Genomic DNA, 72,089 nt, shown 5'->3' on the forward strand with positions numbered 1-72,089 from the left:
AGAATGATCCATCATAAGTGCAAGCTCAAGAGAAGAGGGAGAAGGCAAGGAAAGAGAAGGCTGCCAAGATGCCAACTCAAGAGGAGGCATCTGAGTATTTCTTGAAGAACAAACAGGAGCAGCTTGGTTACTTGATAGCATCAACACTGAGGATTGAGAAGGGGTTGGCCACCCTAACTCAAAACCAGGAGAGACTGGAAAGAATCATGGAACAAAAATTCTATGATCTTGATGTCAAAGTAACTGAGATTCAGTCTGTTGTAGAACAGCTTCAGGATGACATGCAGGAGAGGAAGAGCAAGACAACCAAAGATGCATTTGCCAGAGTGCCTAGAGCTCAAAGGTCAGCTGCAGTGCCTGTAACAGACACAAGAGCCACATCATCTGCACCAGCTACAGCTCCTCAGCTCCAGGGCAACCAGCTCCAGCACCAACTCCTCCAACTCCGTCTACATCGACTGAAGTCTTCGTCCAAGGAGCCATCTCTACACCACCAACAGAAGACCAAGCCTGAGAGACGATCTAGTCCTATGCATTTTCTATGAACTTTTTGGTAACTTGTTGCCAAAGGGGGAGAAAAATGTATAGATCATAGGATTCGAGAGAGAGATTTGCTGTTTTTTGTTCTCTCTTGTCTTCTTGGTTGAACTTGTTTGCTTTTTGATTGCTTGAGATACAATGCATTACCTGTGAGACATTGACGATCATGTGTTTGATCATAAGCTACACTTATGCTTGATTATATGTTATTATCTTACCTATCCTTATATGATCATTCACTTTGTTTGGTGATGAGTGCATGTATTCAATCTTTATTATTTTGAGCACTCCACCAAGATGTATGTGACATGGAAGAGTAATCCATGAGCCTAATTCCTTGTGCATTTGCAGTCCAAAGCAAATCTTAAACTATGCACAAATTTAGGGGGAGCTCTTGCTTATCACATACTTCTCAAAGCGACGATGTTTTTCAATCTTAAAATTTTTGGTCGAAGCTTTGATCTATATGTTGTCATCAATTACCAAAAAGGGGGAGATTGAAAGTGCAACTATCCCTAGGTGGTTTTGGTAATTCATAACAACATATAGCTCATTGAGCTAATGCTATTCCAAGACATATATTTCAGGAAAGCTCAATGAATGGCATGGCATGGATGATGAAAGTGGATCCCTCAAAATATCAAGGACAAAGGATTGGCTCAAGCTCAAAAGCTCAAGACCCTACATTTTATATTTCAGTGATCCAAGATCACATTGAGTCTATAGGAAAAGCCAATACTATCAAGGAGGGATTAGGTGTTGCTTAATGAGCCTCTTGCTTCATGTGCTTAGTGATATGCTCCAAAAACCCTCAACTACTCTCTCACATCCTCATATGACCTAAACCTAAAGCCAAAATCGGTCACACCGATTCTTTCTATCCGGCCCCACTGAATTCAGATGTCATAGCCACTCCCACAAACCCTAGGCAAATCGGTCTCACCGATAGGGATCTCGGTCTCACCGAGATGGGATTGTAATCTCTCTGTTTCCCTTCGTAATGTTTCGGTCTAACCAAAGTGAGCGATCGGTCCCACCGAGATTGCAATGTAAACTCTCTGTTTCCCTTTTGTAACATTTCGGTCTCACCGAAAAGAGCAAATCGATCCCACCGAGTTTACCTGACCAACTCTCTGGTTAGCTAATTACCAAAATCGGTCTCACCGAGTTTGTGTAATTGGTCTCACCGAGATTACGTTATGCCCTAACCCTAACCATATCGGTCCTACCGAGTTGCATTTCGGTCCCACCGAAAATCCTAACGGTCACTAGGTTTACTAAATCGGTCTGACCGAGTTTGTTGATTCGGTCCCACCGAGATTGGTAAATTGTGTGTAACGGTTCGATTTTGTGTGGAGGCTATATATACCCCTCCACCTCCTCTTCATTCATGGAGAGAGCCATCAGAACAAACCTACACTTCCAACTTACCAGTTCTGAGAGAGAACGACCTACTCATGTGTTGAGGCCAAGATATTCCATTCCTACCATATGAATCTTGATCTCTAGCCTTCCCCAAGTTGCTTTCCACTCAAATCTTCTTTCCACCAGATCCAAATCCTATGAGAGAGAGTTGAGTGTTGGGGAGACTATCATTTGAAGCACAAGAGCAGGGAGTTCATCATCAATGCACCATTTGTTACTTCTTGGAGAGTGGTGTCTCCTAGATTGTCTAGGTGTCACTTGGGAGCCTGCGACAAAGATTGTGGAGTTGAACCAAGGAGTTTGTAAGAGCAAGGAGATCGCCTACTTCGTGAAGATCTATCGCTAGTGAGGCAACTCCTTCGTGGGCGACGGCCATGGTGGGATAGACAAGGTTGCTTCTTAGTGGACCCTTCTTGGGTGGAGCCCTCCGTGGACTCGCGCAACCGTTACCCTTCGTGGGCTGAAGTCTCCATCAACGTGGATGTACGATAGCACCACCTATCGGAACCACGCCAAAAACATCCGTGTCTCCAACTGCGTTTGAATCCTCCAAACCCTTCCCTTTACTTTCTTGCAAGTTGCATGCTTTAATTTCCGCTGCCTATATACTCTTTGCATGCTTGCTTGATTTGTGTGATGATTGCTTGACTTGTCCAAAGATTGCTAAAATCTGCCAAACTCTAAAATTGGGAAAAGGTTAAGTTTTTAATTGGTCAAGTAGTCTAATCACCCCCCCCCCTCTAGACATACTTCATGGTCCTACAGGAGGTTGTCCCAGGCCGGCACGGCGATGATGGCAGCCCTCTGGCCGGGCTCCGTTGCGCTGAGCAGCTTCACGCGGCTGGCGCGTTGGCTGGAGATGGGGCCGAACCGGCACCACGAGTGGCGTGTCTCCGTCGCTCGTGTCAGCGCCGAGATGGCGCTCCGGTTCGCGTTGTCTTGGCACTCAGACCTGCAGGTGGATGCGATGATGGGGCAGCGGGCCGACTCGGAGCAGCACCTGCAGGAGCAGGCTGGCCAGATTGCTTTGCGGGCCAGCTACATCGCCGAGTTTGCCTTCCATGATGATTTCCACCCAGGACGGGCAAAAGATGGCGAAGTCATGTCCGGAGATGACTACGGCCTGCTTCTTCACGACCCGGAGGATGGCTCCGAGGAGACCAGAGTCTACCGTGACAGGGGTGCCGAGGAGGACACCGGTACTTCGTCGGACCCAGAGGCAGCTAGGAGAGAGCCGTCGACCTTGCGACCCGGCGCTGGAGATGCCTGAGATGACTTAGTAGAACTTGTTTGTTAGGTAGCAGGTCCACCCACCCACTGGGGGTTTCTGGGTGTAATGAACTCTAGCCGTGGGCCTTTAAGTATTTATGTGATGTGTATATCTCATTAATGTTTTTGCTCTTGCTTTTCATTTTTTGAACTGACTTCTTGCGTTTTTCCTTTCTCAAACCTCCTCCCCCCCGCGAGTCTGACGGCCGAGGCTTCGGTCCGTGACAAGGAGTTTGGCTCTTTGAGAGGAGTGCGCAGTATGTAGGTTTTCAAAACATTGAGCGCGGGCGAAACACCCACTGGGCCGCCTGGCGGCAACCGGCGGAGCCGTTGGCGAGCAGCCGGTCGTGCGGCTATTTTTTAAAGTGACGGGCCAGGTTGATCGACCCGGCGGTCTTTTGACTTAGTGTTTGAAATGCGCAGGAGCTCTGGCCCATTGTGCTTGCCAGCCGACAGCCGAAGCCGGATCTGTGGCTTAGGGCGAAGTGGGGGCCGCGGCGTCCTTAGTGCATCAGGAATCACCAAGGAAGGCGGCGGGTGGCGATCGAGTCGGCCAGCCCCCGAGCCCCCGGGTCGAGCGAGTCGGACCGGTGGTCGGGTTCAGGAGCATAGTGATGCATAAAAGTAGGGGACACAATATCTTGGTCCGCAAAAGGCAGCCCCCGAGCGTCGTTCGGGGACCCAATAGTTTCATACGTTTACAAAAGCAGTGATACATATACTCGTACGGCTAACTGTAAAACGGGCGAAGGAGTTCTGCGTTCCATGGCCAGGTCGTTTCTTCACCGGCGGTGTCTCTCTTGCGCTTGTTTGGCTTGCGTGCGTCGATTAGGTAGTAGGCGTTGCGATCGCACAAGGACTGGCTGACGATCAACGGGCCCTCCCATGGAGGGACAACTTGTGCTGGCCTGCTTGCTCTTGGACGAGTCGGAGGACGAGGTCGCCCTCGCGGAACGCGAGATGCTTGATCTTCTTGCTGTGGTAGTGCCTCAGGCCTTGCTGGTAGATGGATGAACGGTTGAGCGCCGGGAGGCGGGCTTCTTCGAGTAGGTCGACGCCGTCTTCGCAGGCTTCTTTGGCTTCGACTTCGGTGTACATCGCGACATGCGGTGTGTCAAACTTGACGTCAGTCAGGATGACGGCTTCGGCTCCATAGACGAGGAAGAACAGGGTGAACCCGGTCGACTGGTTCAGCGTGGTTTGGAGAGTCCAGAGGACGGCCGGCAGCTCGTCGAGCCAGCTGTCGGGTGAGCAGATGAGCACCTTGACGAGTCGCGGCTTGATGCTGGATAGGATGAGGCCGTTGGCACGCTCGACCTGCTCGTTGGACTGCAGGTGTGCAACGGAGGCCAGGTCGAGGCGGATGCCGGAGATGGAGCAGTATTGCACAAGCACGCCCTTGGCGAAGTTGGTGCCGTTGTCCGTGATGATGTTGTTCGGCATGCCGTAGCGAACTGTGATGTCTTTGATGAACCGGACGACTGTTGGCCCGTATAGCTTCTTGATCGGCCGTGCTTCGATCCACTTGGTGAACTTGTCCACCGCCACCAGTAGATGCGTCATGCCGCCTCGGGCGGTTTTGAAGGGTCCCACCATGTTGAGTCCCCAGACCGCGAAGGGCCAGGCGACCGAAATGGTGCGGAGTGCTAACGCTGGTTGGTGGCTGCGCTTGCTGAAGCGTTGGCATCCCTCACATTTGAGGACAAGTGACTAGGTGTCTTGGAGGGTTGTGGGCCAGTAGAAACCGTGGCGGAAAGCCTTGGCCACCAGGGATCATGATGCGGCGTGGTGCCCGCATTCGCCGTGGTGTATGTCGAGGAGGATATTGATGCCTTGATCCTGCTCGATGCAGCGCTGGAACACGCCGGTGGAGCTGCGCTTGACGAGCTCATTGTTGATGATGTTGTAGGCGGACGCCCGGAGTTGCACCTACCGGTCCTCGGTCTCGTCCATGGGGAGAACCCCGGTCTCCAGGTACTCTGAGATGGGCAGGGCCTAAGACGGAGCCGTCACCACGGCGAAGACGGCCACCAGGGTGGGTTCCGCGTCGGCAGCCCCCCGAGTCGGGTTGAGTAGCCCCAGGGTCGGGGATGGCGACAGCCGGGTCGAGGGCGATGGTGGCTGGGTTGGCGGCTTCGGTCTCCGGGCCAGGTTCAGCAGCCCCCGGGCCGGGTTCAGCAGTCCCCGGGCCGAGTTGAGGTCCGGTCGGGTCGTCTAGGACGTGGATGGACTCAGAGTCCGGAGACAGCTTGACAGACGGTTTGTGCAGGTGCTCGAGGGAGACGCCAGATGGGATGGACTGCGGGGACGAGGCAATCTTGGCGAGTGTGCCGACCACCTCGTTCTCCGTGCGGGAGACATGGAGGAACTCGCAGCCCTCGAAGGATCCGGACAGCTTCTGGATGAGGAAACTGTAGCTTGCCATGTTGGAGTCGCGGGCGTCCCACTCGCCGGAGCACTGCTGCACCACCAGGTCCGAGTCGCCATAGCATAGGATGCGCCGGATGCCGAGTTCCTTGGCAAGCCGGAGGCCGTGCTCAAGGGCTTCGTACTCGGCGATGTTGTTGGAGGCGGCGAAGTGGATCTGGAGTGCATAGCAGAGTCAGTCGCCCTTTCGAGACGACAGCACGATGCCGGCCCCTAGGCCAGGTCGCATCTTGGATCCGTCTAAATGCATGTGCCAGTGCATTGAGTCGGGAGGCAGCGGCAGGTACTCGGTCTTGGTCCAGTCGATGAGGAAGTCGGCCAGGGCCTGAGACTTGATTGTGGGGCGGGGCTCATAGAGGATGGTGTGGCCGGCTAGCTTGAGTGCCCACTTGGCGACCCGGCCAGAGGCATCCCGGCACCCGATGATCTCGCCAAGAGGGGTCGTGCTGACCACGGTGATGACATGCTCTTGGAAATACTGCTTCAGCTTCTTGGCGGTGAAGTACACACCGTAACACATCTTCTGGTAATGCGGGTAGTTCTGCTTGGAGTTGGAGATCACCTCGCTCAGGTAGTAGACCGGGCGCTGGACGGCTTGAACCTTGCCCTTCTTTGGTCGCTCGACCACCAGCACCGTGTTGACCGACCGTGAGGTCACGGCTATGTAGAGCAACAGCGGCTCCTTGTCGGCCGGCGCGGCCAGGACTGGTGCGGTGGAGAGCATGCGCTTGAGGTCTCGGAAGGCCTCGTCCGCCTGGTCCTTCCATTCAAACGGCGTCGTCTTATTCATCAGTTGGTACAGGGGTAGGGCCCTCTCGCCCAGACGGCTAAGAAACCGGCTGACCGAGGCCAAGCAGTCGGTGAATTTCTGGACATCGCGTAGCCGAGCCGGCTTGCGCATGCGCTCGACGGCCTTGATCTTCTCCGGGCTTGCCTCAATGCCGCGCTACGAGACAAGTCGAGTAGCTTTCCGGTCGGGACGCCAAAAACACATCTTTCCGAGTTGAGCTTGACCTTGTATTCGCGGAGGTTGGCGAATGTTTCCTTCAGGTCATCGAGGAACGTGAGGTGCTGCTTGGTCTTCACCATGATGTCGTCCACGTAGACGTGGATATTGCGGCCGAGTTGCGACAGCAAGCATTTCTGCATGCAGCGCTGGAAGGTGGCGCTGGCGTAATTCTAGCCAAACGACATGGTGATGTAGCAATACGCCCCAAAGGGTGTGATGAAGGACGTCTTCAGGGCGTTGGCCGGGTCCAGCTTGATCTGGTGGTAGCCGGAGTAAGCGTCCAGGAAGGACAGGAGCTCGCACCCGGCAGTCGAGTCGATGACTTGGTCGATCCGCGGGAGGGCGAACGGATCCTTGGGACAGTCCTTGTTAAGGCTGGTGTAGTTGATACACATGCGCTAGGTCTTGTTCTTCTTCAGGACGAGGTCTGGGTTGGCCAGCCACTCGGGATGGAACAATTCCATGATGAAGTCGGCCCCCAAAAGCTTGGCGACCTCCTCACCGATGGTTTTTCTCTTCTCTTCGGAGAAACGTCATAGGGGTTGATGGACAGGCTTGGAGTCCTTGCGGACGTGGAGTTTGTGCTCGGCGTACTTCCTCGGGATACCCGGCATGTCCTTAGGGGTCCATGCAAAAATATCCCGATTCTCACGGAGGAAGTCGACGAGCTCGCCTTCCTATTTGCTGTCGAGGCGGGTGCCTATGACAACGTAATTGCTGCAGCTGGGGTCTTCCGGGTTTAGCTTCACTTTCTTGGTCTCCTTGGAGGGCTTGAAGGCGTCTTTGTCAGTCGGCTCCTCAAACGGGATCGACGCGGCCGAGGCCTCGCCCGCCATGGCGATGATCCGGTCGAGTTGGCGCCGCTCCTCGGCAATGACCAGCGACTCGGCCAGCTTGGCGCCATCTCGGGTGCACTCCAGAGACTTACGTTAGTCGCCGGTGATGGTGATGAGGCTCTTCGGACCCAGAATCTTCATCTTCAGGTACGCGTAATGGGGGACTGCCATGAATTTGGCGAGCGCGGGTCAGCCCAGCAGGGCGTGGTACACGCTGGACAGGTCCACCACCTAGAACCATATTGGCTCGCGCCAGAAATGGTTGTTGTCGCCGAATAGGACGTCGAGCCGGACCTGGCCAATGGGAGAGCAGGAGAGGCCGGGAACGACGCTGTGGAAGATCATCCGGGTCTGCTCCAGGTCCTTGGCCTCGAGGCCGAGCTTGGTCATAGTGTCACGATAGAGGATGGTGATGTTGCTGCCGCCGTCGATGAGGACTCGGGAAAACTTGCATGTGCGCCGTGCAATAATGGTGGGAGTGAGGACGAGGGCGTAGCCACCCGGATTCGGCATGACAGTCGGGTGGTCCTCCCGGGTCAAGGTGACCGGGCGATCCGACCAGTGCATGTACACCGGCTGGGCCGGGACGATGGTGTTCACCTCCTGCCGAAGGAGGCGCTCGCTGCGCTTGCTGTTGCTGAGGCTGGTGAAGACGACGTAGGCCGCGTTTTGGTCCGGGTAGGTGTCGTCACGGATTGCACTGCCAGTCGGGGGTGGCGGTGGAGGCGGAGGCGGCTGTCCCACGCCTGGGGCCGGAGCCGGATGAGGCGGGACGTCGCCCCTCATGATGCGCTTGGTGATGCCGCACTACCGAAGCGTGTGCGTGGACGGCCTTGCGCCGCTGTGGTGCTTGTAGGGGGCGTCGAGCATATCTTCGAAGCTCATGGCGGGTTACCACGCCGCCTTGCCGTTCTGCCGGCGCTTGGCTGCCGGGTCCGCCCCGGGCTCGGTGGCCGCGACGAGACGGTTGGTCGGCCTTGCGCTTGTTGTTCTACTGGTGCTGCTGCCGGCTGCTCTAGCCGGCCGGCTTCGGAGGGGGAACCGGCTTTGCCTTGACGGCTTCATCCAGTGCGACCTGGATCTTCATGGCGGAGTCGCGTTGGCGTACTTGTCCGCCGTCACCATGAGCGCGGCCATGGTGGCCGGTTCGGAGCGTAAGGGCTTGTTCTTGAGGAGGGTGCCATTTCGGCACCCGTTGACGAAGTACTGGATCGCTTGAACCTCCTGGACGCCCTCGCAGCTGTTCCGGAGCTCGGTCCAGCGTGCGAGGTACTCGCAGCCGGTCTCCGTCAGCCCCTGCATGCACATGGCGAGCTAGCTAGGGCAGTTGGGTCGTTTGTAGGTCCCCGTGAAGTCGTGGACGAAGGCCTGCTCGAAGTCAACCCATGTATTGACACTGCCCATCGGCAGACTGTTCAACCAGGTGCGGCCGACCCTTGGAGCATGAGCGGCGCATAGCGCACGGCGAGTCGGCGATTGGCGCCGGTGATGCCAATGGCGGTGGTGTAGTCGGTGAGCCAGTCCTCCGACTTCATGGTTCTGTTGTACTTGGGGGTGTCGCGGGGGAGCATGAACCCTTTTGGGAAGGGCTCCTCCCGGATGCGTGGGCCGAAGCACGCCGGCCCAATGGCACCGCTTTCCTCCACCTCCAGGGAGCGAGCGAGCTGGACTAGGCGGTGGCAAGCGTCGGTGTCATCAATGGCGCGCGCGGCGAGTCGACTAGCGAACGGGCCACGGGGGGCCGGGTCGGTCGGAGCCAGACGCTGGCCAGGCTGGCCGGGTCCGCGTCGGTTCTCCAGGGCGGGCTCATCGCCTAAGCCGCCGGCGGCCGTCGGGGTCGGGTCACGTCGAGTCCGAGTTAAGCCGGAGTGCGCCTCGCTGGGTGGAGAGGACACCGTGTGCTGAAGGTCGTGGGGTCCGCCGACGCAGGCGGAGCCGGATCCCGCCGGCTTGGTGAGCTGGTTGAGGTGGTCCTGCTGTTCGCTGGCCGCTTTGAGGAGGTCGCGCATCCGCTCGATGCGCTCCTTCAGCTCCTCGCTTGGGAGCTGATCCAGGCCGACCGCGGCCGCCTGGGCAGCGCGCATGCTCTTTAGTGGGGTTTCGTAGACGGTTGGGATGGCGCCGAGGGTGCGCTTGATCACACCTCCCCGGGCTCGCACGTTGGCGACCCGGCTCGGCTCGGCCGCGGCAGGCGTGAATCCATAGGCGGCATTGTGCTCGAGCTGAGCGGAGTCTAGGCGACGTTGCATGGCGGCGAGCATCTCGGTCAGCTGCAGCATCTGCTGGCGCCTTTCCTCGATCTAGGCTCGGGCCTCGGCAATGTTGGAGGCGTCGATGTTGGTGACGATGGGGACATGGAGGCTCTACATCATGGCGCGCAGCGGGTTGGACGAGGCAGCCCGCTCCGCTGCGGCCTTGGCTTCGGCAGCCTTCCTCATCTTGCTTGACAAAGAGGAAGCGTCGGTGCTGGTGATTAAAATCTCCACGTGGACGTCCATCACCCCGGCGGAAATGCCACCACCGAGGGAGAGGGGAGAGTCGGAGTAGCTGAGTACCTTGTTGGGGTACTCGTCAGCCGCGGTCATATCGAAGATGCGCAACGCAACGAAGGAGGCGGCGAGCGCGTCGATGAGGTCGTCCGGTAGCATGAGGGGCTCGTCGGAGTCGGAGAGGAGCCCCGTCTAAAGCATGCTCCCGGCCAGCTCCTCGAGCTGCCCCACGGTGGGCGCCAGCTGTCGTGGTGGGCGCACGGCAGATGCCATGGGATGGCTAAAAATAGGAGGAGACTCGAGGGCACTGGTGGGCTCCAGAGGCGGGGTTGGCATGAGCGAGCGCGAGATGCAAGACATACCCAGGTTCGGGGCTCTCCGGAGAGATAACACCCATAGTTCTACCGAGTGTGGTTGATATGCAACAGTACAAGGTTACTCCTGGAGCTGTATGGAGGAAGAAGAAAGACTGGCCAAGGCTTAGGCTGCTCCTTCTCCCTGGGTGTTTTCTACTGATCGGTGGGTAGTTCCTGTGTGCTTATTGCTTCTCTATCCTTGCTTACTGGCCCGTGTATGCGAGGGCTCCTAGGGGGTTTTATAAGCCAACCCCCCAGGGATACAACGGTAATGTTACAGGACTGTGGGTCCGGTTCGTCGGTGTCTGGAGACCCGGGCTGGGATCGGTTCTCCGGGTTCCCCTAGGTGCGGGCCCCGCGTGCCTAGGGGGACTGTGCGCCATCTTGTCGATCATCAAGGAGTGGCCGAGTCGAGTCGGGTACAGTGGCGCTCCGTGAGGTTGCCGCTTGCTGTCGTCAGCAGCGATGACGGGGGCACTATTGTCATGCCGGCCCTGGTCAGCGGGCAGGTGAGGGGCACTGTTGCCACGCTCTGGCTGACCAGAGGCATGGGCGGGGCACTGTTGCCTTGGTCATCAGTGAATGAAGACTCGTCCCATCGTACGGCCTGGATGGGACGGGAGCTAACCCGTGGCTAGGTTGAGGAACACGCCACGGGTGGAGCTGGCTTGTTGGGGAAGTCTTGGTGGTGCAAGGTTTGGTTGTCTTGTACTGGTTGTCGAGGCCGAGTCGAGGTGCCTGGCCGGGTCAGAGGGTTCGGCCAGGTCGCGAGGTCTGGCCGGGTCGAGCGACCCGACCAAGCGCGTGCCGGCTTGAGGGGCGACGCCACCCCCTTTGTTTTGAAAAGGATCCGGGTTCCGTTGCCTGCCTGGGGTTCATCCCCCCGACACAATTCTACCAAGTCAAACACACCCTACACATGCAAGTCTAAAAGTTGAGCAGCAGAAAGTAAAGACTTTGCATATGAACGTAAAGGAGGCATCGGTGAAATCAAATGCAATGAAGGCACGGTGATTTTTGGCATGGTTCTGATAGGTGGTGCTATCGTACGTCCACGTTGATGGAGACTTCAATCCACTGAGGGTAACGGTTACGTGAGTCCACGAAGGTCTCCATCCATGAAGGTTCCATGAAGAAGCAACCTTGCCTATTCCACCATGGCTTACGTTCACGAAGGACTAGCCTCACTCGGGTATATGTTCATGAAGTAGGCGACCTCATTGCCCTTAAAAACTCCTTGGTTTAACTCCAAAATCTTGGAGGCTCCCAAGTATACCTGGCCAAACCTTGGGCCGGGCCGGGCTTCGGGCCGGGCCTAGCCAAGCCCGACACAAAAAACCCAGGCCCAGGCCCGGCCCGGCCCGGCCATCGGGCCTGTGTTTCTCAGCCCGAGCCCGGCCCGAACACGTAAAAGCCCATCAGGCTCCGGGCCGACCTAGCCCGACCTTCAGAAAAATGCAAAAACGACAGGCCCGGGCCCGGCCCGGGGGCAGCGTTGGGCCGGGCCGGGCCGGGCTTTTTTGGGCCAAGTCGGGCCGGGCCGGCTGGGCCGGGCTTCCCATGGCCAGGACTACTCCCAAGTGACACCTAACCAATCTACGAGACACCACTCTCCAAAAGGTAATAGATGGTGTTGTTGATGATGAACTCCTTGCTCTTGTGCTTCAGATGATAGTCTTCCCAACACTCAATCGCTATCTCACAGATTTGGCTTTGGTGGAAGAGGGAATTGAATGGAAAACAACTTGGGGAAGGCTAGAAATCAAGGTTCAAATGGTAGGATTGGAATCTCTTGATCTCAACACATGAATGGGTGGTTTTCTCTCAAAAAATGACTAGTAGGAGCAGTGGTTCCTTCTGATGGCTCTCTTAGAGAGTAGGTGGTGGTGGAGGGGTATAAAGAGGTAGTACGAAAAATCCAATTGTTACAAGTCTTTGACCGAACTCGATTACATCGACATGAAAATCTTGGTGAGACCGACTAGTGCAAAAGACTTGATCGCTAGGCTTTTCGGTGAGACCGAATAGAATGACTCGGTGTGACCGAAGCGCAATGGCTAGGGCAAGGACTTGTTTCGGAAATTCCGATCGATTCATCTCGGTGATTCCGAAATGAAGCGACTTCATCATAGAAACTTGGTGAGGCCATCTCGATGAGACCAAGATCCATTTCGACTGTACCGAAATGTTAGGGTTTGGCATGTGGCAATGTATAGGGTAATCTTGGTAGATCCGGATGGGAACATTTTGGTGGGACCCAGATAGACTTTTAGGGTTTTGGATGAAAGTGAAGTGGAGAAGTGTTTGAGGATTTTGGAGCAATACCACTAAGAATTTTGAGCAATTCAGTCATGATCGAAATCTCATCCCCTTTTAATAGTATTGACTTTCCTAGGAACTCAATGTGATCTTGGATTACTTAACCAAAAATGTAGAGTCTTGGAGCTTTGCCAATATTTGTCCTTAGCATTTTGAGGGGTTCAAAATCACTAGTCCTTGCCACGCCAATCATTGATCTTCTCTGAAAACTACTATCAATAAGCATTAGATCAATGACTTATATGTTGTTATTAATTACCAAAACCACCCGGGGATTAGTTGCACTTTCAATCTCCCCATTTTTGGTAATTGATGACAACATATGCATCAAAGCTTTGACAAATGATATAATCAATGAAATGCATTGTCCCTTTGAGAAGTATGTGATAAGCAAGAGCCCCCCTTAAATTTGTGCATTATTAAAATTTTCATCGCAATGCAAATGCATAATTGATTAGGATCATGGGTTACTCTTCCATGTCACATACATCTTGGTGGAGCGCTCAAAATAATATGATTGCAATGTAATAGGCGGTCATCGCCAAACAAACAAGTGAATGATCATACAAAGAGCATATGAATAGATATATAACAAAGCATAACATCAAAGTACGGTATGATCAAGCACACAATAACGTAGTCTCATACGAGCATCAACCAAAAGTATATCAAAGTAGCAAGAATCTCTCAAAGAAACCAAATGAGAAAAAGCAAAAGCACTCTCTTTCAAATTCTAATGATCTATACTAATTCTCCCCCTTTGGCAACAAGTACCAAAAAGTTCGAAGAAGTATAGAGCTAATCGTCGCTCTAGGCCCTGCTACTTGTGAGCTGAGTTGGGATTTTTCTGAAAAGGAGTGGATGATGCAGTACAGTAGAGATAAATATTTTCCTCAATTAATAACCAAGGTTATCAATTCAGTAGGAGAACCACACAAGACCCCGTGAACATCACATACACAAAAAAAACAAATACTTGCACCCAACGCAAATAAGGGGCTGCCAATCCCTTGGCGGTTAATTGCACGGATCAAGTCTGATAATGGTAGATAGATAAACAAAAACACAAAATAAAAATAACGGTAAATAAATTGCAGCAAGGTATTTACATTTTAATATATGATAAAGATATACCCGGGGGTCATAGTTTTCACTAGAGGCTTCTCTCTTGAAAATAGTATATGGTGGATAAATAAATTACTATTGGGCAATTGATATAAAAACGCATAGTTATGACGATATTCAAGGTAATGATCATGTATATAGGCATCACGTCCGAGAGAAGTAGACCGACTCCTTGTTGCATCTACTACTATTACTCCACACATTGATCACTATCCAGCATGCATCTAGAGTATTAAGTTCATAAAGAACAGAGTAACGCCTTAAGCAAGATGACATGATGTAGACAAAGTAAACTCAATCAATATGAATAAACTCTATTATTTTATCCTTGATGGCAACAAAACAAATACGTGATTGCTTGTCGTGAGGCCCTAGTACTTGCGACTGATCTATCTTTGGATCACTTGGTGATTACATGTGACTGCAAGCCGATTGTGGATGGCATTAAAAAAGGGATAGAAGATCCCCATATCATAGTCGCCAAGGACATAAATAATAGAAGAGTGTATTCTGTTAGTTGTTAATTTATGTTTGAAGGACGTGCTTCGAATCAAGAGGCTTACAATATTGTCAAGTTATCTGTCTCGCTCCCGCATGTCGCCATTTGTGACTTCTATCCCCTCATGACCCCCTTTGTATCCCTATGAACATAGTTTATAATTAATAAAGTGTGGAATCCCTAAAAAAGAATTCAAGTCATGCTGGCAGATCCTGATGCTCGTGATCATCAAAACATTGCGGCTTCGCTGAGGCGAGCCTCCACATGGGCCGGCCCATGTGGAGTCCTGTGTTGTTAGTTGGTAGCTGCTTTCTCCGTTGTTTCCAGCTTTTTTCGTTTTTCTTCCATGTTTTTTTGCTTCCAATTTTTAATGTTTTGTTCGGTTTTCAGAGATTTTGTTATTTTTTTTGTTTTGCTTCCTTTTTCCGCTTTTTCCATTATTTCCTTTTATGTCTGTTTTTTCTTCTCTTTTTTGTATGTTATATAAAAAGTTCACCACATATTATAAAAATGTTCACCCTATATTATAAAAAAGTAATTCTTTTATTTAAAAAAGTTCAACGTATAATAAAAAATGTTGAATGTGTATTTAGAATTTGTTCACCGTATACATAAAAAGTTCACATGATATATAAAAAAAATGTTTAACGTACATTAACAATGTTCGATGTGTATTTGAAAATGCTCGAAATAAAAGCCAACTGAAAATCGGTCTGATATAGCAAATCGAAAGCAACATATTGCCGCTACGTTTAACCCGAGGTGACTTGCTACAGTGCCACCCTGTTGTCATTTATGCTCGTTGCGTTCAAATGGGCCTTCCCAGTTGGCATAATCTGTGCAAAGCCACCTCAACTTGACGTCTGCAGGCACCAGGTCTCTCTCGCTATAAGGGAGACATAGGGGCGACCCGAAGAAGGTTCCCAAAACGAACATATGTCGTCTTTCTTATTGCGAGACGTACGGAAGCCTCGTGTTGGAGGAGCGCCAAATGGGCCGGCCCAGGTGCACAGGATGCCACGACGTCGTTTCTTCTTTTCATTTTTTGTTTCTTTTTTTAATTTGGTGTATATTTCCTAATATTCTAACTACATATATTAAAAAACAATTTACATAGATTTTTTAAATGTTAATCAAAATTTTAAAATTATTAAATATGTTTACCGAAATGTTTCTCACGTATACAAAAAATGTGTATACAAAATATACAATGGGTGTGAAAAAATCTGATCATTTATTTAAAAAAATTAATCAAGAATTTAAAAATATTAAATGTATATAGAAAAATATTGACCATGTATTAAAAAAATTAATCTTGCATTTTATTAATAAATGTTAAAGTTATAGTTGAAAAATGTTAATCAAGCATTTTAACAATGTTAAATGTATCTTGAATTTTTTTGGCCATGTGTTAAAAAATGTTAATCTTGTATTGAATTAAAAAATGTTAAATATGTATTTGAAAAATGTTTATCAAGCATTAAAAATGTAAGATGTATATAGAAAAATGTTGTGAAGACTTTATTACACTTTGGCTGATGATAATTATAGCTGCATGCTATGCACGAACTCCCTAGAGGAAAATGTCTCTCATTTATTCTCCAGGTGCCCCTTCTCGTGACACTGTTGGAAAACCATTGGGATGAGCTGACCGAATTTGTACTGCAGGCTTGCTTTGTTGCCTGCAGGAAGAGCCTTGTCCCTTGTGGAACCAACCTCTCTTCATGGAAGTGTTCATAATTGCTGCCTGTGGGGTATGGAAGGAAACGAACAATCTTCATTTCAGAGGGATTGCACCATCTCATGACTCATGGTTAAGCAGATTCAAAAAAGATACGTCCATGATGTTGCACAGAATTAGGACGCTCTCCATCCTTTCATAGACTCTTTTGTGGCCTCTTTTTTTGAAGGAAAAGCCATCATGGTGGTTTATATTTCATGTGAAAAAAGGCTACATCATTTGAGAGTACATCAAGGAGAAAGTCCGGAGCCTCGGTCTGCCACACAATAGTTCTCGAGGGCTCCGACTTCGTAGCCAACAAATCAGCCGCCATATTGGCCTCCCTAGGGCAATGACAGAATTTAACTGAAAGAAAATTACGACATAAGAAAGCACATTCTTCATAGATGGCCGCCGCTGGTCCCAAAGAGTTTCCTCCCTGTTGCATGGTTTGGATTACATCCATGCAGTCAGCTTGGATCTCCACCTTATTGCATCCGGTGTTATTCGCCAAGATCAAGCCATCCTTGAGTCCTCTAGCTTCTGTTGTTTCCGCGTCCTCCACGAAAGGAATATTGCATGCCGACGCCGTGATAAAACCTCCCATGGAGTCTCTGATGATAGCCCCCGTACCTCCAGTACCACTGTCTGGATCGAAAGAGGCATCAACATTGAGACAAACGAACCCTTCCGCTGGTTTAGTCCATCCATGCCTTTTGATCCGCGTCGCCCCGTGCTTCCTTGATCTCATGAAGTTCTTTGTCAATGTGACAATAGCTTGGGCCGACCGAGCCGGCTCTCGCATGGTCTCGCCATGGGTAAAACCCCGGCGCTCCCACCAGATGTACCACACCGCCACGGCCGCTAGCTCCTTCCTGGTCCCCTTTGTAACCTGCTGTTTACACTTTCTATAACTCCACCTCCCCCTTAGTCCCTGAACTTGTTTCAATTTTCTCTGAACCCCACCACCCCCCTGACCTCTTTTATTTAATCCAAAGTCAGTGGGAGCCCTACCACCGTCAACGGTTTCAAAAAATAAAAGTTAAGTGTATATATAAAAAATGTTGACCATGTATTCAGAAAATGTTAATCTTGCATTTGATAAAATATTAAGCAGACATTTGAAAAATATTAAATGGGTATACAAATTTTTGACTGTGTATTAAAAAAATCTTAATCTTGTATTAAAAAATGTTAATTATTCATTTGAAAATGTTTAAAATATGTATAAAAAACTGTTGACCACATTCTAAAAATGTTATTATGGTATTTGAGAAATGTTCATAATGTGTATTACAAAAAAGTTGACCTTGTATTAAAAAAATTAAACATGTATTTTAAAAATGTTAAATGTGTATTAGAAAACTGGTCTTGACGTATAGGAAAAAATCAGAATGAAAATCAAAAGATACATTAGACATATGTTGAAGAAAAAAATGATTAAAACCAAGAAAGAAACCAAAGGAAAACAAAGAAAACCGAGAAAAACAAAATAAAACCAAAGGATAACGAAGAAAGAAAAAAAATCCAGTGAAGAAACAAAAACAAAACAGAAGACAACCAAGAAAGAAACAGAAAAATGAAGAGAAAATAAGAAACCAGTAAAAACTGGGAATAAAACAAAGAAAACGGTGAAAAAACATAGGAAATAAAAACCAAATAAACCCATGAAGAAACTTAAAAATCAGTAAGAAAATATAAAAGGTAACCAAAAAAGAAAAAAAAACAGAGAAGAACGCTAGGTACGCTGTATCATCGAACGAGTGAGCATACGCAAAATTTAATGTGCTCGCTCGTTCGCTTATTCGCGCGTTCTCGCTGCTCAAATTTGACAAAGATTTCACGAAATTGAGAAAAGATCATGAATTTGAAATAAATATCAAGAATATAAAAAGCACAATTTCTAAATTTTCAATGGTTTAAAAAAGTTCATGCTTGATTAAAAGTTCACGGTTTTTAAAACAAAGTTCAAGAACTTGAAAAGGATTTTCAAATTGCAAAAAATCTCCACAGAATTGAAAATCATTTTCGTATTTCAAACAGATTGTCGGCTTGAAAAATACTCACGAATTTGGATAAATTTCATATTTTGAAAAAAATATGATTTTTTAAAGCAAAAGTACAAATAATAATCAACAAATGGAGAAAAAGAAAAAACAAACAAAACCCCCCTGAGGAAAACCGATGGAACCTATTTTTGAACTTGGAAAACCGATGGAACCTAATGTACAGGACTACATGGGCACTGCTCGCCGTTAAAGAATTAACCATTTTGTCAAGCGCCAAATAGGAAAACACAAAATAGGACTCGTATTTCGCCTGTAGGGTAGTTCGGACGAATCGAACAAGAACCCTTGAACACGCTTTAGACCAGGTCACTGAGGCCCAGGGCGCCCTGTTATTTTCCTTTTTTTTCTTCTATTATTTGATTTTTTTGGAAAACTTTCACTATTTCAAAAAAACTGAATTTAAAAATGATCAAATTTTTAGAAAAATAGTCGTTATTTTAGAAGAATACAAAAAAAATTCACAACTTTGGAAAATATTATGAGTTTCAAAAAATGTTCTTGAATTTCAGAAAAATATTCGCCAATTTCAATAATTATTCCTAATTTTAAAAAATGTTTGTTGATTTTCAAAACATCAAAAATTCAAAATATGCATGAATTTATAAAATTATTCCCATTTTTTATATAAAAATCTCGTATTTTAAAACAATTCATGGTTTAAAAATCTTTCAATTTTTTCACAAATATCGAAAATATTTACGTAAATAATTATTTGCTAATTTGAAAAATACTTCATGCTTTTCAGAAAGTTCATAAATTTAAAAATTGTTCATGATTTTAAAAAATCTTTAATTCCGCTAGCGCACTGCACCCCGCTAGAAGAATTGCTGCTCCTCCACACCTCCATGGCTCATCCTTCATGGGACACCTCCTCCTCCACTCAACGCATTGCTCCTCCCAAAGGCTCCGCGGGCTCGACCACCTCTAGTGTTCACCTGTCGACATGTCCCCTGTTTGGGCTACTCTGCTCCGTTCGTCGACGATACACTCAGAGGAAGAGGTTGGATAAATTGCTTGGGTAGGAGGCAGAGGAAGCAGCGGGACGAGACAATCCCTGCACCACAACCAACCTCAAACACACATGCGACAGGAGCAATGACCATTAGCAGCACATCTTTCTTTCCCCTGCTCTTCCTCTGTTCAAAATTTTTGTGCCATACCATGTCTTAATTTGTCATGTAGCACAAAAAATAGAAGAAGACATTCAAATTTAGCATACACTTTGTTTTCGTAGGTCATTCCACGAGCTTGCACTATTGTTATCACACATTCACACTTGTTCCAATCATTCATGATTTTGTAGGCCTCACTCGGAATTGTTTGATCATATTATTGCATCAAGTGAGTGTTCAAATGACAGGAGTCTGTGTTAGTAGTTCAAGAAAACATAGTTTTTATTAGTTACTCCCTCCGTCCGGAAATACTTGTCGGAGAAATGCATAAAAATGGATGTATGTAGAATTAAAATATGTCTAGATACATCCATTCCTCCGACAAGTATTTCCGGACGGAGGGAGTATAATATTTCGTCGAAAATGCTTATATGTGTACTTTAAATTTTTGCTAACCTAAAATGTTCGCCCTGGCTAACATTAATTATTTGATCAGACACTGCTTGAACCTATTGGCAAGGATTAATATACGATCTACTTGAATATGTAGATACGTTGCAAATGCAAAAAAGGATGGAAAATAGTTATGATTAGGTTTCTTGTGATGGAACCAACCCAACATATTAAGCTTTAGACTTAGCACTAGTGCTTATATTTTTCTGGAATTTATTAGGCTTTTCAATGATGTTCGTTTCGTAGGAGACGTTTTCGTTAAATACGGGGTGTTTATAGTGACTTCATCAATCTTAAAATTTTATATCGACTTAGTATCTGAAAGGTGCTCCTATGGATATAATCTACATGCATCTGTTAATAGGATGAGCGTATGGCGTGGATGTAAAGCATCTACGTACTACCTCCGTCCTGGTTCATCCACATTGTATTCCATGCTAAATCTTGACCATAAATTTAACTAAAAAATGTCCACGTATGTCACGGAAAGTTATATCATTGAAAACTATGTCAAATACGAATCCAACAATGTAATTTTTGTTGACATGCATTAATATTTTGATTAAAATTTAGCACAAATTACAAAGGAACAAATAAACCAGGACAGAAGTAGTACTATTCTAAAAAAAAGTTAAACCAGAAATGACTGCTCCTACACTGATCAAGTCATAGGCTGGCGAATCAACCGTGTATATGAGCGCTTGTGTCTGTACTGATGCTAAAAAAAAGTCATAGGCTGCAAGCCATTAACTGGCCCGATTTGAATGATCTCCTCCTTTGCCAATGGGTACGTACGTACTATTCCCTCCGTTCGGAATTACTTGTCGTAGAAATGAATGTATCTAGACATATTTTAGTTTTAGATACATCCAATTCCGAGACAAGTAATTCCGAACGGACGGAATACATCTCAATGTTCGAAACTTACAATTTACTGCTCGCATTTTTCATACAACACGCCATCCTTTGCCCATAGACATCGGCCAGACATAGCAGGGGTCACATTCCATGGCACGATGTTCTAAACTTACACCTCACTGCTGCCTGTCCATATACTTTTCCATGTTACAGTACTATACTTTTCCATGCGACACAAAGCACCCTGTTTTGCGACGCTCGATGCAGCTTTGCGCATTTTTGTCAAATCGAATTCAAACAAGGCAGAAAGGGGACGACCGACTGTAGTTGTAAACAAATCTATCTGTATCTAATACGAGTCGAACCTTCTCGTGGTAGGTGTATTTTATCATAATCGTCGCGACAAACCCGTGCCGGCCCCCTTCTTTATCACCGGTGTCGGCAGGCAGCCCACGCTAGCAGCTCTCCTGAACATTCTGCTTCTGTTCCGCCATGACTGCGAAGGTGCTCGCCACTATTCCGTTTTCCCGGACCGAAAGCGTCTCCAGGCGGCACCACCGTCACGTGGCTTTCGGAGGGGACGAGACGGTACCCCAACCTGCCGTCACTGATGCTTCGTGTCCGTGTCTCCAGTCCGGCATGCGCGGCTGATGCCTGTATGAATCTTAGGTTGCATAGGCCGGAGGATAGCACATCGATCCGAGGCGACTCGACACGGCGATGTTGATGCTGCACCAGAACTTATCCAGGTTGCGAAGGACGTCAAAAAAGCGCAGGGAGAGGGAGCTTCCCAACAGATAGATAGGTTCATTGCCATATTTACATGCAAATCTGTCAGCTCGATCAGTCTAACAACGGAGAAAGATGTGGCACGTACGTACTACTGCTAATTTACACCGTGGATGGTTAACGCCAAATCTCGTCAGAGCATGAGGCCGAGGCGCTCGCTGGCCACGTCGCAGCGGACGGGCGCGAGCCCGACGCGGCCGCGCTCCAGGTCGTACTCCACCCACACGTTCATCTGGTGGTGGTGCCCGATCACGTACGCCATGATGGGCACCATGTCCGCGTTGCCGAACGTCAGGCACCACACGCCGTCGCCACCGCGCCGCTCCCCCGGGACCTTGTACAGCAGCCTGTCCCCGGCCACTGCCATCTCTGCGCCGTTGAACAGCAGCGTCACGCTCGGGAGCCTTGTCACCGGCGGAGACCGCCCCTGGGGCACGCGGAAGCACGTGTCGAACGCCTCCTGGAACGCGAAGCTGGGGTCGTCGAGGGCCGGAAGGAGGGGCCTGGCCTGTCGCGTGAACTCCGCTTTCAGTGCCGAGTAGGCGTCGCCGAGCAGGAAGGTGAACTGCGTGCCGGAGTCCACCATGGTCTGCCCCGCCCCGGTGTGGTCCGGCGCGAGCACCGAGGCTGGGATGGGCAGGTGCTTGGCGCCGACGCGGATGCCCAGGAGCTGGACGGAGTAGGCGACGCGGTCGAAGTACGGGAGCGGCAGGGCCGGCTGGTACAGGGGCGTGTAGTTGAGCGGCAGGAAGGTGGGCAGGTCGCTGTGGCCGAGGAGCAGCACGCCGGCGTCGTCGCGGTCGGAGATGCAGTAGGAGAAGCGGCGGGTGCTGGCCTGCGAGACGAAGGAGAGGGCGCCCCTGTTCATGCCCAGCAGCCCGGCGCTCGCCACGCCGTCCGGGGAGGAGTCGAACGCGGATGCCATGCAGCCGAACGCCGCGCGCAGCGGCGGCCCGCTGCCCACGGCGAAGACGTCCGTCGCGAGCGCGCCGTCGGAGGAGGAGCCGTCCGCGTAGGAGAGCGACACGCTGCACCTGCTCGACGCCCCGTCGCAGGCCGGTGGCGACGGCAGGTCGCGGGAGCGGCACTGCGCGGAGGCGCAGGGCACGGTGGCGAAGGTGGCCGAGGACCTCGGCCGAAAGGACGTCGCGTTGTACCTGTTCCTGCCGCCGGCCGGCGCGCAGAGCAGCCAGGACAGCTCGCTGCCGGTGTCGAGCACCATGGTGACGTTCTGCGGCGGCGTGCCGACGGCGAGCGAGACGGTGAGGCTGACGTTGTGGTGGAACCGCAGCTTGCTGGGCTGCCGCGGCAGCGCCCTGGCCGGCATCTGGCGCGCCCGCAGCGCGAAAAGCTGCGGCCTCGCCCCCGCCTCGGACGGCCATGGCGCGCCAAGAAGGACGAACAGGACGAGGCAAACGAAGACGAGCAGCGGGGGAGGCATGGTGGTGGTTGGGATGGGAGCAGGCGAAGCCCGGGACCTACGCGTGCATGTGAATGCTTGTGTTGTTGGATTTCGGTGTGGGGTTTTGGTTCGGGGTGGATTTTATGGGGTGGCGACGCGAGCGCGCAGTGGCGAGTGGAGTGGAGTGGTGGTGACGACTGACGGACGGAAGGGAGGCCGCGAGGGGCGACGGGTCACTGTCGCAGGGAAGCAGCCGGGGTTCTTTGCACCTGTCGTCTTCTATCTTTGGAACCACGGAGCGCCAGCTGGCTGGTCAGAGATAATTTAAGTAGGAGTACGCGCCAGTGCTGAGGTTTTACTGCAGCAGTAATGCGTGCAGTACTAGCACAGTATCTACGGTGTAATTGAAAAACTTTTCGTGGAAGCTCACGCGGTCGGATTCTCTGGACCGGTAGGCCTCCTCCATTTTCAGTCAAATTTAAACGGCCGATTTTTTTTTTCGAGAAAGTTGTACAACAAACGCCATAAATAATAAAAATTACATCCAGATCCGGAGACCACCTAGTGACGACTATAAGCACTGAAGCGAGCCGAAGGCGCGTCGCCATTATCGCTCCTCCCTCGCCGGAGTAGGGCACAACTTGTTGCAGTAGACAGTCGGAAAGTCGTCGTGCTAAGGCCCCATAGGACCAGCGCACCAGAAAAGCAACCGCCGCCGATGGAGAATAAGATAGATCGAAAGGATCCAATCCAAAGACACGTGAACATAGACGAACAACAATCAGATCCGTGCAAATCCATCGAGGATAGATCACCGGAGACACACCTCCACACGCCTATTAACGATGCTAGACGCACCATCGGAACGGGGGCTAGGCGGGGAGACTTTTATTCCATCTTCAGGGGGCCGCCGCTGTCTCGTCTTCCGATCCATATTAATTGTCGCTGATTTGCTATGGATTGGAGGGAGTAGACCTTCTTATAATTAGGAAAGGACGGAATATTATGTTATGAAAAACATATATTCAATAAAAATCTAATGATATATAATTTAGATATATTTTTAATGCTCCAAAATGCTATTTTCAAAAATAATTTGGAGATTCTTTTTTGCCACAACTGTCATGCATGTCCTTCCGTTGTAATTTTGTTTTTGCAAATATTCCATTTTAAAACTTTGCAAGCAAGCAATCAAAGGATTTGTCAAAGTTTGCCACAAAAAGATTATGTTTTGTTTGAATTTATTTTCTTTCAGTTTTCATAGTTTACAATTCATCACGAGCTCATTTGAGCTCACGAGCAGAAGAGGACTTCCGGTGTCGTACTAGCTTTTTCGTGGAGTATCTACGGTGCACTTGAAAAAAAAGTCATGGGAACATGAGTTAAAATTTGACCACCGATTTAACCAGCAAAATATAAGTTATGTTCCATAGAATGTATACCATTGAAGACATGTTTCAAATGCAAATTCCATGGTCTAATGGTATAACTTTTGGGCATATGGCTCATACTTTTTTAACCTGAATTACATTGGGTCTCTTTAATCTAGACCGGAGGGATAACTTTTTTTAGAGAAAAGGCATACGCCCGACTTTATAAATAAAGCCACCAGGCAGAATCACTATCGGTGTACACGAACAGGGGTGTTTGTTTCAGCGTGGTCGCCAGGGATAGCCAAGTCTTGCCGGGCATCCCAAGCTCTAAACCAAGTCAACAACAAAACCAACCAGAAGATCCCCAAAGAAGCCTCCCTTGCCGGCCAAATGAGGCCGGCGAGGTCGAGGCTACGTCTAGGACCGGGATTGAGCTGTGCCAGCAAAGTCTCCGGGGCCGCCAAGGCCAAGGCAAAGCCTCAAGACAAATGTTCGGCAGGCTCCGTGCCGGCAAATATCCACCAGGACACCACCGCTCCACCTCACCAGACCACCCGTCACTAATCGGTGCGGTGTCAAGCCCTATGGCAGCTAGGTGGATCCTGCCCAGCATGTGGCAGCCTGCTGCAGCAGAGATTACCTTTAATGACACCTGATACGTCTTCAATGTATCTATAATTTTTGCTTGTTCCATGCTGTTATATTATCATTCTTGGATGTTTTACAATCATTTTATAGCAACTTTATTTCATTTTTTGGACTAACCTATTGACATAGTGCCCAGTGCCAATTGCAGTTTTTGGCTTGTTTTTTACTTCGCAGAATATCACTTCCAAACGGAGTCCAAACGCAGTGAATTTTTTTGGAGAATTTTTATGGACTAGAAGGAACAACATGGGTCAAAGAAGTACCAGAGGGGTGCCCCGAGGGGGGCACAACCACCTTGGTGGCCTCCTGCACCGCCTCTCCGCTCTATAAATACCCCAATATTTCAGAAGCCCTAAGGGAGTCAACGTAAAACAATTCCAGCCGCCGCAAGTTCTAGAGCCACCAGATCCCATCTAGACACCATCACGGAGGGGTTCATCATCCTCATTGGTGTATCTCCGTGATGCGTGAGTAGTTCATAATAGACCTACGGGTTCGTAGACAGTAACTAGATGGCTTCCTCTCTCTCTTTTGATTCTCAATACAATGGTCTCTTGGAGATCTATTTGATGTAAATCTTTTTGCGCTGTGTTTGTTGGAATCCGATGAACTTTGAGTTTATGATCAGATCTATATCCATGAATATTAATTGAGTCTTCTTTTGATCTCTTATATGCATGATTACTTATAGCCTCGTATTTCTTCTTTGAATCTTTGGTTTAGTTAGGCCAACTAGATCGATTTCTCTTGCCATGGGAAGAGGTGCTTTGTGATGGGTTCGATCGTGCGGTGTTCTTTCCCAGTGACAGAAGGGGCAGCAAGACACGCATGTATGTTGCTATTAAGGATAACAAGATGGAAGCTATTCCTACATGAATAGATCTCGTCTACATCATTGTCAACGTTCTTATTGCATTATTCCATTTCTCCATGAACTTAATACACTAGATGTATGCTGGATAGGGTTGATGTGTGGAGTAATAGTAGTAGATGCAGGCAGGAGCCGGTCTACTAATATTGGATGTGATGCCTATATAATGATCATTACCTAGATATCGTCATAATTATTTGATGTTCTATCAATTGCCCAATAGTAATTTGTTTACCCACCGTATGTTATTTTTCTTGAGAGAAGCCACTAGTGGAATCTACGCCCCCGGGTCTATTCTCCATCATATTTGCTTTGAGATCTATTTTTATTCGCTTTTATTTTCAGATCTGTATTATCAAAACCCAAAAATACCTTGCTGCACTTTTTGTTACTTGCTTTATTTCACGTTTTATCGAGATCTATTTATCCAATCTACCACAATTTTTATCCCATCAACTTGAAAATTTCATACGCCCTTACCCGTAAGAGGGATTGACAACCCCTTATAACACTACTACAGGATGCTGCTAATGCGACACTATGATCAGAGACACTTCAAGAAACTGTGTGCGATGCAGTGATCGCAAACGGTGGTGTCAGAGAACTATCAAAAATGTCCAAAACGTTTGCGATGACCGATGCATCAAACACGGTTCAGATTTTAGTTGCGTGTGCGATGCAGGGCATACGGTTGATTCAACAGAACTGTTTGTGATGAGGAAGAACAACAGAAACGGGGCAGCCATACCAATGTGTGTGCGATATATGGCATACAGTTCCCTCCGATGAACTGTGTGCTATTAGAGAATGCAACAGAAACGGTCAGCCAGATCAAGGTGTGTGTGATATACGACATATGGTTCACTCGGACAAACTATTTTCGATTAGGCAAGAGAACAAAATGGTCCATCTTAACAAGATGTGTGTGATATGCGGCATTTGCGATCAGCCCAAAGAACACAAACAATTCGTGTAAACCAGATGTGTGTGATACACAGCAAATAGCCCACTTGGATGAACTGTTTGGGATCAGATATTATAACACAGACGGTTACTATAGTAAGTTCGTGTGTGATAGTGGGCAGACACGTACACGTACATCCGAGAACAAGGGCCTATGTTTCGGGCTTCCGATGCATGGCATACAGTTGATCCAAAAGAACTGTTTGCAATGAGACAGAACAACAAAAACGGGGCTTTGTGGGCCCAGAACCATCAATAAATTTTGACTTTGTTTCTCCTCACATTGCAGATTACAACGCAATAAGTAATTGCAAATCTGTTCACACAGATCAAACTTATATGTGTTCACACTTAGCACCGGGCTATAAAAGCTACCCACTCAAAAATTACTTCACATTTCCTCTCATCATCACCTACAAAACTGGTCTTTCCTGTCAAGTCATTCCGCCATGACCGGTAGGAGGAGTTTCGGGTGGGCATATAACCAAGCAGCAAAGACCAAGGCCACTGAAGCACTAGAGAGGTCCCACCATGAAGCGGCAGCGCAACAGAGAGGTCCCGCCGCGAAGCCGCAGCCGCAGCCGCAACAGAGATGTCCCGGCGTGCCGCGGAGCCCTCAAACAAGCTCTCACAGGCACGCGAGGGCTATCACAAGCGCACTCACCACGTCGGCGATCGTGACGAGCTGGCATTGCTGAAGTCCTTGGCCGGCAACTATGACATTCTCACTGGCCTCATTAAGCAGAAGGAGCTGGTCGACGGCTTGATGAAGTTGCTCGAGATCAGGGATGCCTCGGTTGACAAGGCGACCGGCCTCGTCGAGCAACTCATGGGTGACAATGCGAAGCTCCTCAAGGCGCTCATCGAGAAGGAGGTGGAGGCCACCAGCTAGAAGATGATGCATGAGCAGAGCAGCGCCTCGGGGATGATGCTGACAGCGGTCGTCGAGGAACTAATGGGTGACCCGGGGAAGATCCGGATCAAGCATGAGAAGGAGGTGGAGCAATCCATGGCTGCTTTCAAGCAAAGCCGTGAGGAATTGATGATGGAGCTGGAGGATGCCATCGCCCGACGATCCATCAAAGAGTAGATACAGTAGCGATCTAGATCGTTGTCTACGATTTCCTTCTTCTCTTGCCCCCGTGTCTTCCAAACTTTGCCGCATGTGGCATTTAACATTATCCCGAATATGTAAGACAATTATTATCTGCGCCATTGTAATTTTGTCGCCGTACTATCCATTGCCATTTTATTGTCGTCGTATTATCCTTTGCCCCATGTGGAAATTTAAATTAGGCCGGAATACGAGTTGAAAACACGAACAAAGCAAATGCTTCCATGGGATCACAACCAAACACCCTCCGTTCACCCCTAAAAAAACCTTCGTCCAGGCGCTTTAATTAACCCATTAATGGCGAGTTTTGAGCGAGGCGGGCTGCGACTGGTGCATGGAGGTCAAAAAGCTCGCTTCCCGGTGAGCATGGGCGGCCTTGCTGCTCGCACGTGTCCCGTTGAGCCTGCGAGGTGGATAGGATGCACGCGTCCCGTCGAGCCTGCGCGGCAGACTGCTCGCACGCGTCCCATCGAGCCTGCACGCCGGACTTCTCGCGCTCATCCCGTCTAATCAAACAGTTGCATGCATGCCACTGAGTATGGTTAAATATTGACACGATTCATATGATACAACTGTTTGTGATATTAACATGTTAGCTTATTATTTCAAAAAGGACTTCATTGGCTACTAATGTGTGCGCCTCTTCTCAAACTGGATGATTTTCTACCACGGCATATATGTGCCATGTCATGAAACCATGCCAAGTTTCATGTTTTTTGGGTGATTTTTTGATTTACTAGGTTTTAAAAACCGAGATTCTCAATGTTTTAGGACGATGACAAGTTTGTAATTCATTCCCATTTCTTAAATGAGACCTTAACGTGCACCTAATGACACATGTACGATTTCCCACCCATTTTGTGCTTGTAGTTCAAATTTGAATTATGGACTACATTTAATGCGTAGAAAACTTAATTAGTAATATATACAATGGTGATACGAACTCTAAACATGCACCCCAAGGACACATGTATGTTTTTTCTAGCCATTTTGGTGCACTGGAGCATGTATTTATAGTTCGGACTTGAATTATGGATATTAAATGCCTAGAAAACTCAATCAATAAATAAAAAGGGTCAAATGAACCGTGAATAATTTCAAAGTTCAGCACGAATCTCCCGTTGTTCCGTACGTGTTGTGTGTAGAAAAAAATACGAGGCTAGAAGAGGGAGCGATTATTGTTTGGCCCACAAGGGACACATTTCCCTATCGAAACCACGAGGGTTCTTGCGACAGGCTTCGGTTTGTAAGAGGTTTGTAATAAAGCTTCGCCCAAATTGGCAATGTTTTTACCACGACATATATGTGCCATGACGTGACACCATGCCAGCTTTAATGACTTTCTGGTGAGTTTTGGATTTATGGGGATTTAAAACCGAGATTCCAAATGTTTGAGGACGAGCCAAGACGCTAGTCAGGTTGTAATTTGTTCCTATTCCTTGCATGGGACCTAAACATGCACCCAAGGACACATGCATGTATAATTTTTCTAGCCATTTTGGTGAACTGGAGCATGTATTTGTACTTCAGATTTGAATTATGGACATTAAATGCCTAGAAAACTCAATTAGTGTATAAAAAGGCCAAACAAACCCTGAATAAGTTTAAATTTCAGCATGGATATCATGTCGTTTCATATTGCCCGTAGAAGACAATACAAGGCGAAAAGAGGGAGGGACTACATTTCGCCACAAGGGGAACACGTTTCCCTATGGAACCATCAGGCTTCCTTGAGAGAAGCTCCGGTTTGTAAGAGGTTTGTAATAAAGCTTGGCCCAAATTGGCAATGTTTTTATCACGACATATATGTGCCATGACGTGACACCATGCCACCTTTGATGACTTTCTAGTGAGTTTTGGATTTTATGGGGATTAAAAACCCGAGATTCCAAATGTTTGAGGACGAGCCAGAATGCCGGTATGGTTGTAATTCATTCACATTCCTGGCATGGGACCTAATTAAACATGCACCCAAGGACACATGCATGTACAATTTTTCTAGCCATTATGGTGAACTTGAGCATGTATTTGTAGTTCAGATTTGAATTATGGACATTAAATGTCTAGGAAATTCAATTAGTATATATATAAAAAGGCCAAACGAACCCTGAATCATCATGGATATCATGTAGTTCCATGTTTCCCATAGAAGAAAATACAAGGCAAAAAGAGGCCGTGATTATGTTTCGACAACAAGGGGAGCACGTTTCCCTACCGGAATCACAAGGCTTCTTGTTGAGAGAAGCTCCGATTTGCAAGAGGTTCGTAATAAAGCTTGGCCCAAATTGGACAATGTTTTTACCACGAAATATATGTGCCATGACGTGACACCATGTCTTCGAAAGAGATTGTCCATTTTGCACACGAAGTGCATCCAGTTTTTGCCTTAACCCTCTCAACTTTTTAGAACATGCTATGCGAGTGAAATGATGATATATAGCATGCCAACTTTCAACCATTTCAGAGTTCATTTGAAGTGCTTTTCAATTTCAGGGTCATTTACAACAACAACAAAGCCTTTAGTCCCAAACAAGTTGGGGTAGGCTAGAGGTGAAACCCATAAGATCTCGCAACCAACTCATGGCTCTGGCACATGGATAGCAAGCTTCCACGCACCCCTGTCCATAGCTAGCTCTTTGTCGATACTCCAATCCTTCAGGTCTCTCTTAACGGACTCCTCCCATGTCAAAATCGGTCGACCCCGCCCTCTCTTGACATTCTCCGCACGCTTTAGCCGTCCGCTATGCACTGGAGCTTCTGGAGGCCTGTGCTGAATATGCCCAAACCATCTCAAACGATGTTGGACAAGCTTCTCCTCAATTGGTGCTACCCCAACTCTATCTCGTATATCATCATTCCGGACTCGATCCTTCCTCGTGTGGCCACACATCCATCTCAACATACGCATCTCCGCCACACCTAACTGTTGAACATGTCGCCTTTTAGTCGGCCAACACTCCGCGCCATACAACATTGCGGGTCGAACCGCCGTCCTGTAGAACTTGCCTTTTAGCTTTTGTGGCACTCTCTTGTCACAGAGAATGCCAGAAGCTTGGCGCCACTTCATCCATCCGGCTTTGATTCGATGGTTCACATCTTCATCAATACCCCCATCCTCCTGCAACATTGACCCCAAATACCGAAAGGTGTCCTTCCGAGGTACCACCTGGCCATCAAGGCTAACCTCCTCCTCCTCACAGCTAGTAGTACTGAAACCGCACATCATGTACTCGGTTTTAGTTCTACTAAGCCTAAACCCTTTCGATTCCAAGGTTTGTCTCCATAACTCTAACTTCCTATTTACCCCCGTCCGACTATCGTCAACTAGCACCACATCATCCGCAAAGAGCATACACCATGGGATATCTCCTTGTATACCCCTTGTGACCTCATCCATCACCAATGCAAAAAGATAAGGGCTCAAAGCTGACCCCTGATGCAGTCCTATCTTAATCGGGAAGTCATCGGTGTCGACATCACTTGTTCGAACACTTGTCACAACATTATTGTACATGTCCTTGATGAGGGTAATGTACTTTGCTGGGACTTTGTGTTTCTCCAAGGCCCACCACATGACATTCCGCGGTATCTTATCATAGGCCTTCTCCAAGTCAATGAACACCATATGCAAGTCCTTCTTATGCTCCCTATATCTCTCCATAAGTTGTCGTACCAAGAAAATGGCTTCCATGGTCGACCTCCCAGGCATGAAACCAAACTGATTTTTGGTCACGCTTGTCATTCTTCTTAAGCGGTGCTCAATGACTCTCTCCCATAGCTTCATTGTATGGCTCATCAGCTTAATTCCACGGTAATTAGTACAACTCTGAACATCCCCCTTGTTCTTGAAGATTGGTACTAATATACTCCGTCTCCATTCTTCTGGCATCTTGTTTGCCCGAAAAATGAGGTTGAAAAGCTTGGTTAGCCATACTATCGCTATGTCCCCGAGACCTTTCCACACCTCAATGGGGATACAATCAGGGCCCATCGCCTTGCCTCCTTTCATCCTTTTTAAAGCCTCCTTCACCTCAGACTCCTGGATGCGCCGCACAAAACGCATGCTGGTCTCATCAAAGGAGTCATTCAGTTCAATGGTAGAACTCTCATTCTCCCCATTGAACAGCTTGTCGAAGTACTCCCGCCATCTATGCTTAATCTCTTCGTCCTTCACCAAGAGTTGGCCTGCTCCATCCTTGATGCATTTGACTTGGCCAATATCCCTCGTCTTCCTCTCCCGGATCTTAGCCATCTTATAGATGTCCCTTTCACCTTCCTTCGTGCCTAACCGTTGGTAGAGGTCCTCATATGCCCGACCCCTTGCTTCACCAACAGCTCGCTTTGCGGCCTTCTTCGCCATCTTGTACTTCTCTATGTTGTCTGCACTCCTATCCAGGTATAGGCGTCTGAAGCAATCTTTCTTCTCTTTAAGCGCCTTCTGGACATCATCATTCCACCACCAGGTATCCTTATCTTCGCTTCTCCTTCCCCTGGACACTCCAAACTCCTCCGAGGCCACCTTACGAATGCAAGTCGCCATCTTCATCCACACATTGTCCGCATCCCCTCCTTCCTCCCAAGGGCCCTCCTTAAATACCCTCTCCTTGAACACCTGAGCTACCTCCCCCTTGAGCTTCCACCACTTCGTTCTAGCGACCTTGGCACGCTTATCCCGCTGGACACGAATCCGAAAGCGGAAGTCAGCAACCACCAGCTTATGCTGGGGTACAACACTCTCCCCAGGTATCACCTTACAGTCTAGGCACGCACGCCTATCTTCTCTTCTCGAGAGGATGAAATCAATCTGGCTAGAGTGTTGGCCACTACTAAAAGTCACCAGATGTGATTCTCTCTTTCTAAAGAGGGTGTTAGCTACAATCATGTTGTAGGATAGAGCAAAGCTTAAGACATCTTCTCCTTCTTGATGATGCCATAGCCAAAGCCCCCATGCGCCACTTCAAAACCTGTGTTAGATGTACCCACGTGGCCATTGAGGTCTCCTCCTATGAAGAGCTTCTCACCAATCGGTACACTCCTAACCATGTCTTCCAAGCCTTCCCAGAACTCCCTCTTGGTGTTCTCATTGTGGCCTACTTGCAGGGCATATGCACTGATAACATTGAGAACCAAGTCCTCAGCTACCAGCTTGACCAGGATAATCCGGTCCCCATGTCTCCTGACGTCTACCACTCCATACTTGAGGCTCTTGTTGATCAAGATGCCTACGCCATTTCTGTTTGCAGCCGTCCCCGTGTACCACAGCTTGAAGCCGGTATCCTCCACCTCCTTCGCCTTCTGTCCTCTCCATTTGGTTTCTTGGATGCAAAGGATATCAACACCTCTCCTCACTGCTGCATCAACTAGCTCCCGAAGCTTCCCTGTCAGAGACCCTACGTTCCAGCTACCTAAGCGAATCCTCCTAGGCTCGGCTAGCTTCCTTACCCTTCGCACTCGTCGAGTCAAATGCGAAGACCCTTGCTCATTTTCCACTACATCCGGGTGCCGATGTAGCGCGCCACTAAGGATGCGACGACCCGATCCTCGCTCACTTGCCACCGTATCCGGATCAAGATACGGCGCGCCACTTGGGGGGTGACGGCCCGGCCCTTGCCCATTTTCCACCACACCCGGGTTCCGATGTGGCGCGTCGCTGAGAGGGTTACGCCCCAACGAAAATCTTTTGGGTTTCATCTCCATAAGAGTGGCTGAGTTTTTACGTCGGCTCACCAAGCCTATCACAACCCTCCTCCTTTACCCGGGCTTGGGACTGGCTATGTTGAGACAACATAGGCGGAGTTAATTTCAGGGTCATTTAGCTCAAAAAAAAATCAGTAAATGCATGAAAAATACCAAATGAAGTCAGGAAGGGTTGAAAATTGATGATGTGGCCTTGAATGGTGCATTTTGAACACACAAAAAGTCTGGAGTTCAAATAAGTTCAAAAAAGTGAAATCCCTTTGTAACAAATGAGTTTTCGTTTGAAACCCTGATACTTCGAAATAGATTGTCCATTCTTTACATGAAGTGCATCATGTTTTTCATGACGTGACACCATGCCAACTTTGATGACGTGACACCATGCCAACTTTCATGTATAATTTTTTCTAGCCATTTTGGTGAACTGGAGCATGTATTTGAAGTTCAGATTTAAATTATGGACATTAAATGCCTAGGAAACTCGATTAGTGTATAAAAAGGCCAAATGAAAGCCGTGTGCCTACCAAACTGTGCCCGATGCAGCCCGCGATCTGAGTCATGCGTTCCGATTGGCCAGAACCCAAACCCCACGGATCATACGTCTGCACCGTTGGATGCTTCCAGATCTAACGGCAACTCTCAGCCCTTTCGACAGCACATGCAGTACATGGGTAAGCACTGTGTGCATGCGTCTTCTAGCTCATGCTTCCTTCTCTTGTACGTTTTCTAAACAGGCTACCATTTCCCGCCACTCCTCTCATCGGTTTCCCGCCTCTTCTCCCATCGGTTTCCCACTACCAGTGTTAGTGCTCATTGAAGGCTAGGCGGCGACACACCAGCCATCGCACATAGTTTCTAAAAGAACAAATGTGTGTTATAGAAGGGAGTAGGTCCCATAGGGTGACCAGCGTGAGCAAAATGGTGCAGGTACTGGCTTAACCGTGTGCGATGCAAGTGCGTTGTAAAATCAGCACGACTGCGCAAGCGCGAGCAAATGGTGTAGGTACTAGTTTAACCATGTGCGATGCAAGTGCGCTGCGAAATCACCACGACTGCACAAAGCGCAAGCAAAATGGTGCATGTACTGGCTTAACCGTGTGCGATGCAAGTGCGCTATGAAATCACCACGTCTGCACGATCTTGGCCACTCCCGCCCCGCATCAATTCCTTTACCCAAATTTTAGTAGCCACTGTACTTCAACTGTCGCCCACACTCCTCCAGCACAGGCCTTATAGTAAAATTGCAGTAGCCGAGGCATTTGAACCGTCGCCCTTCCTCGTCCACCACCATCTTCGCCCACCATTACTAAAAATTTTAGTAGTCGTGGCGTGTCCTCAAACACCACAACCCCCCACCACAGTCCTCCCACCCGCCCCTCCCCCCTGGAACCCTATCTTGCAGCCGCCGCCGGCACCGCCGGTGCCACCGCCAACCCATGCCAGTTTGCCCATTCCTCCTAGCTTAGATAATAAACTTCAGGTTACCCAGCGATTCCCATACCGTTGCCCCACTCCTCTGAGTTTTTATATGAGGCCTGCGGTGTCCCTCCCCGCCAGATCCACATCCCCTGCTCCAGAATGTCACAACCTAAGCTCGACCACGTATCCCGGGGAGCCCGACGAGCGTTCGGCCAAGAAGTGGTTTATCATGGCCTCTCCGGGGGATGTTGGCGAGGTGGCCGCCGTTCACCTCGACCTGTCAATCCTGGAGCAACACGTCACCGTGGAAGCCGGCGAAGACGTTGACTATGTTGCCATGTCGAAGGCTTCATGTCAGCGGGCTTGCGTATTACTGTATCTCGAGAAAGCTGGCTACGACATCAAGCTCGTCGACAGCGACGACTTCACACGGGCCATGTCATGGGTTACGTGGTCCATCCCCAACCCCTCTAGTTCAACCGCTGTCGATCTCTTCGACGGCCCTGCCGCTGATCTCCTCCGCCAAGCGGTCAAGGATTTGCGATCCTTATACACCATCAAGCCCATTTTGTCATTTCTTAAGGACACGTTCTACGGCGGCGGCTTGGAATCCTCAATTGCCAAGTCATATCTCATCGACCACGACCACGAGGAGGGAACCCACAAAGGTTCTTCCACCATCGGTCTTTGCTCTTTCAACTGGAAGGATCCGGTCCATGAAATGTGAGTCAACATCCTATCAGCAAATCTTACCTTTTCTAGCTTGCCAACCCATACCCTTTGTTGTAGTAGCATTTGACGTGCGGTGCTATAACTGTGCCCTGTTTAATTATTTCAGTTATGCAAAAATGTATTGTTCAATAGAGCTATGTGATGTTTAAGTATGAATTATCCACTTCCGTTTCACGAATGGCTATATTTGGTTGTTTATAGTGAGTAGATGCCTTGTTTATCTGTGTTAGGTTGTTAGGTTGGTTGCAATGAGCATTTTTCCAGTTATCGAGCTGATGCCTTGTTTATATGTATTTTGTCTTAGTTTGGTTGAAGTGAGCATTTATCCAGTTATCAAGCATATGTCTTGTTTATCTGTAATTTGGTTGTTAGGTTGCTTTTTTAGCATTTGTCCAGTTTTCAAGCATGTGCCTTGTTTATCTATATTTGCTTGTTAGGTTGGTTGCAGTGAGTATTTGTCTAGTTTTCAAGCATATGTCATGTTTATCTATATTTGCTTGTTAGGTTGGTTCCAGTGAGACTCTGTCCAGTTTTCAATGGCTATATTTGGTTGTTATACTGACCATTTATGCCTTGTTTATTTCAGTCATTCATAATGTGTTGTTCATTATGTGCAAGTTGGAACTGTGCCGCTCGACTACATCAATACCAGCTTGAACGGCTATATTTGGTTCTACTTATGCCTGGTGTAGTTAACAGTTAACACGTGCCCTTTATTTCGGTTTTACAAATTTATCCAATGATGTTTAAGCATTACCTATGTTCTATTCATTTTCAACAATACCAGTTTGAATTGCAATATTTGATGGTTGTTAAGCCTGCTGTCGGTAACATTGCCTTCCATTTTATATATGCTTTAACAGCATGCTAAAATCAACACATTCAAGCTATCATTTGGAGATGATATTGTTTACCTTTGCTATATTTGTTTGATGTTAAGGTTGACATACTTATCATGCCTTTCCACTACTTATGCAGGACAACAACGGGAGTGGCCACCATTTTCCGCCGAGGTTAGCTTCATCCTGGCTTGTACTCCCCCAACGTTCCATAATGTAGTGCATATAGATCCAGGCTTGGACACTTGTTAGATTCTAATATTGACTTGTTGCTTGTAGGTACATATGCCCTTGGCAAGGATCCATGCATCGACCCTTTTTGCATATGGGGCAATGAGATATTCATGAACAAGCATCAAGTGAGGAAACTGATAAGGATTATTAGCAAAAAGATACGAATGGTGGCAAGCAAATCATTTGTTTATGCTCTATCCAACACAACAGTGAGCTGTAGGATGGTAACTACAAACTCTGCAGCCTTCTCTTTTTACTGCCCATAATGAGTTGTTAGACAACAATGTCTGAATCTTTTTCGTTCATAGTGGTTCCCGAAGAAGTTCACTCAAGATTACCTCGCAAACTACATGATTGGTGGACATGCAATGAAGGTTATAATATTTCATCCAGACTACAATGAGCATCGAGAAGTCATAATGAAGACAGTGAAGGATGGACGGGCAACCATCACAGGGGTTGGCCTAGAGTTGTGCGTGCATTACACATGGAGGAGGGCACAAGATGGGCATTCAGCTTCAGCTTCTCCAGCAACCAGAATGTCTTTCGCCTCTCTCTTTACAGTCTTTAGTACAACTATGGTCCATCATTCTTTACTTGGTGCTTCTGTAGTTCTTCAATATATGTACCTGTGCATTATGCATTCATGGTTGAACCTATATTTGTAATAAACCTGGTTGGATATGAAATAAGTGATTGCCTAATTTCAAATTCAAAAAGGTGATTTTTTAATTAGGTATCAATTAGGGATTACACTACACACGCTTTGCAAAAGCGAAACGTCTGTGATAGATGTGGAGATCATACACGTTTCTAGGATCCACTACGTGTGCGATCAATATCCACCGCACATACGATCAGCGAGGAAAAAACGTGTGCGATCAATCTCCACTGCACACACGATCAACCAAGAAAAAACGTGTGCGATTAACAACAGCATCGCACAATTCTTTCTTATTAAATGTTTGCAATAGTCACCTTACCACACACGCTTTGAAATTATTGACTGTTTGTGATGTTGTGTGCATCGCAAACGTTTGGTACTTCTTGGATTAACTGTGTGGGTTGTACATACTAACGGAAACGTATTCCTTGGATGGACTGTGTGGAATGTACATACGAATAGAAATGTTTAGCGGGGGCTGACTATGTGGGATGTACTTACGACCGAAAATGACTTCGCTTGTATAATTTTTTTAGCACTACTATACGTATAACCGTTTTTCTTGCTCGCCGATCGCACACGACCTCATTTGCCGAGCGTGTGTGCCAGGAGGGCATATCCCCGATAGTTTCTGGGTCGTGTGGGAAGGGCCCCCTATCGCCCACACTCACTTGGCGACGGTTCCAAATGCCGTCACGGAAAGGGGTTTAAAACCGTTTGTATAGCACCGACGCGTACCAGTGTAAGCGCCGGGTTGCAAGTATTTGTTCTTTGTGTGAAGGTACTGTTTACATAGTGTTGCTTGGTTCTCCTACTGGATTGATAACCTTGGTTTCATAACTAAGGGAAATACCTACCGTAGCTATACTGCATCATCCCTTACTTTTTGGGGAAATACCAACGTAGTTCAAGCGACATCAACACCCGTCCCAGAGGCATGTCATGCAAATAAGAGGTAGTTAGGCAAGCGGTGGAGGAACCTTGCCGGGGCTACCTCTCTACGCGACACCTATGATAGCATTTATGGCATTTTGTCTTAACTGCTAGGGTTAGGTATGATAGCACTGTTGGATATCTAATCAGCGTATAATAACTGTTTTGCCATTGTGGTCGCCCCTTAAGCTATAAAAGGAGGCCCGAGGCAACCTAGCAAAGGATTCGAACCCTTGATCCCCTCACGCTTGTACGCGCGTAGCTGCTCTCCCTGAGGCATCCTTGCCGGGCTTGAGCGCTCTATGTCTTCATCTTCCCACCGATCAATACACCAAAGCAGGAGTATGGTATTACGCTGCTTAGCGGACCGAACCTAGGTAAAAGGAGCTGTGCTCACCACGCTGCCCCTACTGCCTCTGCTCTTTGTGCAATGTGATCGTTCCCCTGTTGAACCACAAAGGGGCCTCTTGGTCCCATAGGTGCTCGTGCTCCACCACGACAGTCACTAACACCAAACAACAGGTTTCACCAGCGAAAGGTAGAGAGTACAAAAGGCATTACTGGTGGCACGCAAACCAGATAATAGTGGCACGCATGCCAACAACCTACAAAGCCTAGAAAAGCGAGGAGCAACAGGCAAGGATCCGAACATCAGTTGATGCCATGAGGCTGGACCGGAGAAGAAGCAGAAGATCGCACCCTAGATATCAACTCCTCCAGTGCGTCCCGATCAGCATCCTTAGTCAATGATTTCCACAGCTGCAAGAAGATAATCATTTTGAAAAAGCAATCATCAAGCATGTTCGGGAAAATACATTCAATAGTGAATTTATTTCTAGTAGTCCACAACGCTCAACATAGCACTGAGAAACCCCACCCAAAAAATACGTTTGTTCTGCCCCACAAGGCCCACAGCCAGCGGCCCCAGCTTAGCAAAGGAGGTAGGGGCCCATGAGACCCCCATCCAAGATCTAATACAACAGTAGGCCAACCTTGCTAAGACACACCCGAAAAAGATGTGATTCGAGTCCTCAAGAGCCAAGCAGGGAGTGCAATGGTCCAAGTCGGGGCCATTACGTTTCCGGATTTGGTCGGCCACCGGGATTTTGCCTCTGATGGCTTGCCACATGAAGATCTTGATTTTTGGCGGGACACTAGCAAGCTACACTAGTTTTAATTCTATTGGTGGGGAGACCAGAAATCAACCGCAAGTAGAGGGATTTGACCGAGAATCTACCAAAAGAATTGTGAGGCGAGATGACAGAACCCCCTTCCTCCAAGAGCATCAGGCACTGGTACAACGAGGTGCCATACAAATAGTTTTTAAGCCCTTTTCGCGACGACATTCTGAACCGTCACCTAGTGAGTGACTGCGATAGGGGGATTCTTCCCACATGACCCAGAAACTGTCAGGGGTATGCCCTCCTGGCACACACGCTCGGCAAAATGAGGTCGTGTGCGACCGGCGAGCGATCAAATACGGTTATATGTACAATAATGCTCGAAAAATACAATTATACAGGCGAAATCGTTTCCGGTCGTAAGTACATCCCACATAGTCAGTCCCCGCTAAACGTTTCCATTCATATATACATCCCACACAATCGCTCCAAGGAAAACGTTTCCGTTCGCAGGTACATCACCACAATTTTCCCCATTAAATTGTTTGTGATAGCGTTGCCATTGCACACGATATTGACAATTTTATTGTTTTCTTATTGAATTCATCACACACAGTGCATAGAAGAAACTATGTGGCAAAGGCTGTCCATCACACACAGTTTTTATGTGGTAAACGTTTGCGCAAGGTGGCCTAAAGCAAACAATTTTCAAGAGAATGTCGTGTGTGATTGTTCATTGATCCAACACGGTTTGTTCCTAGAAACTGTGTGCGTTGCCTGAGCTCATCATCCACGGTGTTTTCTCAATAACTATTTGCTATAAAAAACAATTAGCAGGCTAATTGCCCTATTATTAATAATAAATTTATTAGTCTAATTGACATTCATATTAAGCACATAATATATTTCATTTACATATTAAGGAAGTAGGATTTCATAATTGAAATACATCAGAGTACAACATGATATAGCTTCAATACTCAGCTACCCCTACACAACTACACCAGCACCAAGTTTCACATGCAACATCTATAACCTTTCGAAATTAGCATCATAGACGGTACATATACATATGCATCTCATCTGGAAAACTACTGAAGCGGGAGGCAAATATTGAGCCTTCATTCATGTTGAAGGTCTTTGCAACTTTAGGCTAGTGCCTGTGGATGATTGACCGTCCATCCTTCATCCTCTTCAGGAACACTTCAATATTGAACCGTGGGTGTTGTATGAAAACCTTCCTCGCCTCCTGACCATAGAGATGGTTTGAGAGGTAATCATCAATGAACTGCTTTGGAAATGCCTAAAAACAAGCATGTGCATAAATATCCTCTCTATTGGAAATGGGGCAAAGGAATAAAAAAAAGGCAAGGTATAATAGTTAGTACCATCTTGTAGCAAACTGATGTCTTCTTCATTGTGCAGACAAAGATCTTGTTGTTTTTTGTCACTAATTTCTTTATCCTAACCATCTTTCTAAGTTTCTTGACTTGATTGATATTCATGGATAACTTATTTCCCCATATGCAAAAAGGGTCGAACAGTGGGTCAAAACCTCTGACAGCAGGACCTACATGTGCAAGACCAAATTGTTAAAAACCTAAATATTAGAATGGTTCATGAAATTGCACAATAATGTGCTATTAGACAATGGACCATGCACGTGCTAACCTTGATCGTAAACCTTGGTGCTTCCCATTGTTTCCCTGCAACACATATAAGGTAGTTAGTCATCACGTTAAGGAAGGGTTCGCATGCTACTAGTAAAATATGTTGATGAAAAATAAGCACATTGCAGATTCATCAGATTAATTCAAGCCACATGGAAAACCTATTTATCCAAACCAAGCATGATTAAGAACTTGGAAATATAGCAATTGTATTAAGTGCAGCCAAATTCGTTTTATTCCTCACATGCACAACAACACAAAATTCTACCCATGACAATTAGACATCACATTATAGAATTGAACCAAGCAGTTAACTAAACACCACAACAAATGAACCAAACATTAAATGAGCACCACGTTGCACAATATAACATACTCCTAATAGATGTTTCTCAAGTATTTAGTACAGCCAAATTCAATGTATTCCTCACATGGTATACAATAACAGAATGCACCCACAACAATTGAACATCAAATTGCAGAATTGAACCAAACAGTTAACTAAACAACACAACAAATGAACCAAACGTTAACTGAGTGATACGCCTCCAACGTATCTATAATTTAAGAAGTATTCATGCTATGTTTACAACAATTTTATATGGTTTTGGTATGATTTGCATGGAACTAACCCGGACTAACGTTGTTTTCAGCAGAACTACCGTGGTGTTGTTTTTTGTGCAGAAATGAAAGTTCTCCAAATGAGCTGAAACTTTTTGATGTTTTTTTGGAACAAAAGAGACCCCCGAAGCTTCATGGAAGGACCGGCAGGTGAAGGAGTAGGGCACAAGACACTGGGGCACGCCTGGTGGGCCCAGCTTGCCCCGGTGGGTTGTGCTCACCTCGAGGCCCATCTTAGCGTGAAACCAACGCCAAAAAATCCTATAAATAGAGAAACCATCAGAAATAATGATAGATCAGAAGCTCCTCCGCCGCAAGCCTTTTTAGCCATGAAAAACCAATCTAGACCCCGTTCCGGCACTCTGCCGGAGGGGGAAATCATCACCAGTGGCCATCTTCATCATCCTGGCGGCCACCATGATGAGGGGGGAGTAGTGCACCCTCGAGGCTGAGGGTTTGTACTAGTAGCTATGTGTTTAATCTCTCTCTCTCTCTCGTGTTCTTGAGATGTCACGATCTTGATATATCGCGTGCTTTGTTAATATAGTCGGATCATATGGTGTTTTTCCCTCTATATCTTGTGATGAATTGAGTTTTCCCTCTGAGATCTCATTTTATAGGACTAAATACTTTTATGGATTTGAGAACACTTGATGTATGTCTTCCTATGAATACCCATGGTGACAATGGGGTATCATATTGATTCACTTGATATGTGTATTGGCACTCAACTCCCGGATTCCTGATGTGACATTGGGGTAATCTATGCATATGTGTTGATACACGTTCTCGTCTTTGTTTTCCTGGTAGAAATCTTGGGGCACTCTTTGAGGTTCTTTGTGTTGGATTGAGTATTATGAATCTAAAATTGTTTGATGCATATCACATAATTAACTCACGAACACTCGCGATGACATTGGAGTATCTAGGTGACATTAGAGTTGGTTGATGTGTATCATATGGTGTTATTTTAGTACAAACTCTTGGTTAGATTGATCGGAAATAATAGCTTTGTGTTATTTTAGTACGAACTCTATGATAGATTGATCGGAAAGAATAGCTTTGAGGTGGTTTCATACCCTACAAACAATTTCTTCTTATGTTCTCTGCTAGATAAGAAGTTTGGAGTGATTCTTCATCACACGTTGAGGGATGGTTATATGATCCAATTAGATTAGCATTGTTGAGAGATTGCACTAGCCAAAGTACGGACCCTAGGCCTCATTTTCAAGCATTGCAATACCGTTTGTGCTCACTTTTATCGATTGCTACCTTGCTGTTTTTATTTATTCAGATTATAAAATATATTTCTACCATCCATATTACACTTTTATCACCATATCTTCGCTGAACTAGTGCACCTATACAATTTGCCATTGTATTGGGTGTGTTGGGGACATAAGAGATTTCTTGTATTTGGTTGCAGGGTTGTTTGAGAGAGACCACCTTCATCCTACGCCTCCCATGGATTGATAAACCTTAGGTCATCCACTTGAGGGAAAATTGCTACTGTCCTACAAAACTCTGTGCTTGGAGGCCCAACACGTGTCTACAAGAATAAAGTTGCCTAGTAAACATCAAACTGTTTTCTGGCGCCGTTGCCGGGGAGGTGAGTGCTTGAAGGTATATCTTTAGATCTTGCAATTGAATGTTTTAGTTTCTTGTTTTATCACTAGTTTGGTTTATAAAAAGAAAACTACAAAAAAATTGAATTGAGGTTGCATCATATTATTCATCTTTATAATGTCTTCCATGAAAATGATGGAAAGTAAAATTGTGCTCAATCGGTAGAAGAAGAATTCTATAAAATGTTTGACAAAAAATCTTTGAATGATGAGCATGATTGCAATGTTGTTAATATGAACTCTTTGAATATCCATGATGCTAACGATATGAAAATCCATAAGCTTGGGGATGCTATGTTTGATGAAGATGATATTTCTAGTCCCCGAAGTTTTGTAGATCGCATGCCTCCTATTTATGATGATTATATTGATGAAAGTGGATTTGGAGAGGTCATGACTTTATTTAATGATGAATCCACTATTTTGGAAGACGTTGCAATTGATTATGACAACAAAGTTCCTATCTATGATGATTATTGTGATGACATGTATGTTATAAAAAATAAAGATATCCATGGAACTTGTCATGATAATTTTAATTTTCAATCTCATTATAGTTATTTTGTTGAGTTTGCTCCCACTACTATGAATGAGGATGTATTTGCTTATGTGGAGAGTAAAAAAATTTCTATGCTTATGTATCATGAAAAGAATGCTTTATGTGATGGTTATATTGTTGAATTTCTTCATTATGCTACTGAAAATTATTATGATGGAGGAAATTATGCTTGTAGGAATTGCAATAATATCAAGTTTCCTCTCTATGTGTTGAAAATCTTGAAGTTTTGCTTGCTTTGCCTTCCTATGCTAGTAAATTGTTTGCTCAAAAAATCCCTATGCATAGGAAGTGGGTTAGGTTTAAATGTGTTTGTCATGTGATTCATGATGCTCTCTTTATATTTCAATTCTTATCTTTTATGTGAGCATCATTGAAATCATCATGCCTAGCTAAAAGGCATTAAAGAAAAGCCCTTGTTGGGAGACAACCCAACACTTTTACCTACTGTTTTTGTGTGTTCTCATGATTAAGCTAATGTAGTAATCATGTTTTATTGCTTTTGTTTCAATAAAATGCCAAGTAAGACCTTTGGGATAGTGTGGATGATAGTTGACTTGAATCTGTGCAAAAACAGAAATTTTTGTGCTCGGTCTAGGAGTTTTCAAAATTCACTGGAACGTGCTTTTGATCTGAAATTTTTACAGGTGATAGATATACAAATTCCCTGCACTGTCCCTACTTTTCAGAATTTTTGGAGTAGCAGAAGTATGCTTGTTTTCCAGAACATTACAGATTGTTCTGTTTTTGACAGATTCAGTTTTCAATGCATAGTTTGCTTGTTTCCTAGTTTCTATGGCTTATATTTCTCAACATAAATTGTGGAAATGATAAGGTACAGTAGGCATTGTGTGAGAATCATTATGAATCTTGTCTTTGAAAGTACCAAAGTGAATGATTTGCTTTATCATACAAACCTATCTCACGAAGTTCCGTTAAGTTTTGTGTGATTGAAGTTTTCAAGTTTTGGGTGAGATATCGATATGAGGAGAATAAGGAGTGAAAAGTACCTAATCTTGGGGATGCCCAAGGCACCCCAAGTTGATATTCAAGGAAGATCCAAGCAACTAAGCTTGGGGATGCCCCTGAAGGCATCCCCTCTTTTGTCTCCAACAATATCGGTAACCTTACTTGAGGCTATATTTTTATTCGTCACATGATATGAGTTTTGCTTGGAGTGTCATTTTATTTTGTTTTTATTTTCGTGATGCTATCTATAATAATGTTTTTCATCTTTTACTTCAATAAAAATGTCAAGGATAGCCTTTACCATGCTTATTTTGCAAGTATATGAGTTGTTGTTTCAAACCAAAAAGTTTATCGCTGTTGCAAAAATTCTCTAGAAAATTCAGAATGTGATAAAATGTTGAAATTTTTTGCACAATAAGATGTGATAAATTTTCCACAGTGTGGTAATTTTTCAGAATTTTTTGAGTCAGGGAAGTATGGATCCTCTTGCATCCTTTACAGACTGTCCTGTTTAGACAGATTGCTGTTATGTTTGGATTGTTTGCATATGTTTGCTTGTTTAATGATTCTATTTGAGGATAGGAGTATTAAATATGCAGAGGCATTTAGTAGGAAATGCTAAATAATAATTTTAGTGATTTGCTATAGTAGAGAATGATAAGGTTTTGCATTGATTTATACTAACTTATCTCACGAGTTCTGTTTGAGTTTTGTGTGGATAGAATTTTTGAGATTTAGGGAAACCGTCATATGAGAGGAATTAAGGAGACACAAAAGCTCAAGATTGGGGATGCCCAAGGCATCCCAAATTAACATTTCAAGAAGTCTCAAGCATCTAAGCTTGGGGATGCCCCGGTAGGCATCCCACCTTTCTTCATCAACAATTATCGGTTAGTATCGGTTGATCCTAAGTTTTTGCTTCTTCACATGATGTGTGCTATTCTTGGAATGTCATTTTGTTTTGTTTTGCTTGCTGTTTTAATAAAATACTTAGATCTGAAAGTTTTTAAATAATAGAGATTCCTCAAATAGTTACCTGTTTACTTAACTACTCACTTGATCTTCACTTATATCTTTTTGCAGTAGTTTGTCTTTTGCTCTAGTGCTTCACTTATATATTTTTGAGAATGATGTGCTTTAATATTTTTGAAGAAATTCTCTCATGCTTCACTTATATGTTTTTGAGAGATGCAGACATTTATGCTCATGTTCTTCACTTAAATTTGTTTGAGCTTATCAAAAGCAACATATAAAAACTTTCATGAAGAACATTGGACAAAATAAACTTGATTCTTTGTAATAGCTTTGAGATATGATGATAGTGATATGTGAGTCATGTTGGTGAGTAATTATGCTTTAGTTAGAATATTGATGTTAAGGTTTGTGATTCCCTATGCAAGCACGAAAGTCAATAGTTATGCAATGGAATTACATCCCACTTGTGGTGCATTATTCGGTGTTAATTATGCTTAATGCTCACTTATGTGATTTTTCGTTTCTTGGTTGGTTTCTTCTCAATATTTTTGCTAGTCGCCATTTGTAGTAAGTAGAAATACTACTTGTGCATCCAAAATCCTTAAACCCTGTTTTGCCATATGAGTCCACCATACCTACCTATATGCGGTATTTCAGTGTCGTTCTAAGCAAATTTGTATGTGCCATCTCTAACTTTCAAAATAATTTCCTTTTTGTGTGCTCGTACCACTCATGAAATGGTAGGGGGTGGCTGATATTTTTCCATGCTAGATGTGTTATTCTCAAGATGAGTGTTTATTCACTTGTCATTGCATGAGAGTACGACAAAGGTAATAGGGATGCCCAGTCCCGAAATAAAAAATGAATTTATTTTATGTTGTCAAATAATAAATTCCTTGGAAAGTGTTGGTATGGATGGTACCCATGGATATGGCTAGCCTTGGAATGTGAAAGAATGGTGGAAAAGGAATAAACTTTATTTTCTGTTTGGGAACTGCATATGATATATCTAGCATGGAAAGTATTGGGAACTACTCGGTCGTTTTCGTTGACGGGAAAAGTATGCCTCCCGAAATCTTTTATCTCTCAATTTAAGCCTTGAGCTTTGGCACCTCTACAAATCCCTAATTCCCTCTGTGAAGGTCTTATCTATTTACTTTTTGCAATTTTTATTTTTTATTTGAGTCTCCATCTTCTCTTATAAAGCACCAACTAAGGGGCACTATGATCATACTCGAGAATTGGATGTAGCTAATATGCGAGTGTGTTTCATGAATGGATCAGTGATTGAGCATGATGGGGCTGGGAAAGCTTTGTTTAGTGTTGATATTTTGAAAGACATGGTTGCTTGTTTATATGGTTGAGTATTCATGTCCTCATGTCAAATTATAGACTATTGCTTTGAATCACTCAAGTCGAAATGTCCATGCTACAAAAGAACAGAGTATATGATAAATATGATAGATAGCATTCCACATCAAAAAATTATGTTTTCAATTGCTACTTTAACATGAGAAGTTTTATGAGAAAGAATTGCTATTATGATGCCAGGAAAAGTGATTGAAATTATCATTGATCAAACTTGTGCACTTTGCAAGCATTCACACTTCAAAAATGATTTCTTTTATCATTTACCTACTCGAGGACGAGTAGGAATTAAGCTTGGGGATGCTGATACGTCTCTGATGTCTACTACACAACCTTCTTCTTGTAGACGTTGTTGGGCCTCCAAGTGCACAGGTTTGTAGGACAGTAGTAAATTTCGTGGATGACCTAAGGTTTATCAATCCGTGGGAGGCGTAGGATGAAGATGGTCTCTATCAAGCAACCCTACAACCAAATAACAAAGAGTTCTTGTGTCCCCAACACACCCAATACAATGGTAAATTGTATAGGTGCACTAGTTCGGCGAAGAAATGGTGATACAAGTGCAATATGGATGGTAGATATAGGTTTTTGTAATCTGAAAATATAAAAACAGCAAGGTAACTAATGATAAAAGTGAGCGTAAATGGTATTGCAATGCTAGGAAACAAGGCCTAGGGTTCATACTTTCACTAGTGCAAGTTCTCTCAACAATAATAACATACTTGGATCATATAACTATCCCTTAACATGCAACAAAGAGTCACTCCAAAGTCACTAATAGCAGAGAACAAATGAAGAGATTATTGTAGGGTACAAAACCACCTCAAAGTTATCCTTTCTGATCGATCTACTCAAGAGTCCGTTGTAAAATAACACGAAGATATTCTTTCTGTTCGATCTATCATAGAGTTCATACTAGAATAACACCTTAAGACACAAATCAACCAAAACCCTAATGTCACCTAGATACTCCAATGTCACCTCAAGTATCCGTGGGCATGATTATACGATATGCATCACACAATCTCAGATTCATCTATTCAACCAACACAAAGTACTTCAAAGAGTGCCCCAAAGTTTCTACCGAAGAGTCAAGACGAAAACGTGTGCCAACCCCTATGCATAAGTTCACAAGGTCACTGAACCCGCAAGTTGATTACCAAAAAGTGCGTCAAGTAGATCACGTGAATATCCCATTGTCACCATAGATAAGCACAAGCAAGACATACATCAAGTGTTCTCAAATCCTTAAAGACTCAATCCGATAAGATAACTTCAAAGGGAAAACTCAATCCATTACAAGATAGTAGAGGGGGAGAAACATCATAAGATCCAACTATAATAGCAAAGCTCGCGGTACATCAAGATCGTGCCAAATCAAGAACACGAGAGAGAGAGAGATCAAACACATAGCTACTAGTACATACCCTCAGCCCCAAGGGTGAACTACTCCCTCCTCATCATGGAGAGCACTAGGATGATGAAGATGGCCACCGGTGAGGGATCCTCCCTCCGCCAGGGTGCCAGAACAGGGTCCCGATTGGTTTTTGGTGGCTACAGAGGCTTGCGGCGGCGGAACTCCTGATCTATTGTGCTCCTCGATTTTTTAGGGTATATGGACATATATAGGCAAAATAAGTTGGTCAGGGGATCCACGAGGGGCCCACGAGGGTGGGGGGCGCGCCTAGGGGTTTAGGGCGTGCCTCCCTGCCTCGTGGCTTCCTCGTTACTTCTCTAACTTATACTCCAAGTCTCCTGGATTGCTTCTGTTCCAAAAATAACTCTCCCGAAGGTTTCATTCCATTTGGACTCCGTTTGATATTCCTTTTCTTCAAAACACTGAAATAGGCAAGAAAACAACAATTTGGGCTGGGCCTCCGGTTAATAGGTTAGTCCCAAAAATAATATAAAAGTGTATAATAAAGCCCATAAACATACAAAACAACTAATATAATAGCATGGAACAATAAGAAATTATAGATACGTTGGAGACGTATCAGTCTCCAACGTATCTATAATTTAAGAAGTATTCATGCCATGTTTACAACAATTTTATATGGTTTTGGTATGATTTGCATGGATCTAACCCGGATTGACGCTGTTTTCAGCAGAACTACCGTGGTGTTGTTTTTTGTGCAGAAATGAAAGTTCTCCAAATGAGTTGAAACTTTTTGATGATCTTTTTGGAACAAAAGAGACCCCCGAAGCTTCGTGGAAGGACCATAAGGTGAAGGAGTAGGGCACAAGACACCAGGGCACGCCTGGTGGGCCTTACTTGCCCTGGTGGGTTGCGCTCACCTCGAGGCCCATCTTAGTGTGAAACCAACGCCAAAAAATCCTATAAATAGAGAAACCATCAGAAATAATCATAGACCAGAAGCTCCGCCGCCGTAAGCCTTTGTAGCCAGAAAAACCAATCTAGACCCCATTCCGGCACTCCGCCGGAGGGGGAAATCATCATCAGTGGCCATCTTCATCATCCCGGCGGCCACCATGATGAGGAGGGACTAGTCCACCCTCGAGGCTGAGGGTTTGTACTAGTAGCTATGTGTTTAATCTTTCTCTCTCTCTCTCTCTCTCTCTCTCGTGTTATTGAGATGTCATGATCTTGATATATCACGGGCTTTGTTAATATAGTTAGATCATATGGTGTTTTCCCCTCTCTATCTTGTGATGAATTGAGTTTTCCCTTTGAGATTTCGTTTTATCGGATTGATACTTTTATGGATTTGAGAACACTTGATGTATGTCTTGCTATGAATATCCGTGTTGACAATGGGGTATCATATTGATTTACTTCATATGTGTTTTGGCACTCAACTCGCGGACTCTCGAGGTGACATTGGGTTAATCTATGCATAAGGGTTGATGCACGTTCTTGTCTTTGTTTCTCCGGTAGAAATCTTTGGGCATTCTTTGAGGTTCTTTGTGTTGGATTGAGTATTATGAATCTGAAATTGTTTGATGCATATCGCATAATGAACTCACGGATACTCGCGGTGACATTGGAGTATCTAGGTGACATTAGAGTTGGTGGACGTGTATCATATGGTGTTATTTTAGTATGAAATCTTGGTTAGATTGATCGGAAAGAATAGCTTTGTGTTATTTTAGGACAAACTCTAGGATAGATTGATCTGAAAGAATAGCTTTGAGGTGGTTTCGTACCCTACAAACAATTTCTTCTTATGTTCTCTGCTAGATAAGAAGTTTGGAGTGATTCTTCATCACACATTGAGGGATGGTTATATGATCCAATTAGATTAACATTGTTGAGAGATTGCACTAGCGAAAGTACAGACCCTAGGCCTCATTTTCAAGCATTGCAATACCGTTTGTGCTCATTTTTATCAATTGCTACCTTGCTGTTTTTATTTATTTGGATTATAAAATATATTTCTACCATCCATATTAAACTTTTATCACCATCTCTTCGCTGAAATAGTGCGCCTATACAATTTGCCATTGCATTGGGTGTGTTGGGGACACAAGAGATTTCTTGTATTTGGTTGCAGGGTTGTTTGAGAGAGACCACCTTCATCCCACGCCTCCCACGGATTGATAACCTTAGGTCATCCACTTGAGGGAAAATTGCTACTGTCCCACAAAAGTCTATGCTTGGAAGCCCAACACGTGTCTACAAGAATAAAGTTGCCTAGTAGACATCACTGAGCACCACATTGCACAATATAACATACTCCTAATAGAAGATCAGACAGTTAACCAAACTAAGCATGCTTGACAACTTGGAAATATGGTAATTGTATTTGTTTCTCGTGTATTTAATACAGCCAAATTCGATTTACTTCTCACGTGGTATACAATAACAGAATGCACCCACAAGTATTGAACATCGCATTGCAGAATTGAACCAAACTGTTAACTAAACACCACAACAAATGAACCAAACGTTTACTGAGCACCATATTGCAGAATGTATAACCAAACCAATCATGCTTGACAACTTGGAGATATAGCAATTGTATTTGTTTCTCATGTATTTTGTAAAGATAAATTCGATTTATTTCTCACATGAAAGATAATAAAAAATTGCAGCCTAAAGAATTGAACATCAAATTTGTAGAATTGAACCAAACAGTTAACTGAAGACGACAACTAATTAACCAAACAGTTAACAAGTGAGCACCACACTGCATGACATATAGAAAATATACACTAGAGCAACATATTGCATGGTAAGATCAGATAGCACAATTCACTAGAATTTGTTAAGGAAAGGCAGGAGCAGCACACACAATGGGTAAACCAAGCATGGTTAACTAGCATAGCTAGCAAATGGCAATGTGCTCCTCCAAGATTTGGGGGTCAGCACGAATGGCAGCCATCGCAACCTCATCCGCGCATGCTGCCGCGATTTGCTTCTTTGCTGCCAAATGCTCCTTGAGCTCCTGGATATACTTCGTGCACCATGTCTTAGGGCGACGCTTATTTGGTGGAGGGGTCGGTGATTTGGGCGGAAGGTGTCGCGCCAGCAGTCGGGGCATGTCAGATGTGGAAGGAGGAGGAGAATGGGGGTCGGGTGTGGATTACCTGCCTGGATAGATGAGGCCGAGCAACATGAAGGAAGGTCACCGGCGAGGAGGCGGCGCTGCAAGCAAGGAGTGAAGGTTTCAACTTGGAAAGGAAGGCGGAAATAGGAGAAATGTGGCTTTTAGTAAGGGGGAGGGGCGGTGAGGTAGATATTTTCGCAGAAGCTGAAAATTTTGAATCAGTTCAGTGAAAAACTGGCATGCAAAGTGTCATTAGACACGGTCCCTTATTCAAAACAATGTATGATGTGTGAACATCACAAACGATTCAGATAGCTTAACCCATGTATGATGAGTTTGAACGTCAAAAATTTTGGTTCGAATTTCCCTGGTTACAGTGATCATCCATGTCATTGCATATTTTGGGTACACAAAGGAGACCACAACACACCCACACTTCTTAATCGAGCAAGTTCATCAATTAAACAGGGCTAGCTGACCTAAACATTACTCTAACAAATTAAAGACTGGCACTCTTAATGAAACAAAACAAGGAGTACTACTACGGCTGGTGCTCATCGAACTCCGCCGCCTCCTCCATGTCCAGCTCGCGCCCGACGGTCTCCTGGGGAAGGGGCTCCATGGCATCCATTGCACCATACTCGGCAAGCATCTCACCATACACGTCCGCCATCTCTTTGGAAAAGGCCGCCATGAGGTGGGCGTGGGTGGCCGTGGTTTGGGCTTGGACGGGCTCCGTCGTGGCAAGGTATGCGGCGGAGGAACGAACGGTTGCTCGAACGCTCTCGGCGATCGCCACCTCCTCGGCCATGGGTTGCCGACCGTTGTAGAAGAAGCTTCGTTCTATTTGTGCGGTGACCGCCACGAGCTGGGCGTGGGCGGCCTCGACATGCTCGTGGGCAGCCTCCATCAGGGCTAAGGCCGCCGCTGTGGAACAAACATCTGTTGTGCCGCTCTAGCCAGTTCTATCCCCGAGGCAGATGTTGCTGCCGCCACCTGAGAAGCAACAACGGTTGTTTGGGATGCCTTTTTTTACCAGAAACAGTAGGAGTACCTCCCCCTGTGTTATATATTAATAAAGGTCAGTGAAACTATACATTGTAATTACAATCCATCCTCCTTTGGTGGATGGGTAGCAGGTGCTAGTTTACAGAGATGCAAGTATTATTGAAATGTGTTGTTTGTGTTCCTCTCTAACCCTATGGGTCAGCAGTGAAAAATCAGCTTTAAGTCTGCTTAACCAAGCCGTTTTGGATGGTAGGATCTTTCTAAAGTGCTTGTTGTTGCGCTCCTTCCATATACTCCAGACCGCCAACAAAAATAGTTCCATAAAGAGCGTTCTATCCCAGTCTTGTTTTGCTTTGGAAATGTTGTTCAGTCTTGTACCTCCCTGAGGCCAGGAGAGGCCAAGATGGGACCAGCAGTCAGAGCTGAAGTGGCATTCGAAGAAGAGATGTTCCAACGTCTCCTCAATTGGTAAACCACAAAGAATGCAGTCATGATTGTCTCCAATTTTGTAGTGCCTTCGCTTCAGCATATTCCTGGTGTTGAGGAGGTCAGAAAGTAGCAGCCACCCGAATACTTTTATTTTCATGGTTGACTTAGATTTCCAAATCCATCCAAAAGATTCATGTGCTTGAACTTCTCTGAAGTAGAATGTGTAGTATTGTTTTGCAGAGAAGAGATGGGAATTCCAGACATATGTCCATTTTTCAATCTCATTGGAAAGTTGAACCTCTGAAACTTCCATCTGAAGCTGTCTCACTTCTGCATATGCTTGTGGTGAGAGTGGTAGATGAAACGCTTCTTGTAGAGTGGTGACGCCCAAGAATTGCTGGACAGACAGATCCTCATCTTTGGCATATGAGAGTGCTCAAGGATACAATCAGCAAGGATGCCCTCTCTCCACATGTCCTTCCAAAATAGGACGTTTTCACCATTCCCCACAGTCACCTAAGAGATACCCGATAAGTTGGTATTAGCTTGATCACATCTCTCCACCAAAACGATCCGCATGGGTCGGACGCATGTGTTTGGTCGATGTAGTAGGTGTCCCAAATCAGTTGCACCCATGGTGTATCCCATTTATTGTAGAACTTGTGAAGGTATTTAAGCAGTAGGGCATCGCCTTGAACACGCAGATTTAATACTCCCAAACCACCACTTGTCTTGGGTCGACACACCATTTCCCAGGAGGCAAGGCAGTTAATTTTGTCGCCATTGTCCATTTTTTTGATCCACAAGTATTTCCTTCTTATTTTTTCCAGTAACTCGATGAACTTTGTTGGCAGTCTCAGAGTACAGATGGCAAATATAATGAGCGATGTAATGACCGAGTTAAGAAGCGAAAGCTTGCTGCCATATAAAACCATGTTGAGGGTGGCAGACAACCGTCGCTCGAGTGAGCAGACAAGGGGCATAAGCTCTTGGACAAAGGGTCTAGTAGTACCAAGTGGCAGCCCAAGGTAGGTAAATGGCATTTTCCCCACGACACATCCGAAGATGTTGGCAATCTCCTGACTTTTTTCTGCGCCACAATTGATTGGGATAAGAGTAGACTTGTGGAAGTTTATTCTTAGTCCAACTGAGGAGGCATAGTCGGTTAAGATGGTCTTGATAACCTGAGCTTGTTGCATGCATGCTGGAATGACCAATATAGTGTCATCGGCATACTGGATCACATGATACTCTTTTTGGTTTGTTGAATGAAAAGGTAGGCTTATAAGATTGCGCTGGAAAGCATTGTTGATGGCTGCTTGAAGAAGATCGGCCACAAGTACAAAAAGTAGTGGCGAGAGGGGGTCGCCCTGCCGTACCCCACATTGACAAAGAAATTGCCGACCAGGTGTACCATTTAATAGCACTGATGATTTACCTGAAGAGAATATGCAGCGAATCCAGCTTATCCATTTATCATTAAATCCCATACTTTTCATAATGTCAATCATGGCCTCGTGCTCAATCGTGTCAAATGCTTTTGCAAAGTCTAGTTTCAGGAGCATAATTTCCCGCTTTGATTGTTGACATTGATATATGTATTCGTAGGCCCACGCAAGGAAATCTTGAATAGTTCTTCCCTTGAGAAATCCGTACTGGTTACGGTGCACGATCTTGAGTATGACTTTTTGTAAGCGATTGGCCAGGATCTTCGTTATAACCTTAAGACAACAGTTCAAGAGCGTAATTGGTCTATGATCATTGATCGTTTCGGGAGAGCTGATCTTTGGGATGAGTGTGATGAATCCATCATTAATGCTCTCAAGTGAAAGATTGCCCTCGTGAAATTGATGGCAGAGCTTGTAAAAGTCTTCCTTAATAACTGGCCAACATTTCTTCAGAAATACACCCGTGAAACCATCTGGGCCAGGTGCTCCATCTGCGGGCATCTCCTTAATGACATTGTCAATCTCTGCATGTGAAAAGGGGACAGTGAGAATGTCCAGATCATGGCACTTCTTGATGATTCTGTGTAGATCAAATTTCATGTCATGTCCAGAAGAAGAACCCATTCTTTCTTTGAAAGTTTGGAAGATGATTGATTCTATCCCTTGGTGATCTTCAATAACAATCCCATCAGTAGTAGTTAGCGATGCAATATTGTTCTTTCTGTACCGTTCCGAAGCCATTGCCTGGAAATTTTTTGATGGTTCATCCCCAAATTTAACCCACCGTATGGTGCACCGTTTTTTCCAGTATAGTTGTTGGTATCTGAGCAACCGGAGAATGTGTTTCTTGAGGATTTTTCTGAAGTTATTCTCTGGTACAGTTAAAGAGCGTTTATTTTCTAACTCCTCAATCTCGCAAAGAGCTTTATTAGAATTCTCAATTGCCACAGAGAGTTTGGATATTCCTTTGCTCCATTGTTTGAGATCTCTGCGTAGAGTTTTAAGTTTTCGGCAAAGATTTGTTGCAGGATTTGTGGACGTGGCATTTTTTGCCCAAGACTTTGCAACCACATCCATAAAACCAGGGTGTTGGACCCAATATGATTCAAAGTGAAATAGTTTGGATCTAGGGATGGCAGTTTCAATATTAAACACACAAGGTATATGATCTGAAACAGGTTTACCTAGTGGTTTTACCATGGTTTTTGGGTAGGATGCCGTCCAGTTTGTGCTTGTGAAGAACCAATCGAGTTGTTCAAGAAGAGGATCTTGTTGCATGTTACTCCAGGTAAACATGCGCCCTTTCATTGGTAGTTCAATTAAGCATTGTGATCTGATTAAGTCATTGAATGTATTCATGTCAGTCATCGAACCACCTGGTTTGTTTCTATTTTCAGGTGCACGAATAAAGTTGAAATCGCCCACAAAAAGCCAATCCTCATTTGCTGGAATATCCAAATCTCCTAACCAGTTTATGAAGTTGACTCTCTATTCACCTTGGCAAGGTCCATAGATGTTAACGAGTTTCCAGCATTGTGCTGATTGCGTGGAACGAAAGCGAGTAACTAGAGCAAATTCTTGAGTAAACAGAACATCTGCTGTGAATATGTAACTGTTCCAAATCGTGGCAATACCACCCGATGCTCCACGAGAAGGCACGTAGACAAATTGATCAAATCTACGGGGGCAAATGGATTTAACAAAAGACAATTCAAAAGTGGACTTCTTTGTTTCTTGCAAACAGACAACATCACATCCACTAGAGACAATAGCATTCGAGAGAGCTAGCTGTTTGTCATCTGAATTTAAACCACGAACGTTCCAACACAGGACATTCCATGAAACCAAAAGAGGCATATTATTAAGAGGGGCAAATTAAGACTAGGTGGAAGAGGCCGCCCCTCCTCCTGGGCCTCCATGAGGGCCTCTTCAGAGAGTTCATCAGCAGGGATACCACATAGGTTGGTGCCAATCTGTTGGATTACCTGGATTGGTGTTGCAGGAGGAATCTATTCAGCAGGGGTGTCCCTGATGGTAAGGGCAGAGGGTACCTGTCTCGGCTTGACTTTTGACAACTTGATCTTACTGTCAGTGAGGGGAGGAACCTTGAAGCCATCATATTTATTGGATCTGGTGCTCCTTCGCAGAGAAACAGAGCACTCTGGCACCACATTTTCCCCTTTTCAGGAGGAGTTAGCACTTGTATCCTCAAGAACAGGACCTGGCCTTCCTTCAATAGCATCTTCCTGATAGATTGGAACTGTATCAGACAAAGGTGGGGCAGGCAGAGCCATGAGGGAGGTATCAGGTTCAGACAAGTCCAAATGAGGACTCTGCATAGTTAGAGCAGGCATAACAGTAGGCATCAGTTCATTTTCAGGCACATGGGGCGCATTAAGCTCCCAGTGAGGAGCTTCAGAAATTTCCTCAATGATACTAGAAGAACTCCCAAACTGATTGATGGCCTTGTGAGCAGAGATAACAGAGAGAGAACCTGCATTTTCAGCCACTGTAAAATTAAGAGTCACAGAGTCCTGTCTGAAACCAAAATGATCCTTCCAGGGGCCAAAAGATGCAATGGTTGGCTTGATTGCTGCAGTAAGATAAGTATTTAGCCTGAACATTGGAATACAGTCCCTCAGAAGCATGGCTGGTGTGAAATCCCCATGAGAAGCCATGTCAATGTGCAGTCCAGCAGCAGAAACCGAAAATGAGATGTCAAGCCTATTGGGAGGCAGAACCTGAGGGGCTGGGATCAAATCCAGAGCAGCAGAGGTTGCAGCAGATGCTACAGGAGCAGATAAATCAGTAGTGACTGGACCCATGACCTGTGGAGCAGAGCTTGAGGCTTCTTGTGGCCAGTGTTGGTTCATGGGATTGAGAGGAACCAAAACATAAGATTCAGAGATGGTGGCACTAGAGTCTGTGCTGCTACTCCTGGAGATTGAGGCATTCCAAGCAGCTGCAGGACTGTCATGTATGTTATTAGGTGGTAGTATGCCATGATCCACCTGAAGACCTTCTCCAGCAAGCCACTCCTAATAGTTATAGAGCATTGGTGGCTGTTGAGGGGGTGAAGGAGGCCAGACACCCCACTCAGGGTGAATCTCTATGTCATTATCCTGGGCTACCACAACATTGCCATTTTCTTCATTAGGATTGTCATTGGGAATTGCATTTTGTGCCAGCCAGTTGTGCAGCTGTTGCTGATACATCTGCTCAGCGTTGATGCCCTCACCATGCAAAGGATGAGGGATACCATTCTTAGGTGGCGGATCCTCTCCTGCCGGTTGCACTTCTGGTAGGTGTGCATTCCAGTCATTGCTACGGAGCATGGTGACAGCAACTGTCCAACTCTGACGAGCTCCTCCTAACTGACGAACAACCAAACTCTTTGGGACCAGACGCATGTGAATGACTCTAGCCTTGATAAGTATAAATCTGCGATCCTCTCTAGGGTTATTCCAATCCACCAAGGCACCAAATGAATCAACAGATTTGTGCATATAATGCTGGGTCTGATAGTCATACGGAAACCCTACGTAGATGATCCACACCTCTGGTCCAAAGGTGGTGAGGCGCATATTCAGGGCCACATCATGCGGGACAAATGAAATCATGGTATGCTCTTCTACCTCATTCTCATCAAGCTCAAAAGTGGTGCCTACTACTGTATCCTGAACCACAGAGTTCACGAAACCAAAGATGCCCACACCTAGCGGATGATCTGAAATTTCTGTGGGAAAATAATGAGACTCATGCAGCAAACCTTCAACAATGTTGCGGATGTCTGCCTTCTGGTGGTGCGGGATGAACCGATTTGCTTCGGCAATGGCCAAGAAGTCATGGCGTAGGGGAGGAACGGCACTGACCACCATCTCCCCCCGAACCTTCCGATCGGCCGGACCAAGCTCGATTGTCATCCCTGGTGGCAGGTAGGGAACGGCGTTGAGAGGGTAGTTCGCCATTGGTACGGTGGAGGTGGGCAAGGCAGGAGCGGCGGTGGGCTGAGCAATGGCAGAGGTGGGCGGAGTAGCAGCAGAGGCAGGCACATACAACGACAGAGGAGGAGAATGCGTATCGGCAGGCTTGTGCTTAGACTTTGGTCGCCAGACTCCTCGATTACGGTGCCATGCCGCAGTGCAAGGTGCCGCCTCGTGCCCCCGGGAGCCACACGTTTTGCATCGGACGACAGGCAGTCACCTAGCAGCTAGATCCTTATTACGGGTAGGTGCCATTATATCCCGGTGTAGTATCCCTGAAAAGACTGGATCCTTATCCTGCGAAATTGTGTTTCCATGTGTTGACCGAGCTGGATTGGAAGTGTTTTGATTAGGATTGATGGCTAAATCAGAAACTAATCGCAGTTTGGTTTTTTGAATCCATTTTATACGGACTGCCCCGGCATTACAGGAGTATTTTTGATGCCCTAGAAAACCACAGAACTCACATAGTGATTTGGCCGGGCATTGAAAGAACTGATGGGCCCTGGAATTGCAAATATAACAGGCTGCCTGCTCTAAGAAATGGTTATTGGTCTGGCCCGACGAAGTGCACATGCAAGGCCTGCTGGTGCAAATTTGACAAAGAGGCCCAGGGCAGTTAACAACCAGATGACCCTTATCGTGGCAATGAATGCATATTGTCAATTTATTACATATGTAATCCATGGTCGGGACAGAAGGAATTTTCCATAAAGAAGCAATGTATTCCTCAGATAAACCCATTCGGTGATGATCCAGAATATGAAGAAGCATAAATTGCGGTAGCTAGTTCCATGTGTCGTGCTTGAACTGAGCCCCCTGAAAGCGCCGAGCAGTGACCGAGTCTACACCAGATAGCCTCTTATTGACATTAATGTTGATTGCTCCGAAAACCACGGAATCTGGTAATGAATGCCCATTGTTTGTCGGTGAGTTACTCAAACCAGAGGGATCCTGTCGACTCGCCGGCGTTTGGTGGTCGGCCGCCGGCAACTGAACGCAAGTCCGGTGGTGTGCCGGCGAAAACCCAGCTTGTGAAAGAATGTCCAATGATGCAACATCTACATTGTTGGTGTGACACATAGAAATATATTTCGATTTGACCGCCAGAGGAGATCTAATCAATACTTCCTGGTTGGTTTGATCCAAATGCCAGGTCCTTGGGTCTTCCATGGGCAGCTGAGTTGTAGATCGAAAGAGGCTAAAGTGGCAAACGAAATCCGGCCAAACTCTATCCTTAAGCCCATAGATGAAATGACCAACCCGATTAGAGGCCACTGAAAACTGAAACTTTCTACCCTCCAAGTGATGAACATTGAGTCCCGAGGGCAAACCACCAATGCAACATTGCAAGGCAACGGCCACTGATTCTTCATTGAGAGGGAAGGAGGCAGAGGAGAAACTTACAACCAAGAAAAACTCCTTGGTCGAACCAGAGTTGGAGAAGTGGACAGTAGATCCAAAACGTCGACGCACCTGAGCTGCGACCGCAAGGCCGGGGGAGAAATCCCAGTGTAGGTGTAACGCCCCGGATTCGATGCGCCAGGTGTCTGCCAGTTATTTGCCGTCGTTGCCATCACATTTGTTTGCGTGTTGCATTTTGCCATGTCATCATCTACATTTCATCCACATGTTTTTCAAAACTTGCATCCGTTCGGGTTCTCCCGGTTCTCTCCGTTGTCCGTTCGGAGTCCGTACCATTCGCGCGCGCCCGTCGCCCCCTCTCAGACCTTGTTTCATGTGCGGGTGTTAAACTTTCTCGGAATGGCCCGAGGCTTGTCAAGTGGCCTTGGTATACCACCGGTAGACCGCCTGTCAAGTTTCGTGTCATTTGGAGGTCGTTTGATACTCCAATGGTTAACCGCGTAGCTCGCAAAACCCCTTCTCTTTGCAGCCCAACACCCCTTCCAAAGTGGCCCAAAACCCATCTAACTCCCCTCCATGCTCACGGTCGTTCGATCACGATCGTGTGGGCGAAAACCGCTCCTCATTTGGGCTCTCCTAGCTCCCTCTACCTATAAATATGCCCTCCCCGTCCAAATTCGCGGTCTAATCCCCCTGAAACCCTAGCCCCGCTCCCTCTCCGCCGCCGGACACGTCTGGATCGGGCCGGACATGTCCGTACGTCCGCGGCGCCGCCCTCAGCGAACTGGAGGCTGCCACGTGGCACTCGTCGGCCGCGCCGCCGTCCAGCCCGCTCGGGCCCGTGCCAGGCCCTCCCGGCCCGACCCGCCTCGCCGCCGCCCGCGCCATCCGCCCCGCACCCGCACGCCTCCGCGCCTCCGTCGCCGCCGGCGCACCGCCGAGCCGCCCCGTGCCGGCGAGCCCTCGCCAGAGAGCCGCCGCCTCGGGCGCCGCACCGCCCGTCCGCCGCCTCGACCTCCGGCGCCCTCGCCACCGTCCGGCCTCGCTCCGGCCAGATCTGGTGGCCAGGCAGCTGGATCCGCCCGCACCATCCCGTTCCCGGCCTCCTCCATCCCCGGCGCGCCGCCCTCGCCGGTTTCCTTCACGCCGCCGGCCTCCCCTGCCTCCCCGCGCGAGCACGAGGGCGCCGCCCTCGTCGCCGGCCACGTGGGCCTCCCCACGGCCCAGAGTCAGCCCGCCCCGTCCTCTTCCTACACTGGGCCGAGCCCACGTGGTGAGCTCCTCTAGATCCTGCCCGTGCGCGTTATAGTTATTTGTCGCTCGTTTTGTTTTTTTAGTCCCGAAATATTTTGACATTATCATGCCATGTTCATCGCATCATATCTCTGCATCCATAGCTCCATTTTGTGTGTGTAATATTTCAAATTGTTCGCCTCAACGAGTACATCATTTCATTCCATTGCATCATATTCATTTGAGATCATCTTGATGCCTGAATCATCGTTGCAAGAGTGCTTCATAATGTTTTCTGTTGTCTGTTAACAGAACGAGCTCTTTTGTCATTTTTGCCATGCTTGATGTGTGCATCCTATGAGGTTGATGTCTACATGTGTTTTGATCTATGCCATGTCTTCTTTACAGAGGTTCTTACCATGTATTTTTGTGATCAATGTGGTGACTATCACAAGCATGCAAACTAGGCATCGTGATGTTGCTGATTTCAGTCCCTGTTCTACTATTATTTTTATGCCATGTAACTTGATGCTACAGAGAGATCCATGCTTATTTTGAGATACTTCAGTAAGGGTGTTTTGAACATACGGTTGTTCTCTAGCCATTCATGCCCTTGTTTGCAATTATGGAGTAGTCTAGCATGTCATTTTCGTGCTCTACTTTTGCTTCAAAATGTTTCCTGGCAGATTGTTTACATGTTATTCAATTTTGCCAAGGTTGTTGTAGTTGATCATTGCATGCTATGAACTTGTTCTTGCCTTGGTTTGTTACATAAACATCTCTTCTTGATGAGGCTATGCTTATCTTTTCATGCAATGACTTGTGGTGAGTGAATCGAGCTTGTTAAGTAGTGTACTTTCTGTTACTTTTTTGCTAGGCTGAATCTATTATTTCGTGATGCTATGTAAACCTGGTTCTATAAATCATTCTATGCATAATCTGGAGATGTTCACTAAATGTGTTTTGTTCTACATGTCATGCTCTATCCATCCATGCCCCTGTTAGCATTTATAGCTTGCTTTAACTTGTTCATATCTTGCTCCAAAGTTGCTTGATAATGTTGCTGTCAGCCTATTAACATTAAGTTCAGTTGTTGCCATGATTGTTGCTAGTGCTCCATGCACCCTATGGACTTTCTATTGCCATGCTTAGCTTCACAAATATGTCTTCTTACTGTTGGTTGCCTTTCCATGCCATGTTTTTCTATGTAGTGAGTTGCACAAGCTCACCAACATGCCTTCATAATTCTGTTTCTGCCATGTATAAACCTGTAATATAACTTGCCATGTTTACATGGGTGCCATTATATTTTCTGATCCTTTTTGGCTTATGGTCAGTAAGGGACTTTTGTTCTATGCATTCAGTAGTATCATTCCATGCTTTTGTTTGCCATGATAAGTTCCTGTAACATGCTGTTTGATAGCTCTAAACAGTGCAACCTGATGTTATTTTCTGCAAAGTCTGAACTGTTATCGTTTGCAATCTTGCCATGTGTGTTTGAGCTTGTTCTAGTGATTTCTGGAGATAGCTCAGTGTTCATGTTTTGTTATGCTTTACCTGTACATCATGTCCATGCCTTTTTTTCATGTTGTGGTGCTGTAGCATGTTGTTTTAGTGCTTGCAATATGCCTAGTCGCTGTTTTGGACAGATTGTTGCTATAACTTGTATAGTGTTTGTGTGTTCAACCGTTGCTCCGTTTTGAGTGTGCTCTATATGAAACTTGCTTAGAATTGCATGTAGCTTCATATTATCATGTTGCATTCATGTTTTGAGGTGTTTGCTTGATGTTTGGGTGCATTTTGCATCAATGCCATGTTTAACTTGTTTTGCTCATATCTTCCAGGCCGTAGCTCCGAACTAAATGAACTCTATATAGATCATCTTTGTGCATCGTAACTTGCTGTTTAACAACTTGAACATAAGGTTTATTCAGATCTGGACCAATTTCGAAATTTGCATATGAGGACTTACCGGAATTGTTACATGTTGTTCCCGGCCTCATTTAAACTTGCTTTGATGTGTTGCTCTTCTTTGCATTATCCCTTGCCATGAGTAGCTTCATGTAGTCTTGTCTTGCATCATACTTGTTTGTGCATCATGCCTTGATCATGTGTGGTGTGTTTACCATGTTGTGTGCTTCTTCTCGATAGTTCCCGTTTCGTTGCGATCGTGAGGATTCGTTCGTCTATGCTTGGTTCGTCTTTGTGGCTTCATGTTCTTCATGGACTCGTTCTTCTTCCTTGCGGGATTTCAGGCAAGATGACCATTTCCCTGGATCTCACTACTATCATTGCTATGCTAGTTGCTTCGTTCTATCGCTTTGCTGCGCTACCTATCACATGTTTATCAAGCCTCCCACATTGCCATGAACCTCTAACCTTTGACACCTTTCCTATGCAAACCGTTGCTTGGCTATGTTACCGCTTTTGCTCAGCCCCTCTTATAGCGTTGCTAGTTGCAGGTGAAGTTGAAGATTGCTCCATGGTGGACAGGATTTTGGTTGGGATATCACAATATCTTTTATATTATTAATGCATCTATATACTTGGTAAAGGGTGGAAGACTCGGCCTTTTGCCTGGTGTTTTGTTCCACTCTTGCCGCCTTAGTTTCCGTCATACCGGTGTTATGTTCCCGGATTTTGCGTTCCTTACGCGGTTGGGTGATTTATGGGACCCCCTTGACAGTTCGCTTTGAATAAAACTCCTCCAGCAAGGCCCAACCTTGGTTTTACCATTTGCCTCACCACCACCTATACCTTTCCCTTGGGTCGGCCAACCCGAGGGTCATCTTTATTTTAGCCCCCCGGGCCAGTGCTTGTCTAAGTGTTGGTCCGAACCGAGCTGCCTGCGGGGCCACCTCGGGGCAACTTGAGGGTTGGTTTTACTCGTAGCTAGTCTCATCCGGTGTTGGCCTGAGAACAAGATATGTGGAGCTCCTATCGGGATTTGTCGGCGCATCGGGCGGCTTTGCTGGTCTTGTTTTACCATTGTCGAAATGTCTTGTAAACCGGGATTCCGAGTCTGATCGGGTCCTCCTGGGAGAAGGTATATCCTTCGTTGATCGCAAGAGCTTATCATAGGCTAAGTTGGGACACCCCTGCAGGGTATAATCTTTCGAAAGCCGTGCCTGCGGTTATAGGTAGATGGGAATTTGTTAATGTCCGGTTGTAGATAACTTGACACTAGATCCGAATTAAAACGCATCAACCGCGTGTGTAGCCGTGATGGTCTCTTTTCGGCGGAGTCCGGGAAGTGAACACGGTTTTGGGTTATGATTGACGTAAGTAGGTGTTCAGGATCACCTCTTGATCATTGCTAGCTTCACGACCGTTCCTTTGCTTCTCTTCTCGCTCTCATTTGCGTATGTTAGCTACCATACTTGCTTAGCCGCTGCTGCAACCTCACCACTTTACCTCTTCCTTACCCATTAAGCTTTGCTAGTCTTGATACCCATGGTAATGGGATTGCTGAGTCCTCGTGGCTCACAGATTACTACAACAACAGTTGCAGGTACAGGTTATGCGATGATCATGATGCAAGAGCGATGTTTGCTTGTTTTGGAGTTCTTCTTCTGCTTCTTCTTCGATCATGGATAGGTTCCAGGTCGGCAGCTTGGGCTAGCAGGGTGGATGTCGTTTGAGCTTCTGTTTGTGTTTCATCCATAGTCGGATGTTGATCTTATGTAAGATGATGTTGTATTCGTGTGGCATTGTATGCCTTATGTATGTATCCCCATCTATTATGTAATGTTGATGTAATGATATCCACCTTGCAAAAGTGTTTCAATATGCGGGTCTATCCTTGGTGGGACCTTCGAGTTCCTTTTGGATAGGGTCGCTTATTGGGCGTGACAAGTTGGTATCAGAGCCTCGACCGACCCTAGGAGCCCCCTTGATTGATCGTGTAGTTTGGCCGTTGTCGAGTCTAGAAGAAAACTATTTTCGGAATCTAGTTATATCGGAGAGTAGGAATTCTTTTTACTCCTCAGCCCCTTCGTCGCTCTGGTGAGGAATCTTGACATAGGTGTTTTGAATTACTCCTCTTCCCTTTCAAAGTTTTCTTTAGGTTCACGCAGTTGGTTTTCCGATCGTTGGTTCTCAGCTCTTTTCATCCGGTGCGTTTCTCGTCAAGTCGATTCGAGCCTCTTCATCTTTGAGTTCAATCCCCAGTTGTTTTCTTTCCCACCTGCCCACCCCTTATCTTCTCGGATCCGGAGTTCGTAATTGAGTATCCATCCTACTTGTGCAAAGTCTTTGCTTTCTTTCCCCAATGATTATCAACTGGTGTTTTCTCTTCAAGATATTCGTCGATTTCCCCTTCCAAGTTGCCTTTGTTTTCCCGCCCTCCCACCCTTTTTCTTCCAGGAGCCTGAGTCTCTTTCGAGCATCAATTTCATTCGTGTGGAACCTCTTCAGTCTTTCGTAAATTATCTCAACCGATGAATTCTTGTCTCGTTCGTCATTCTTCATCTTTTTCTTCTCCGGTGGATTCAATTCCATTTTCGGTAGTGATTATATTATTTCCATCAGCTCAAGTGTTTTCTCTGCTCGTTTGCCTCTCGCCATTCAATCATTCTGGAGTTCGTAAGACATCTCAGGAGATTTGTCTGTATTCCAACTAATGCGAGGTTCTCACCTCATTCAAATATTTCAATTGTTCCGGTGCATCATCTATCTTTTCAACAATCTTTTCCAACGGTGTTTTTCTCTTCAGTGGGCCCTAACCCACAGGTCTTTTTCCAGGATCTTACCTGACTCTTCTAATTTTCCCCGGAGTTATTCTCAAATTCTTTTCAAAGTGTGACGTAAGTATGATTTTCATCTGTCAGATCTTTTCCAAGATCGATTTCAAATCATTTTTCATTGTTGGCTCAACCTCTCTGCTTTTCATTCTACCGGGGTATCCCAGTAATTTTGGTGGTGTTTCTCGTTGTCATTTGAAGACCAAAGAAGAGTTTTCCTCTAAACCTTGTCCGTTCTCTTGAAGTTTCGTGGTTCTAGCTTCATATTATCCTCTCAAATTATTCCATTTGTCAGATATTCCTTTTCTCAACCATCCGGAGTTTGTCAGGAGTTGATTTATGTTTCTTTTCACCGGAGGCCATCGTTTCAGAAGAATTCTTCGTCCTCAGATTTCAGCTAACGTTATCGAATTATCCCGGTGCTTCGTTCAAGTGTTCTTTAATCAGCTCTTGATCTATTTGTTCTTTTGCATCTAAATCCCCCTCAAAACATATTGTTTCTTCCCGGTGATTCTTTCTTTCATCAGTCATTTTCAAATTCTTACGGTGGTTCGTTCAAGATTCTTTTTCCTTGAGTATCATTTTAATCCATTCGTTCTTTCAATCCTACCGGTGGTTCATGAAGACCTTCTCAAGTTTGCGACATGTCACTTCTCTATCCTTTTTCAAGAAGAATAAGTAGTATGAAAAATCCATTGCGTGTCATCAATTTAATTTGATGAAGGATAAGCATACAATAAATCTTATTCTTATTTCATCCAAGTGATTAATCCCTTCCTTCAGAGTTTGTTCTTGATGAATAAATTCTAGTTCCTAGTGTTTTCATCTTTTCTTTTCCGGAGTTCAAATTTCCTTGGTCATTTCGTCGAACCTCCATCTAAATCATCGCAAGGCTTTAATCTTATCCATTACATCCTTCAATTTTATCTCATCATCCTTTTGTCCCCGGAGTTCTTCATGGTGGTTCTTTATGATTTAATTCATTCTTTCAAAGAGTTCATCAAGATCTTGTTGGTGGAGTTCAAATATCTTTCTTCTATGGTTGCTTTCTAATTCATTCATGGCACAAGTTGTCATTTTCTTCTTCGTTCTTTTCATTCAACTCTTTTAATTCTTTCCGAAGGTTTTGTGTCATGTCTTCATCAGGTTTCATTCCATCTTCTTAAGTTCGTGTTCTATTCCTCCATGTTTTAACCGGAGTGCTACCTAAATCCTTTTAGTATTATTCGTTTCTTATCTCGTTCTAACCGGAGTGGTTTCATAGTCTATCTGATTCCATGAGCTTTCGATTCTCGTCATTCTCGTCGTTCCTCTCTTTTTCTCGAATGCTCTCGATTCTTTGCATCTTCTCTTGAGTTCTTGCTTCACCTCATCCCTTTTCCCTTCCGTCTCGGTCCTAAGATCTCGGGACGAGATATCTTGTTAGTGGAGGAGTGTTGTAACGCCCCGGATTCGATGCGCCAGGTGTTTGCCAGTTATTCGCCATCGTTGCCATGACATTTATTTGCGTGTTGCATTTTGCCATGTCATCATCTACATTTCATCCGCATGTTTTTCAAAAATTGCATCCGTTCGGGTTCTCCCGGTTCTCTCCGTTGTCCGTTCGGAGTCCGGACCATTCGCGCGCGCCCGTCGCCCCCTCTCAGACCTTGTTTCATGTGCGGGTGTTAAACTTTCTCGGAATGGCCCGAGGCTTGCCAAGTGGCCTTGGTATACCACTGGTAGACCGCCTGTCAAGTTTCATGTCATTTGGAGGTCGTTTGATACTCCAATGGTTAACCGCGTAGCCCGCAAAACCCCTTCTCTTTCAAGCCCAACACCCCTTCCAAAGTGGCCCAAAACCCATCTAACTCCCCTCCATGCTCTCGGTCGTTCGATCACGATCGTGTGGGAGAAAACCGCTCCTTATTTGGACTCTCCTAGCTCCCTCTACCTATAAATATGCCCTCCCCGTCCAAATTCGCGGTCTAATCCCCCCGAAACCCTAGCCCCGCTCCCTCTCCGCCGCCGGACACGTCCGGATCGGGCCGGACATGTCCGTCCGTCCGCGCCGCCGCCCTCAGTGAACCGGAGGCTGCCACGTGGCACCCGCCGGCCGCGCCGCCGTCCAGCCCGCTCGGGCCCGTGCCAGGCCCTCCCGGCCTGACCCGCCTCGCCGCCGCCCGCGCCATCCACCCCGCACCCGCGCGCCTCCGCGCCTCCGTCGCCGCCGGTGCACCGCTGAGCCGCCCCATGCCGGCCACCGCCTCCTGCCGGCGAGCCCTCACCGGAGAGCCGCCGCCTCGGGCGCCGCGCCGCCCGTCCTCCGCCTCGGTCCCGCGCCGCCGCCTCGACCTCCGGCGCCCTCGCCGTCGTCCGGCCTCGCTCCGGCCAGATCCGGTGGCCAGGCAGCCGGATCCGCCCCGCGCCATCCTGTTCCCGGCCTCCTCCATCGCCGGCGCGCCGCCCTCGCCGGTTTCCTTCGCGCCGCCGGCCTCTCCTGCCTCCCCGCGCGAGCATGAGGGCGCCGCCCTCGTCGCTGGCCACGTGGGCCTCCCCACGGCCCAGAGTCGGCCCGCCCCATCCTCTTCCTACACTGGGCCGAGCCCACGTGGTGAGCTCCTCTAGATCCCGCCCGTGCGCGTTATAGTTATTTGTCGCTCGTTCTGTTTTTTTACTGTCCCGAAATATTTTGACATTATCATGCCATGTTCATCGCATCATATCTCTGCATCCGTAGCTCCATTTTGTGCGTGTAATATGTCAAATTGTTCGCCTCAATGAGTACATCATTTCCTTCCATTGCGTCAAATTCATTTAAGATCATCTTGATGCCTGAATCATCATTGCAAGAGTGCTTCATAATGTTTTCTGCTGTCTGTTAACAGAGCGAGCTCTTTTGTCATTTTTACCATGATTGATGTGTGCATCCTATGAGGTTGATGTCTACATGTGTTTTGATCTATGCCATGTATTCTTTACAGAAGTGCTTACCATGTATTTTTGTGATCAATGTGGTGACTAGCATAAGCATGCAAACTAGGCATCGTGATGTTGCTGATTTCAGTCCCTGTTCCGCTGTTATTTTTATGCCATGTAAACTTGATGCTACAGAGAGATCCATGCTTATTTTGAGATACTTCAGTAAGGGTGTTTTGAACATATGGTTGTTCTCTAGCCATTCATGCCCCTATTTGCAATTATGGAGTAGTTTAGCATGTCATTTTCGTGCTCTACTTTTGCTTCAAAATGTTTCCTGGCAGATTGTTTACATGTTATTCAATTTTGCCAAGGTTGTTGTAGTTGATCCTTGCATGCTATAAACTTGTTCTTGCCTTGGTTTGTTACATAAACATATCTTCTTGATGAGGCTATGCTTATCTTGTCATGCAATGACTTGTGGTGAGTGAATCGAGCTTGTTAAGTAGTGTACTTGCTGTTACTGTTTTGCTAGGCTGAATCTATTATTTCGTGATGCTATGAAAACCTGCTTCTACAAATCATTCTATGCATGATCTGGAGATGTTCACTAAATGTGTTTTGTTCTACATGTCATGCTCTATCCATCCATGCCCCTGTTAGCATTTATAGCTTGCTTTAACTTGTTCATATCTTGCTCCAAAGTTGCTTGATAATGTTGCTGTCAGCCTGTTAACATTAAGTTCAGTTGTTGCCATGATTGTTGCTAGTGCTCTATGCACCCTATGGACTTTCTATTGCCATGCTTAGCTTCACAAATATGTCTTCTTACTGTTGGTTGCCTTTCCATGCCATGTTTTTCTATGTAGTGAGTTGCACAAGCTCACCAACATGCCTTTATAATTCTGTTTCTGCCATGTATAAACCTGTAATATAACTTGCCATGTTTACATGGGTGCCATTATATTTTCTGATCCTTTTTGGCTTATGGTCAGTAAGGGACTTTTGTTCTATGCATTCAGTAGTATCATTCCATGCTTTTGTTTGCCATGATAAGTTCCTGTAACATGCTGTTTGATAGCTCTAAACATTGCAACCTGATGTTATTTTCTGCAAAGTCTGAACTGTTATCGTTTGCAATCTTGCCATGTGTGTTTGAGCTTGTTCTAGTGATTTCTGGAGATAGCTCAGTGTTCATGTTTTGTTATGCTTTACCTGTACATCATGTCCATGCCTTTTTTCATGTTTTGGTGCTGTAGCATGTTGTTTTGGTGCTTGCAATATGCCTAGTCGCTGTTTTGGACAGATTGTTGCTATAACTTGTATAGTGTTTGTGTGTTCAACCGTTGCTCCGTTTTGAGTGTGCTCTATATGAAACTTGCTTAGAATTGCATGTAGCTTCATATTATCATGTTGCATACATGTTTTGAGGTGTTTGCTTGATGTTTGGGTGCATTTTGCATCAATGCCATGTTTAACTTGTTTTGCTCATATCTTCCAGGCCGTAGCTCCGAACTAAATGAACTCTATATGTAATTTGACTAGAATTTCGTATAGATCATCTTTGTGCATCGTAACTTGCTGTTTAACAACTTGAACATAAGGTTTATTCAGATCTGGACCAATTTCGAAATTTGCATATGAGGACTTACCAGAATTGTTACATGTTGTTCCCGGCCTCATTTAAACTTGCTTTGATGTGTTGCTCTTCTTTGCATTATCCCTTGCCATGAGTAGCTTCATGTAGTCTTGTCTTGCATCATACTTGTTTGTGCATCATTCCTTGATCATGTGTGGTGTGTTTACCATGTTGTGTGCTTCTTCTCGATAGTTCCCGTTTCGTTGCGATCGTGAGGATTCGTTCGTCTACGCTTGGTTCGTCTTCGTGGCTTCATCTTCTTCATGGACTCGTTCTTCTTCCTTGCGGGATTTCAGGCAAGATGACCATTTCCCTGGATCTCACTACTATCATTGCTATGCTAGTTGCTTCGTTCTATCGCTTTGCTGCGCTACCTATCACCTGTTTATCAAGCCTCCCACATTGCCATGAACCTCTAACCTTTGACACCTTTCCTATGCAAACCGTTGCTTGGCTATGTTACCGCTTTTGCTCAGCCCCTCTTATAGCGTTGCTAGTTGCAGGTGAAGTTGAAGATTGCTCCATGGTGGACAGGATTTTGGTTGGGATATCACAATATCTTTTATATTATTAATGCATCTATATACTTGGTAAAGGGTGGAAGACTCGGCCTTTTGCCTGGTGTTTTGTTCCACTCTTGCTGCCCTAGTTTCCGTCATACCGGTGTTATGTTCCCGGATTTCGCGTTCCTTACGCGGTTGGTGATTTATGGGACCCCCTTGACAGTTCGCTTTGAATAAAACTCCTCCAGCAAGGCCCAACCTTGGTTTTAGCATTTGCCTCACCACCACCTATACCTTTCCCTTGGGTCGGCCAACCCGAGGGTCATCTTTATTTTAGGCCCCCCGAGCCAGTGCTTGTCTAAGTGTTGGTCCGAACTGAGCTTCCTGCGGGGCCACCTCGGGGCAACTTGAGGGTTGGTTTTACTCGTAGCTAGTCTCATCCGGTGTTGCCCTGAGAACGAGATATGTGCAGCTCCTATCGGGATTTGTCGGCGCATCGGGCGGCTTTGTTGGTCTTGTTTTACCATTGTCGAAATGTCTTGTAAACCGGGATTCCGAGTCTGATCGGGTCCTCCTGGGAGAAGGTATATCCTTCGTTGATCGCAAGAGCTTATCATGGGCTAAGTTGGGACACCCCTGCAGGGTATAATCTTTCGAAAGCCGTGCCTGCAGTTATAGGCAAATGGGAATTTGTTAATGTCCGGTTGTAGATAACTTGACACTAGATCCGAATTAAAACGCATCAACCGCGTGTGTAGCCGTGATGGTCTCTTTTCGGCGGAGTCCGGGAAGTGAACACGGTTTTGGGTTATGATTGACGTAAGTAGGTGTTCAGGATCACCTCTTGATCATTGCTAGCTTCACGACCGTTCCTTTGCTTCTCTTCTCGCTCTCATTTGCGTATGTTAGCTACCATACTTGCTTAGCCGCTGCTGCAACCTCACCACTTTACCTCTTCCTTACCCATTAAGCTTTGCTAGTCTTGATACCCATGGTAATGGGATTGCTGAGTCCTCGTGGCTCACAGATTACTACAACAACAGTTGCAGGTACAGGTTATGCGATGATCATGATGCAAGAGCGATGTTTGCTTGTTTTGGAGTTCTTCTTCTGCTTCTTCTTCGATCAAGGATAGGTTCCAGGTCGGCAGCTTGGGCTAGCAGGGTGGATGTCGTTTGAGCTTCTGTTTGTGTTTCATCCATAGTCGGATGTTGATCTTATGTAAGATGATGTTGTATTCG

At 46.0% G+C, this 72,089-nt stretch overlaps 1 protein-coding gene across 1 annotated transcript; it reads right to left on the reverse strand.

Moving 5' to 3' along the window:
- Nucleotides 1-21,288: 21,288 nt before the first annotated feature.
- On the reverse strand, nt 21,289-22,917 carry LOC123071393 (aspartic proteinase PCS1). The gene has a single exon (XM_044494933.1). It carries the CDS (start codon nt 22,734-22,736, stop codon nt 21,429-21,431), a length of 1,308 nt encoding a protein of 435 aa, XP_044350868.1. The 5' UTR covers nt 22,737-22,917; the 3' UTR covers nt 21,289-21,428.
- Nucleotides 22,918-72,089: the final 49,172 nt, after the last annotated feature.

The sequence above is a fragment of the Triticum aestivum genome, chromosome 3B (genome assembly GCF_018294505.1).
Source record: "Triticum aestivum cultivar Chinese Spring chromosome 3B, IWGSC CS RefSeq v2.1, whole genome shotgun sequence".
In the NCBI taxonomy this organism is placed as follows: domain Eukaryota; kingdom Viridiplantae; phylum Streptophyta; class Magnoliopsida; order Poales; family Poaceae; genus Triticum; species Triticum aestivum.

Excerpts from the sequence above, each read along its gene's own strand:
- LOC123071393 (XM_044494933.1), bottom strand. The coding sequence starts at position 22,736 with ATGCCTCCCCCGCTGCTCGTCTTCGTTTGCCTCGTCCTGTTCGTCCTT.